Raw genomic sequence first — 72,089 nt, 5'->3', positions numbered from 1 at the left:
ATTCACACACTCACTTCTCATTCAACTATTTTCATTTCCATTTCATTTCATTGTTTCTCCATTCTCACTCATTTCTAAACACTCTCTTCTCTGTCTAAATCATACATCAACTGCTCATTCATTTTACGTCATCATTCTTTTATTTCTCTCATTACTAATGGATTCTTTCACCTCTTGAGCACTCGATTTGGGGTCAACTTGAGATAGTTCCCTAGGATTTTAACTCTCGGATTGCTACTCTAACCATTAGCTTGTACAATGAAGTAGGGTCATAAGAGACACTGGTTCTCTTATACTCGGTCACTCAAATTTGGGTCATTTTACGTTAGCATTTTTTAGAGTTCTAACCCTTTCACTACTCTAACCACTGAGTCACACAGTGTTCGGGTCGTGAGAGGCTTTCATCTCTTCTCTCTCTCTCTCTCACTCTCACTTTCTTCTCTCCCTTGATCACATTCAGGAGGTTCTTTGGTTTAGTGACATAGTTATAAGCTCAGTCCTGTAACTCCACTTTGCAAATCTTCCGGGTGTCAAGGTTCGTGCATGATACTTTTTCTTGTCTTCGGTAATACCTCTTGGGAGGTTATACCGGGAGGCTGCCCAATTTTCTTTGGGTCATCCCTTTACTTTTTTCTTTACTTTGCCTTCATCATCTTTTGTTTTTTTCCCTTCTAGACTAAGTCCTTATCAAGTTCTTATTCTCAATCTCTGCTTTCTTATCTCTCTTATTTGTTTCTTCTACTACTCCATAATATCTCAAAACTAGAGCCATTAACCTATAAAGCACATCAAGGAAGAGTTTACTTTAATTGGATTTCATTAGCAGTTTTTAAGTGAGAGTTCAGGTGAGTTCTTGCGTTTAGAGAGGGGGGCTGCATCCAAACCACACTGCTGGACAACTAAAGGGCTTTCATTCATTGATCTAAGAGGGAAATAGCCCGAGCTTATCCCACGAACTCAAACCACGGTGAGGTAGGTGCTTGAGTCCATCTCTTCATCTCTTTAAAATCATCTCATAGTTGTACATACCTATATGCACACGCCGCACTAGTAGCACAAGCGCTCGTGAGGTTGGGCGATTGTTCTAGAAGTCGATCGAACCCAAGCCTGCGACGGAGCCCAGGAGCGGTAGATCCAGGCCCGACCAACTGGCAACTCCACTGGGGATAAGCCACCCTATAGTTGGCTCGGTCCGCTCTCAAACCGACATTCCATCTCACTCTTTCTTAAAAATTGCTATGGAGTCTAAGTACTCATCTCTCATTTGAATTGGGATTTCATCATCCCCACATTTGTGAATGTACCCTTGGGATGTAAGATTCTTCAATCTACTGTTCTCATGTAGCTTTTGAGCGGTCTCTTTGACCCTACTACGCGAGTTCAAGCTCAGGGAAACTCGAGAAGGGAACCCAAACCGCTTACTTTCTCTCTACTGGCATCAATGGAAAATCCATTAGTGTCAACTGCATGAGCGGTTCTAAAACTGTTGCCCAACATGCTCACACTGCTACTGATGGACTTTCTATAAGTTATAAGCTCAAGAGTGGTTCTAAGACGACTCCCTCTTCTCTCGCAATTGATTCGTCTAAGACCATTGCTTCAGTGGGTTACCCCATCTCTACTCCACATGGGCACTACTCGTACTAGTATTTTGCCCCACACACATCATGCTAGCCGTTCCATTGTCAGACCACCTCATCCGAGTGGCTCCAAAGCCATTCGACACACACTTACACATGTCATGGCGAATGACTTAGCCATCGTTGGGATGAATCGAGGCAAGCAGAAGCTCACCCTCGCTTCCTCACTTGCTGCGGGTCTCTTAAGACCCAGACCCACTAAAAGTGGTTCTCAAGCTACTCGTGCATTGCATAATATTCACCCAGCTCGGGGCAATCCAAATATTACACCCAGCTCGGGGCAATTCAAATATTACACCCCTAAGAGCACAACACCACCACTCAGTCAAAGGTCACAAACAAATATGCATATACGTGAAAACCGAAGTGGTCCTAAGACCACTGCAACTACAAAGGTCGGCATTTCAAATGCTAGACCTTTCAGTTCACTAAGGGTTGGCTCCACAGCCATCTCCAACACTTATATGGATCGTGCACCCACCTGCAGGTCCAATGTTGTCGTTGGCTTCAAGGGGAAAGTTCAGCAACACATGCTCCTTCTATCCCAAAACCCATGACAACGTGGTACTCGAAGAAGTTCCCTTTGAGTACACTCTTGTCCACTCCTTGTTCTTCATATGCAAGAGCCGGCCCTCGAGGTTGGACTCGGAGCAAGATTATGCTCTTGAAGTCAATGGAGCAGCCCCTCCCTTCTTCAAAAAAACTAAGCTTCCAAGGTCGATCCCGAGCTCCCTACTCCCGGGGCACCATACTCTACTTGAATTGATTGACTTTGCTCTGGCCTCCTTGAGACATGCCAATCAATTAGGGTGTCATACCCAATGCCAGTTTTGGGAGTAGATTTACTAGAATCTACGAATCAAGCAACAAAAAGGCATGAAAGTGTCACTCATAGGAAAAAAGTCAGAGTCTTCAACTTCAGAAGACTTATTAAGGAAGAAATTATTTTACCCATTGCAAACTGTAGTGGAACTTGAAATGAGTGGCATTGTTCAATGCTCGGTTGTAGAAGTTTGAGAAGATGAACCTAGTTTGTCTGAATCATGACTCCAAGGCTGTCTTGAGCCACAAAGAAAGGAAATATGACCCCAAGGCCGTCATGAGCCTATTCGAATCAAGCCATGGCCCCAAGGCCGTCTTGCGCCATATACACCTGAACTATGGCCCCAAGGCCATTAAGAGTCAGTAATTACCCAATCCTCAAGGCAATCTCAGATCCAGTTGGGGCAGTTTGAACCCAAGTTACCTGGATTGCCAGATCGGGGTACAAAGAGGACCAGGACTACACCCATCTCTAAATCACTCGGCTTTGGAGAATGAGTTGATGTGATGGTAGCCAGTCAAGATGGTGATGGTCCTAAAGATCCAATGGCGTGTTTCAATGAAAGCCTAAACAACATACTAGATAGGCTTAAAGGACTAGAAAATGCTTGACCAATTGGGGTATCTTCGCACCAGGAAGCGAACTCTCCTCTTGATCCCCAGTTTGAAGAAGAACGGAGATCTCCACCTCTTCCTATAGCTCAAACTTCAAGACCTCCCATTCCCCCAATCTTTCCTAACGGTCAACCCAATAGAGCCTCTCAAGTTATTTCCTCAGTGGTTACCCAAAAAGACATTCATGAAATGATCAATCGAAGCAGTCAAGGTTTACAAGTCTCAAAAGCCCATGAAAATTCTCATTATAAGAAGCCATACCCGCCCTTCATTGATCAAATCACTTTTCCCGTGGGTTATCAAAAAGGAAGAATACATGTCTTTGATGGCACCATCTCACCCCAACAACATGTGGCACACTTCGTATCAGCATGTCAAGAGTCAGCTTCTGATCCTATACTGCTTCTTCAACAATTTGTGGAAACTCTAGCTGAGCCTGCCTTCAAATGGTATGTGCATTTACCTCCAAATTTTGTTCAAGCTATAGAACTTATCACTATGACTCAAGGTATGAATGAACCAGTAAATGAGAGATGGAGGGACCTCACAGTGTACCAGAGTAACCCCATGCCTGAGATTGATGTTGTATAGACATGCATTAGAAACATGAAGAAGGAAATCTCCCTTCATGTCGAAGCTTCTAATCCCACCACCTTCTCAGACATGATTTCAAAGGCAGTGAAAATCGAGAGTCTACTCAAGCACCATAGTGGAACTCAGGCTCAGACCTTAAAAGGAAGTCAAAATCAGAATTTCAATAATAATAGGTCTAACCCTCACACTGGTCAACAAAGAGACCCAGTCAATGCAGCGGTCACTGCCATACATATTCTCCCTAGACCTCCTACTGCTAATGCACCAATCAAGACATTGGACACTTTGCGGGGAATAGTACCATTCAGGAGTCAAGGGGAACCCCAACAACAGTAATTCGAACCTCAGGCCTATAACAGCGTACCTCCACCACAAAACTTGTACCAGCCTAATCAATTTGAGCATAGGTTGAACAAGCATGTCATACCCCAAGTTTATAACACTAAAATTCCTGAGATGTGACAGTTAAGGAACAAAACAAATTCTAAATTTTTTTTATATATTATATTGCTGCAAAACAATTTTCCATTCACAAACTTTCAGACTTGTACAAAGTCTATTTCACAGCTTATAATAACATGAGGATTTATATATATATATATATATATATATATATATATATATATATATATATATATATATATATATATATATATATATATGCAACTTTGACATTACGAAAGTTACAAAGGCGAATTTATCCATGATCACAAACTTCTTCCAAACTCCTTCTGCTGGGATTACTCTAGAAAAAATTATCATAGTTTGATGAGTTTGGCTACTCAGTAAGTGACCATCATTATCCTTAAAAGAATAATCATAATTGACAAATGTAGATATTTTCTAAAAGAATGCATATTAAGCACAATTTCGCCATATTGATTTCATACATTCTAAAACATGCTATTAGACAGATTCATTCCTGATTTTACATATATCATGTATTCCTTATTAGACAATGCAAATAAGCATGATACATAAACCATATGCACACGATTCATATTAAGATTAACACTAAGTATCAGATATAATTAAACAAGCGTTCACAGCCACAGAAATCCTGCAGTAAGCGCTCACAACAGCAGAAGTCCTGCGATAAGCATTCACAATAACAAAAGTCCTGTAGTAGGCATTCACAACAACAGAAGTCCTACAGTAAGCATTTATAACAACAGAAGTCCTGCAGTAGAAGTGCCAACCTCAGATCCCAGGCCTCCATCCAAGGTTAAAACTTCTACTACCCCACAGGAAGAAGCACCACCAACGGGTCGTTGCGTAATACCTCACACACACACAGTCCCCAGCGTGCTTTTGGGCTTTTGATAGACAGAGGCCTTGCAAGATACGAACCTTTCTTTGCCCTTATAGCTGGAGGGCAACACTACCAAAGGGATCTCAATAAATAGTGCCTCACATAGAATTTTGGGGGGGCGACCCTCCCAAACACTCACATCCTAACTCTCATTCTATCATAGAGAGCCAGGGAACTGCTAGCACCATCATTCACACAGTAAGTGCCCCGATATCAGCTGTCGACACCATCATTCTCACAGTAGGTGCCCAGCCCATCATATCACTCAACATGTGCCCATCCCCACATATCACAGAGGATCTCGTCAGTAACATGTTGTCATGCACACATATCTCATTAGAAGCATGTTTCCATGCACACATATCTCATTAGAAGCATGTTTCCATGCACATATATCTCATTAGAAGCATGTTTCCATGCACACATATCTAGTCAAAAACATTTTGTCATGCACACATCTCTTATCAGAAGCATGTCTTATATGTAATCACAAGAAACATAACCATGTCTTTGTTAGACATATAGTCACGAGTGACATCACTATGTCATGCATATAGATTAAAATACATTATTATGTCAATTGCAGGCTATATATCGATGTAGTAGATATCAGGAAACATTAATATCGTATTTTTAAAATATCCTTTAAACAACTTGTACGGAATACTTGCACATAAGACTTGCACATAACATTTGAACATACCGCTTATCGTATTTTTGAATTATCACATTATAGAAACACGTAAAATTTATAGTGCAGAAACCGAAATTATTAAACAATTGTTTTTCAAGAAAGCAAGGCCACTTGCACATAACACTTACCACATTTAAAATTTATGCAGGAATAAATACAGAATTACGTAAAACTTACAGTACCAGAAATATTACAATTAAATGTAGGAATATCTGTGGAATATTATAGAAATATCATGAAATGAAGTCACTTACAATACCTAACATTTACACTAGAATATTACAATTAAATATCAAAATATCTCTAGCAGTAATATTAGTTTTTCAAATAATGAAAACATGAAGTCACCTACCCATAGAACTTATGGCATCTAAAAATTCATAACAGTGTATGGAAACACTACAATTTTATTGAAAGCGATAATATCATTTTTCAGATGACTATTTTTCAGGAAAATGAGGTCATTTACACTAAAACGTAGTATATCTAAAATTTCTAACAATAGACAAAGATAGTAATTTAAACAGGAAAAGGAGATCATTTACACTTAAAAATGATGAACGGAAATGTCATAATTTTATTAAAAAGGACTATTTTTCGGGAGAATGGGATCACTTACACATAAAACTTATAATATAAAGATGATTGAAAGAGATATCATAATGTTATTAAAATCAGACTATTTTTCTGGAGAATGAGTCCCTTTGAGGTGAGAGAGAAATTAAAATACTCTGATTCACGTTTTTATTGATATCTTCCATTCCACAATACTGTGTTCACGAAAATCCCACAAACACGAGCAATTCCCGGGACATCAACATAGAACCTCTGACCAGAATCAAGATCATTTTCAGGAATAAAATGCTCGGTATAAACATGACATCAGTGCTATTCTCTCATACACTCTGCCCTCCAAAAATCCTAAATGGATCCATAGCCGCAAGCGTGTATTGCTTCCCCTCTTCAGTTTTCTTTGGGTGCTGTAATAAACTTTGGGTGCTCTAATAAAGGCAAGAGAGAGAGGGGGTCTTATTATATTAAGGGTACGAGAGTCAAAAAAGGTGTAAGTTGCCATGTAGAGAGGGAGAGAGATGAGTTGCCACGTTAAGGGAAAGAGAAAGAAAGGCTGCCACGTTGAGAGAGAAAGAAAAAGGTTAAATGGTGTAGCAAATAGAGTGTAGACCATAAGGTTGGCACTATAGAAATAGACTAGCATCAAATTTTAAAAAAACAATAAGAATTATTTTTGAAACATTTAAAAAGAGCTAAAAGAATGGCCTATGGTGTATTATTGACACCATGGATTCTCATAAATTTTGTTTCTTCATAGTAGTATTTTGATTTTGATTTTATTATTATTATTATTTTTTCCCTCTATCATTATTACTATTATTATTATTAATTTTTATTTTCAAAAATTTTGGTCGTCACAAAGCAATATAGCTTTAAGAAAGCTTGGGTGCCAATTTTGTTAAAGATGTTGCCGGAACAAGGTATGATGTTTCTCCCTAAACCAAACGGACCAGACTAGGTAGGACTCACAAATCATAAGAATTATTGTGCTTATCATCGGATGTTGAGTCATCTTGTGCAAGACTACTTCCATCTTAAGGACCACATTGAAGCCTTGATTGTGGCCACCATTCAAGAAGAACGAGTGCAGACCTTGTGACCCGAGGAAGTACCATCTGACCTTCTTCCAGACCTTTTTACGATGTTGGCATTACAAGGGTTGATTACCCCGCTTTCATCAAGACAACCCAAACATCTGATTCGGGGAACTGAAAATCTCTTGTACCCATTCCACCAAGTGTGGGGCCATGAGATATCTCAATATTCTAGTTTCAGGACATTTATTCAAGAGTCCATAGCTGAAGGATGAATTATTGTGAATGTACCAGTCCGAACTCGTGAACCACCTAATTCAGTAACCCCTGAGAATGTCACCAAGGCACCTTCTACTTCTCATAGTGATAAGGAAAAAAAGAGAGTTCAATTAGATGAGTCTAAAAAGGCAGGTGAAACAATGGAGGCGTCGCACATGATTACAATTCAATAGGAACAACTCGTAGTGTCCCTATGGATGAACTGTCCCCTGACATGTTTCCTATCATATTCGATATGCTAGTACAATAAGAGATGATTACGCCTTACGTGCTTAAGAGGCCAAAGTACGTGAAAGAAGAATGTAAGGATTTATGGTGCCAGCAACATCAAATAAAGGGACATGACCTATTCCATTGTTGGGGATTTCGAGCCATTTTAAATGAGCTCATAAGAAATAGTGAAGTGTTCATCGATAACATACCACCCCCACCCCAAAAGGTTGCAAAAGAATTCGGAGATTTGTTGCATAAGATAGTTGAGGAGGTTCATGCTCTTATTAGCCATGAAACTCCAGAAACTCTTGTTCCCCAAGACCCTACTAAAATACTTGAGACCTGGTAGGAGCACCATGGTTGTGGTAAGATGAAAAGCCTCATAAGGGAGGCCATTCGTCATGCAAATATGGTACTTATACCACAAACTTGTAAAACCGTACCTGTTAAGAAAAAAGAAGAAGAACAAACGGTCTTCGAAAGCTCAATGCCGAAAAGCAAAATTGCCCTAAATGCCAAATAAAGCATAATTCATTCCTCATATTCCCCCTCTTCCTACTTTGTATGACTTCATCCCAAGGCAAGTTCTTTTTGCTGAGGGTGGTCAATACATAACTATGAGAATAATTCAAAACTCGTCCAATATGGGGAGGATATTAAAAGCACCCCAGAACAGTCTAACAAAGGTGAATACTCTAAAAGCACCCATCAACGGTCCATGCAGGGAAAAGGCCCTAAAGATCTCTTTCAGTCGCCCAACAAGGGTTACGACGTTAAAAGGTCATCGATTACCCCAACAAGGGTTACGACGTTAAAAGGTCATCGAGTATCTCTAATAAGAGTGAAGACGTTAAAAGCCTCTTTGAGTCCAACTCAGGTGATGACCCCAAAAGCTACCTGGTTCGGTTCAATTTAAGTGATGACCCTAAAAGCTTTGTCACTTCTTTTGTCCCCGATTCTTCAAACCCTTCTTCCATCTCAAAACCTTTCTCTGAACTCATCATGGAATGCCTAGATTTTGAGGCACTTAATGAAGGGCTCAAACTTTGCAATACCAGTAAACAACATAGCAAGCAGGTAAGAAAGATGGTTACTCAAAAAGCCGGATTCTTGAATGTTGGAGATGTTATGGCCTTTGCCGCCAAAAAGGACAAGTCTTGTCCCACTTCAAACGAGGTATTCAATCGGCTTCTAAACCTGAAGCCTAAGAAGAAGTCTCAATGGCCTGCGAAGCCTGACTTAAGGGAACTATGGAAGAACTCGAAGGGAGAAAGTTCTTCATATTATGAAGCATGCCACATGTTGGTGTTTCATGACAGAAGCACGGTAGTGAAGCATGATAGTTGCAATTGATTGAATGAGGTTGAGGTTGAGGTTAGGAAAAGGCTTAAACCAATTCAAAGACCAGCTACGCCTAAACTCTTGAAATAGCTCGGACCACCATTAGTTCCCTATCCTAATTCACCTATCCCTATTCAAGAACCACCATCTTCTAAAATACCCAGAACCACCACCAGTCCCTTACCCAAATCCTTCACCTTCCTTCTTTAAAACTCCCTAACTATCACAGCCTTCATCTTTGCCCTGTCTTACCGACACTTACTCTGACTGTGCAACCTAGCCAACCTTCTCTTCCTCTTCCCGCAACTACAATCGATCCTTCCTTGGCGGCTAGAGAAAACCCTTCCTCTTCAAAAATCACTACATTACCATGTGATCCTTCAAAACCAATGGTGAACCAAGGAGCTGTCTTTCTTAAAGTTGAAAAAGTCAAATACAATGTGATTGGGCACTTGAGGAGACTCCTATCTCTCTCAAGTGTCTACGATGCTCTCATGTTATCAAATGACTTTCGTATGGCCTTGATACAAGCTCTCTCCCGACCTGAAATGTATGAAACCGAAATTGAATGAATTGAGGTTGATCCTGCAATCCTAAATAGTTGCATGGTTATCACTTTCTCGGATGATAACCTTCAGTTCAGTGAGAGGTTTCATAATTGGCCTCTCTTCGTAACTGGTGAACTGCATGCTTGCCGAATTAACCGGATCATGCTGGATCCACAGTGAACCTCATGCCAAAGAGGATACTTACTCAAATTGAGATAGGTGTTGAGCAGATTTAACCAACAAGGTTGACAGTTCAGGGATTTAATCAGCCAGGAGACAAACAGGTTGGTGTTATCTGCCTCAAGCTCAAAATTGGAGATTTGAATGCTTCTACTTTGTTTCATGTGATTGAGACAAATACTTCGTACAATATTCTTCTGGGTCGTCCTTGGCTACATGACCATGGGTAGTTCTATCTACACTCCATCAGTGCTTCAAATATAGTCGAGATGCAAGGTAATACATGTTCTATGCTGATAAGAGACCGTTTTCCATTGCTCAGTTGCATTCTGCCTATGTGAAGTACTATTTCACGGATCCAGTACGATCTCAAGAGCTGATATTGCCTATAAAAGCCATTACAAGCCCTAACCTGAGAGAGATTGCTCAAACCTCTCATGACGATGTGGAAGATATGGCAGGGTCACTTAATCACATGTTCCATGAGGAAAAGAGATATGGAAAAGTGATACCGTTAACCTCTATTGATGGAAATTTACCACTTCCCTAGTAGAAGTGATGACCGAAGATCATAAAGAGGAAGCTTCATCATATACCCCACCTTCATAAGAACCTACTCCAGTGGTGGCTCAGATCGAACAAGTCAAGAAGAAGGAAACCACTAATTTGATCCCACTAACACCTACAGTCACTTATGCTCATGGTGACATAAAGGTGTTATACATCCCCATTCCCTTCTTAGAGGCTGTAGTAGCACGTCCAGCTGAGACAGACCAAATAGATGACTAAAAGATCTTGTATATTCCAGTCTCTCTAAGAGAGGAGAATGATGCTTACTTACTCCTCAAGTCAGCCACACACAGAATCAGCATAAGGTAATACAAATACCAGAGGTCTTGCACAATGAGAAGGACGATGCTCACCTCGTGCCTCAAACCTCTCTTCAACGTGACCATTTCAAAGTCTTGCAAAGCCCTGAAGTTTTTCATATCCCAATCCCCGAAAGGGAGGAAGATAGTGCTTACATCACTTCTTCACCTTTCTACCAACGAAGTTATCCCAAAGTCTTGCAAATCCCGGAGGTCTTGTATATCCTTGTCCCTAAAAGGGAGGAGGATAATGTTTACCTCACAAACCAAGCCAGTTACATGCATGATTCTCAAAAGGTCTGACATTTCTCAACCTTTGTCATAAAAACTCAAGTTATTCATCAAAACATGACATGTAATTCTTCTCCCCCTTCAAATGACTTCATCGGCACTCCGGAACAATAATATGAAGTTCGAAGACAAGCTACTATTGCTAAATTGAAATAGCAAGTTCAAGATTTGCTCAATTAGGTTGAAGTTATAAGAAAGAGAAAAGCTCAGGTGAGGGAAGTAGCACCTCTAAAACCTTATTATGTTCCTCTACCTAGTTTCACCCCATAAACTTGGGGAACGAGCGTTCAGGAGAATCCTTAGAGTCATTCCTTATGGATGCTGCATTAATGCCGAAATGGGATCTTTATAGTCCTAAAGCGCATTAGATCATGAAGAAAATAGACAATGAATCATCAAGGAATCAAGGGTTGAATGATGGTAAAGGCATGCTGACACCTTTTATAGTTATCGAGACCATGATCTCAACATACTCAAAAGCAGGGCCTTGGTGACCTAAGACACACTAGTTTACCTCCATGGAAAATCTCTCATGTGACGGTATCCTTAGAGCTGTCACTATCTCCCCTTGAACCCATTCTTAGAGAAATCATTCCCTGGGAGTCTCAAGAATAAGTAGAAGTTACCTAGACTCCTCAAGAACCTGAAGGTCCGAGAGTGAAAGATATAAAAGAAGGATCATCAATCATCATCAAAAAGTTGAAGTGCTTGAAGTGAATGAGCAGACTTCTGATTCTCTACCCATTGATGAGGCGGAAATAAAGAAGCACTAGAGGTCTTGAAAGATGGTGGTCAAGCCACAACTGACGACTTAGAAGACGTGAACTTGGGTGACGAAGCTGACCTTAGGCCCACTTTCATGTCAGCTATTATAACTATTGAAGAGAAGAAGGAGTACACTAAATTCTTGCAAGCCAATAGAGCCGTCTTTGCCTAGCCTTATCAGGAGATGCTTGGTTTTGACTTTCAGGTCGCAGTTCACAAGTTGGGAATTGACCCATCCTTTAAGCCTGTCAAGCAGAAGTCAAGGAGGTTCCGAGCTAATTTGGAAATCCAGATTGAAGTAGAGGTTAACAAGCTTAAAACAACGAATTTCATAAGATAAGTCAAATACCCAAAATGGCTAGCTTATGTTGTGTCAGTCGAGAAGAAGAATGGTCAGATCAGAGTTTGTTTTGACTTTTGTGATTTGACTTGTCCTAAAGATGACTTCCCACTTCTCTTCATGGATGGTTATTCGGGGTATAACCAGAGAAGGATGGCGCATGAAGATGAAGAATCCACTGCTTTCCTGACTCCAAAATGGGTTTTCTGCTACACAATGATGCCTTTCGGTCTCAAAAATATCGGAGCCACCTATCAAAGGGCTATGACCACTGTCTTTGAAGATATGTCGCATGAAGAAGTGGATCGCTACGTAGATGATCTCGTAGTAAAGTCCAATGAAAGGAGTAGTCATAATCAGAATCTTGAAAAGTCTTTGAAAGATCTTCATCAACTCAAGATGAACCCTTTGAAGTGTGCCTTTGGTGTGCAATCGGAGAATTTATTGGGATTTATTGTCAGGTATCAAGGTTTGGAAATTGAACCTATCAAAATTAAAGTTATTCAAGAGATTCCATCTCCGAGGAATCCGCGAGAACTCAGATCTCTTCCCTGATAAGGGCAAAGAAAGGTTCGCATCTTGCAAGGCCTCTGTCTATTAAGAGATTACACATGGGCGCATCATCAAAATGACCCATCTTCCCTGATAATATTTTTCCTTCGCGCCGATGCATTCCTCTTCACAAGAAAAGAAGAAAAGAAGAACTCGGGCATGATGAGAATCATCATGAATAAAAAATAGAAGCTTCAGGCGGGCATAGCCACAAAGCTGGGCATGGTGAAAACCCACACGGGCGCCATGAGTAAAAATGATAGGCAGACATGGTCATGAAGCCGTCAGTAAAAGTGTCTTGAAAACAAAAAAACCGAGTATGGCGAAAACCCACAAGGGCGCCATGAGTAAATATGGAAATCCAAAGGTTGACGTGACCTCGAAGTCATGAGTAAAAATACCTCAATAAAAGGAGTTGGCGAAAACCACGCTTGTGGCACCACTCCTACCTAGTTCAAGCGAAAACCTGAAATGGCGCTTGGATTAAAATAAATAGGTTGATGAGACTCTTGACCAAAAGAATAAAATCTTAGCCAATTACAAGCAAAGAAAATTGCAAAGGCGCCAAGTCAAATCCAGATCAGCCCTTCCCTAACAACAGAATGAGTTCAAATGCCCACCAAGGGCACCCACAAAATTCCAACCCCAAAGCAAAAAAAAAAAAAAAATCCCAGTTCCAAAGTCAAAACAAATTCCTGTCCCAGAGCCAAAAAAACAATTTCAACCCCATAGCCAAAACAAAATTCTGAGCCAAAACAAAAATTCTTGCCCCAATGCAAAAACAAAAATCCCAGCCCCAAAGCCAAAACAAAATCCCTGCCGTAGAGCCAAAACAAAAATCTAACCCTAGTACCAAAACAAAAACCTTGGCCCCAGAGCCAAAACAAAAATTCCAGCCCTAGAGCCAAAAAAAAAATCCTGGCCCCCATAGCCAAAACAAAATTTCGGCCCCAGTGCCTAAACAAAAATCCCCGGCCTTAGAGCCAAAACAAAAATTCCCGCCCCAAAGTAAAAAACATCCCTGCCAGCTAGATTAGGACAAACGCCCACCAAGGGAACCCACTAGCTGTGCCATCAGGAGGCATTGTTGACATGGAATTATAAGTCCTTTATGAGGCAACCTATCGGCGCACTCTCCCATAAAAGAAAAGGATTCTAGTAGCATTGGGAAGGAGGCTCTTAAGCCAAGCCCCCAACCTCTTGAGTCTGTTTCGGTCACCCCTTCAAAAACAAGCTTAGTGTAACGTCTCCCTCATGGATTGTGTTGATGTCGTTGATCGAGAAGAAATATATTTGTTAAGACATCTTAGTAAGGATTCGAAAGATGAACTTTGACGGTCAATTTTATTCTGAATATTGCACTTCTCGCCTCTCTCGAAGTGCAACATCCATTGGGGGAGTTGTTATACGTCATTTTTTACGTACTTACATCCTTGGTGCAAATAAGGAGAGATCCGGTGATGATCTGGTCTTGCTGGTACTCAAAAATACATCGCCAGACCAAGGGAACACTGTAAAATAAGTCTAACACTAGGTAACCTTGGAAGAAGTACTATCGTGCTAAAAAGAGACCTTATAACTACATCTCTATGCTATGGGCTTCAAAGCAATACCATACCACCGCCATTGTATCTAGAACATCGAACCTCTACGGATCAAATTTGGGCCCAATCAGACCTCATAGGAACATTATAGGTCCAAATTACCTCAAATGGGTGGGTCATACACTATTGCGGTGTGGCCTCACCAAACCAATCCCCATTCATTTAGGCTGCGTTCTTCACATCTCGAGATCGTTTTTACAAACGCCCACAGATCGCTCGAATGGAATCCAAACAAGCGCAAATTATGACACAAGCTAGGTCTCGACGACCCGGTCAATTTGACATATGGCATGTATCTTGTCATGACCTAGAGCTAAAGCTTTTCTAGAGAGAAGATGAGCCCGAAACCATAGAAGTCAGAGTTTTTGAAGAAAGGGCATCTCGAACTTCGTTAAGCAATAAACTCGAGATCCATACATCGGATCATCGTGCAGTCAGGTCTGATGTGACCGTATCACGAAGGGCTACAAGCTAATATAACTATTACACTCAATCTAAGGTCGGATAAATCGCAAATTCCAAGGTTGAAGAAGCAAGATCGTCCGGTCGCCAGAATTCAGTTTTTCGGCGATCTCCCGAATTCAAAAAATACTTCAAGCAAGAACCAAAACAGACAAAGATTGGTGCAAAATTACTGTGGAAGTCTCCTCTTTAATTTACAATCAAAATAAAGACTAGGAACATAGTGGATCGCATTGCATTGACTGCCAAAATTCACGATCTAGCCGGATTTCTACCTTTTTGAAAAAGTTTGTCTCAAAGATGATAAAAAAGACATCAAACTCATCAGAATCAAGCAAGCATCAAGGCTATGATGATAGATCGTCTGAACCACTGCCATAAGCATTCGAAAAAGCTTTCAAGATCTGGCAATGGCGAAAGGACCCTCAAAGAGGGATGGTTTCGTCATTGGCACAAAAGGTTAAAAGGGTATTTTTATCATTATTCCTAAAATCTGGATTTTATTGTAATTTCTTTTAATTGTTATTAGGCTTAGTTTTGAGCGTCCACCCCTGTTTAGTGGGTCCTCTATATAAACAAGTTTAGGTTAATTGTAAAATCATTAATGAAATAGAGGCATTAAGCTCATTTCTACTTATCTTTTGCTCCGAACGCTTGGATCCAGCACCAAAGATAGAGAAAATTTTTTAGAGAGAGAAACTACCCTTAGTCCACCCTAGTCGAGCAGCTTCGTTCTCTCTCTCTCTCTCTTTTCTTCCTTTTCTCTCTTCACTCTTTGCTTGCCCTGCGCAATAACCTGCACCCAGGTTAAACGTACAGTCCCACCCCTTTTCCCAAGCATCTCTAGTGTAAACGCAGCAAACTTGCGGCATCGCATAGCATCTCACTATCTGACTATGCTCGACTCAATACCTTTCAAAGTCAGCCTAAGAGTTCCAACCCCCATACCATCGCTCTAACTTCCTCGTCGTACAGTCGAGTTGAGCTGTAAGAGATGCATACGCTCTCTCCCTCAATCACTCGAGAGGAGTCTTCCGAGCCGATAGTCAAGAGAGTTTTAACCCTTTGATTGCCCTGATCGTCTGAGCATGTAGCGTTTGCACGTATAAGGAGAATCTTGTCACCATTTCTCCCCACATCCTATTTCTTGCCAGCCAGCCTCTCATTTGAGTGAACGTTTATAGAGGAGTACTGATGAATCCGCATTGCAGTTTTTCAAGCGAAAGGGAACGGAGCGACGTGTTAAAGCCTAAAGAGAGTTCGTTTCCAAACTGCGCTGGTAGACAACCGGAGGGCTTCGTAATTGTTCTAAGAGGGCAAATTGCCCTGATGTGTCTCGAACTCCAAATAGTGAGGTTAGCACCTTAAAGCATCCCCATCGTAAAATCTTTCTCTTTTTTAGTTCTTATCCACGCATAGGAGAAAACACGTGTGCACACTCACAAATGTGCAGCGCTCCGCAGTTGTTTGAGAGAGGATTTTATCCCGCCGCACAAGCAAGGAAAAATGACGCCTAACCACTTGGGTCCCCATCACCAAGCTTCAACATGATCCGCTTTCAAAGATCATGACAAGATCAAGAAGCCTGATCGTAGAGCCAATGCCGCCGGCGCCATTTCCAATAGCATAAGGTCTCGAGCCCTTCAACAACCGGGACACAGCCTGGTCGAAGTGATCGATGTGACGGGCTGACATGTCAGTCCGTACCCACCGTTATAGACTTGTATTGACATGTCAGCTATCAGTATGGAGTGAAGTTGTCGATTTTCTATTGGATGATGGTTAGAGGCAAGTACAACCAAGATGACAGGATAGCTGGTATTTGACGACATTTTGAACGTCACTGGTGCTAGTCGGAATATCTTCAAACTACGATTGACAAAATCAGAGCACGCCATGTGTCTTGAACAGTACTGGGCGGTAGTCTGAATATCGCCAGCGGCATTGCCAATGGCACCGAAATCTTACAAATCGTACATATCAACATTAATGAGCAATTAATTTCTATTGACATAATGACGAGCATTAATGACTTGGCGCCATTCCAACCAGCGCCAACGCCGATCCAAATGGCGCCAAAGATCTGATGACACCAATTTTCGTATGAAATTTGATACAAGTTGTCATGTGCTCATTTCACCTATAAAAAGCCCCTTTTTCCTCAAGAAAAAGGTCCGAGTTCTCTTGCTCTTCTTCCTAGACTATATCCAAAAATCTCTTGATCTTGCGCCCAAGCTTGAGCTTGAGAGAAGAACCCCTTTGAGCAATCCCCATCCTATCAAACCCTTCGATCCAAAAGTACGAATACAAACTCCTTCAAGCAACACTTCAAACCAAAGGCAGTCCAGATAATCAGACCTTCCGGACCCCCTTCTTCCTATTTCTACTTGTCCTATTAAGAACTGAAAAATTTCGGGTTGATTGTGCAAATTTACTATTTGAACTGGTGTTGACTCTGGGTGCGGACCTGGGGGTGCCGTTTTCCCCTCATTTCTCCTTTTATTTATTTTCCTAAGATTTATTTTCATTTACATTTACATTTATGACTTCTTTCATTTTCTTCTTTACTTCTTGAGAAAGTTCTCTTTTCTTTTTCTTATAAACTTTGCATTTATCTTTCTTTAGTTAGAGTTGCTCGCTTTCTCTTCATTTTCTTTTCTTTTTACCCCATTTTAATGGTCCCTTATTTCATGTAGTATTTATTGTGCTAGGCTAGTTATTTTTACTCTCATTATTCCTTTTATTAGTTTGTATCTATTTCTTTTGTCATGGTATTTATTACCTTCCATTATTCCTTTGTTTAATGGTGTAGATTTCCTCTTTTCAACAAACCTCTTTTATTTCTTACTCTTATAATTAAGTAATCTTCATTCCTTTCTTGATATCATTTATTTCTAGTTAGGATCTTTGTGTTCATTCCTCTTCCTCTCTTTACTATTAGTAATGATGTGGTAGATCTCTTTCCCTCATTTCTATTTCATTAAGTAGTGACTTCCTTCCCTTTTAGAGCATGTATTCTTCTTGATTTGTTGTATTGATGTCTCTTCTTGTTTTGCCCCTTTTGTTAGTATATATTCTTTATCCTCACTTTGAATCCTTCATCTTTTCTATTTGGTAATGGTATTTTCATACCTTGCTCCAGTTATTTCTTGATTGGGTGTGTTCATTCTTCTTTCCCTTCTTCTTAATCCCTGTAATAGTGTAGATCTCTCCCATCTCTCATACATTCTGATCTAATACTTATTGATACTTCTTTTATTATGCTTTTCTACTCTATGTAGGGATATTTTGTTTTAATCTATTTTCTTTCCTTTTATCTTGAGGTTTAAATCCCATCTCCTCCATTCATCTCATTCTCGATTCTCTTTTGCATTCATTTTATCTCTTCCACTTGTATTTCGTTCAATAGTTTAGTCTTTCGTTTTCCCTTCTTGATATATTTTCTTTTCTTATTCTTCATTATCCTTTAGTAAGGATTATATATATAAGAAACATCTACAAAATGCCTATAAGTGAAGTTCTACAGTACTTCACCTATACTTTATTACCGTCTAAAGTTCATCAAACGATCACAATTTTTAATAGTATTAGCATTTTTATAATTTTTTTATTAATCAAATTTATCTAAAATTGGGGCGTGTGCACATATGACTAAGTCGCACCAAAACAAAATATTTAAAAAATAATAGTCATAAACTAAAATGATAAAATTACCCCTGAAACTTTATAGGCGTATTTTATGTAATTTTTATCATTCAAATTATTTGTTTTATATTTTATTCATGTGCATCTCATATCATTATGATTTATAAAACAAATATTAAAATTCAAACACTATCACACATTCGTAACCGTGTAATAAACTTTGAACGGTGATAAAGCCGTAGGTGAAGTACTGTAGAACTTCACCTATAGGCATTTTGTAGTATTTTCCACACACACACACACACACACACAATATATATATATATATATATATATATATATATATATATATATATATATATATATATATATATATATATATATATATATATATATATGGGTGCGGTTTCTAAAAGGTTACAACCTTAAACAATCCAATTAAAGCGCACCCTAAAATTTTATCATAACATGTAATTTTGTTATAAAAAATTCTTAGTATTATCTTAAAATCTATTTTCATACCTAATTAGAAAATTTTAAATTCCAAAAATGGTTAAAATCAAGTAAATCTATAAATATACGAAAATCTTGAAAACAAATGGTCTAGGTAATGTGTTGCAAGATGCACTATTTCCAGGACTCAAAAGCATTTTTTTTTCATATTCATGCATCTCGATGTCGAGATAATTGATTAGAGGGTTTTTTCAACATTAAAACAACACTTCCGATATATTTTTGAGCTACATATGTGATTCTACATTTAAAGGTTGCAACCTTATATAAACTTTTCCATATATATATATATATATATATATATATATATATATATATATATAAGTAATGATCCTATAGGACCCTCCCCCATCTATATGTGTAGGATCTCAAAAGATCACCATTAAAGTTAGCACGGATCTCTAGAAAAGTTATCACATGGGTGTGGAACTTGACTTTTCTATATATTCATACCAAATTTAATAATGATCTTTTGGGGTCCTACACACATGGGTGGGGGAGGGTCCTATAGGATCATCTCTCTCTCTCTATATATATATATATATATATTTCTCTTCTTTTTAATGAGTCATTCCTTATTTCTCTCCATATCTTTCGTCTCAACCCTATTCCTTATGTTCTCCCCTTTTATTTCGCTCTTATATTTATTTATTTTGCTTTCATTACATGTTATTTATTGATATTAGTTTCATCTTCCTCCTTTCTTTTTGGCTTTGTTTCCCCTCATGCTATATTATTGCCTTTTCTCATATTTTATATTCACATTATTTTCCCTTGTTGAAGAGGATCTCATCATCTTCCTTCTTCGCAACCATGCCTCCATCTCTATGTAATATCTCTCTTTCATCTTATGTTATGCATGCTTAGATTAGCCTTATCCTTTTGCACCTATATTCTTTAATTTCTTATTTTTTTAATATTTAGTAGTTAGATTCTTTACCCTTGTTTATTTGTATCTTCCTAGTTTAGCTGCTTACTTATAATTTTCTTTATTTGTTCTATTCTTATATACATTTTCGTTAAATCTCCTTATCTTAAAACTTTTTCTGAAACCTTATCGATTGAATTCTAAGGTTAAAATAGAAGAGAAGCCGGTTTGTCGGCAATCTGAGAGGAATAAGAACTTAGAACCCAACTATCCCTTGGAGCGTAATTTGACGAAACTCATACTCTACCGACGTATCAATTTGTTTACACCCAAAATCAAGACAGAGAACATCGTCCCCTATCCGCAATTTCAAGTATAAATAAGATCTAACACCATATTAAAGATGTGGCAGTTTTTGACACTATCTTTAAAAAAGCATCAAACCTACATCACTAAAATAAATGGTGTGAACATTGCAAACTTACTTTTACGAATAAATAGCAACCTCATACAAACCGCATCATAAATGCTCTGCTTTTCAATGCATTGCAAAATAAAGTCAAAGAACAAGATACAAATGTCATCGTTTAACCTTTGATTTAGTGACACAATATTCCCACTGTTATAGGACTCGGTCGGGCCCATCTGTCCACCATTCCATCAATATCTCCCACATTTTTTGCCAATGTTGAAACTTGGCTCCTTTTGTTTGTGATTGGACCCTATTTAATAACGCCTATACTTGTTTGTTTGATTAATGGCTGGAAAATGAAGTTTTTTACTTGAAAATTCGCTTTTCGTTTGAGAAAAAAAAGTGTATTTTCCATACCCTATGGGTTTTGGGGCCGAGGAATCTCTTTTTTGGAAGATTTTCATTTTACATTAATATCAATTTTTCTATTTTTTCAGCATTTTTTGTAGTTTTTATCCGGCCTATGAAGTATAGGGTCACTCGAGTAACTAGTCTTGGGCCAGTGGCCGGTACCTGGCCTGATTGTTTTTTCTGAAATGTTGCTCTCTAAACACCAAGAAGTAGCACTAGCACTGAAAGAAATCCTACTAAGACAAGACTCAAAGCAGAGTCCAGAGGTGCTGGTAGGGACCCATTTGGCAGCGTCGGATAGGCATCAGGCGGAGGCATGACGCAGTCATCGCCGTTGAAATAGATCCTCCTTGGGAACGCCCATCCATGGCTAAATGTGAAGGCACCTTGGTCCTTGTTGAGCAAAATGTCAGTTTGGACATTTCCCCCTTGCAAGAGTATGTCGTTGTACCCCTTGATCCCCCAAAACATGCCCGAGTCATCTTCATAAAAAGGAAAAAAGAGTACATCACCGTGAGAATAGAATACAGTTTAGCAATGACCATTGACCAGCTCATGACATTCACTGAAAATTGTGTTTAAAAGTTGGAGGACAAAGTTTTGATCCAAATTCTTAAAGACTACAGAACAAATTATCAATGACTGACTATTGATCCAAAATATTTAACAGAACTCTGATATTAAAAATGAAAACTTTAGTTTGAATAGAATCTAATAAGGACTTGAACCAAGTTTGTTCATATCTACTGTAATTTTAATCCCAATTTTCAGGAATGAATTTTTATACCTTAACAATTACTATTGAATTAATTTAGCAATCACAAAACTTAATGGGGTACTTGTTTGAAAGGGAAACAATATCAATGAACTTAATGGATGTTCAATATAACTTACCAATGACTACTGAATAATTTTTGCAATGACCATGAACTTAGTGACATAGCTGTTAAAAATTTTGCTGTAAAAATTATGGGGATGACCATGGCCATCAACTTAGCGAAGACTACCAAACCAATTGTAGAAACCAATGGAGATATCGGTCTGAAATGTTTGATAAAAACTTACTGACAGTGCCACCATATCTATCTAGTGGCTGATAGTTGAAGCTGAAGACTTGGTTTATACTACCAAGGTTGGGGTGTTGAGCCACGAGGTTCCAATCTGTATAATTCTTGGCATGGTTGAAGTTGTTTAACGTAATCTTCACCCTCCATAGATGCTTATAGCTGAGCATGACATGCCAATGTATCCTGACCGGACACATATGCCTTGTGCATCTCACGATGTCCTTGGCCTCCTCTAATGGTGACTTAGAAGTGTGCATCTCAAGTACAGAGGAGTTTCCACTGATGAAATAAATAGCCCCAAAGATTAGCCGTTACTTGGTTAACGTACTTGAGAATAAATGCAGAAAAATAACTCATATACACCTACATTTTGCTACTCCCACCAAAAAACAAGGGAGCCATACAGTTGTGTACACTATTATAGAACCTTTTCAGGTAGGAATGGTTAAAAAATGAGCAAAGATGGTCATTTCCAAAAAACTGAAAACATAGCAGAAACCCTAAAAATAAAATAAAGAAATGGACCAAAAATTAACTGGAAAAATGTTTGCCAATGGGCCTTGTACACTTACTTGACACACTGTCCGGCAAGTGAGGGCATATCTTGACAACTGCAGCTACAGAGGGGGCAGGGAACGATATCTGGGTTGTAAAAGGAGGACAAGGATACACAGCATGTTGGTCCCTTATGAGCTAAGGTTTGAGAATAAATGCAAGTCACATTCCAACTCTCTACAGAAAAACATCGAGATGTTAATTTCTGTCCACTAAGGTCATAAATTATTTTTATAAAACAAGAAAAGCACTAAAGAAATTGGTCCCTACAGTAACTGATCAGGGAACAAATTGTTTTTGCACCTTAGAGACCAACTAATAGCAATCACATCAAATAAATCAAGTTAATGGATATTTGAAAGGGGAGATTAATGATCCAAAAGAAAAATTTAAGGGGAGGCATTAATGTGTGAGGAGTGATTACTAAAATGACTACCCAGCATAACAAACTGGTATTATGAAAATACAGATGATAACAGTGGCCTACAAGAACTTGCTATTTTCCTTTTTTAAAGTAGACTACGTTGAAAGCACAGGAATACCACAATGGCACCCACAAAACAATCATTTATCTTTAAAAGAAAGCACAGATGTTATTTGAGCTATAATTCCATGAGTCTTGTCATTTGGCAGAAACTAGTAATAGTCTTGATACTCACTAAGGGCTTCGGTTGTGCGGCGGCCATCGGGATCGATGAAGATGCTCACATTCCCATTGATTGGATTGGAGCACGTGTAGCCAGGGCCGGGCCCTGATATCATGAAGTTCACCGGTGGAATGACAGTGGACAGTGTGTTCTTTGCGCAACCAACAGCTAACTGGAATGATGAAACTGCACGCGAAGAATCCTGTACTCTCGACGACAGCACCCCGCCCCTGCAGCAATTGGGCGCCTGCTTGTTGAAATTGGTACCAGGCAACAAGTCCACAATGACTGGATTCCTTTTGCAGCAGTGGGGTAAGTTTTTCTTAAACTCTGAGCAGTTTCCCTGTTCAATTGCCTGCGCCCCCTGCATCCACCATATGACCTCCCTCTTCTCCCAGGTCCAGCCCAGGCGCCACCCTGGGCTCGAGATGTGCCGATACTGTTCGAAGTTTAATATGGTGACCATTGCCTGAAATGGAATTTTCCCTAGTTATTGTCAAGAGACTGTAGAGCATACTCTAATTGAAGCATTCTAAAAGTTTACTCTCTCCAGCATAATAGCTACTCAGGAGGTAAGAATTTATATATATAAAACATCGGCATCCACACGACAATTTCTAGTAGAATATTTCTAAAAAAGAAAGAAAATGAGAGTGGTAAAGAAAGAAAATGAGAGTGGTTTGAGTCTTTAAACAACTTCGGTTCAATCTTAGGATGTTATTTTCCTTCAAGCACATACAGTGTCTTTACATATTACTTTTCTTGAGGTTGGTTTCCAGGTTGAAGAGATTACATCCTCAAGAGTCGAGACTTCTGATCCTAAAAATACTTCGATATCGAGTTTTATGAGAGGGAGCAAATGCAGGAAATGCTTCTGAAGGAGCATAAAATCTTTTGACTTTTGTCAAAAGATAAACTTTTTGGAGTCGGGTATGGTTGTTTATATGGCAGCATATGGTATAGAAATAAGATGTCCATCATGTGTCCTTTCCAGTCGAGATCGATGCAGATGAATTACTGTCCTGTAGGAAATGGGGTTGAGGTCAAGGTAGTAGAGCCTCAGGTCTCGGTTTGCATTCTTACCAAAGTTAACCCATTTTGAAACCTACTAACTGTTTCTAAAATGCTAAGCCCTTCAGAAACTACTAACAGTTTCTAAAAATGGGGAGGGGCCTGTAATCCCCGCTGAACTACTAAAAAAAAAAAAAAGGAATTATTATTCTGTTTCTCAGGGAATTTAGTGGGTAGAAATTATGAGTGTCATGTAATATATACACAATGTTTATTGTCTATTTTCCCTTTTGAAGCAGGCTGTGCATTATCAGAGCAATGCAATATACATAAGCCACTCAGAGCCACACTAAAATATATATATATATATATACACACACGTAATTAAGGGCTTATGATCAACTTCTTGTGTTTTATGATCGCTTTCTTGTATTTAAGATCTTCAATGTGATTTTGAGAAGAAAGGATTTTTTTTTTTTTTAATGATTCTATAGTTGTCCTAATTTCCATTAATGGTGATAAAACAAATGCCCATATGCATTGAGATATAGAAACTGCTTTAAGGATTTAGTCATGTGTCCATCTACGATATTTTGCCTTTCAAACTTATATATTAATAAAGCTGCTACTATAAACCTTTTAAAAAGACAAAAAAAAAAAAAACTAGTATAGCCACTGATTTTTCTGAGATAGAGATAGCAAAAACTCAGGTGAGAATAGAAACCCTATTCAATAATAACTGGAGAATGTAGTTTCGTGAAATTCTTTGCTAAATAGTTAACCTTTAGTAAACAATGATATCATAAAATTTGTTAACTTCCTGTTCATTACACAAATGTAATGTTCGTATTTTTTATTTGAACAATATTAGTATAATATAGTGTAAAGGTGTGGGTTCTTAGTCCCACGTCAAAAAATAACGTTAGAAAATAATGCTATTTAAAAGGCCACCTCCTACCTATCAAATGGGGGTTTGATTTCCCATTTTACTATACAACTATCGTACTTTGAAGACTTAGTATTTTTTTTAGTGCGGGCCCGTTTGGCTCATTGGATTCAGATTTTTAAGAGTTATTTGTACTCGAAATGCTAGGTCAATCGTATTTGGTTCTCTTAGAATTGAGATTTCCGTTGGAATTCAGAGTTCCATGGGATTCCTGAATGTTCATTTTAAGCCAAAATTTTGGAAATCTCACATTTCATGGAAATGATCCATTTTGCTGTTGAAGAACAAAAAAAGTATTAAAATTTTAGAGAGAGAAAATATATCAAATTTTAAATAGAGATAACATATTAAAATTGTAAAGAGGGAAACCATATTAGATTTTAGAGAGAGAAGGTCCATGAAATTTCTTAGATAGAAAATATATACCCTTTTTAGTGAATTTTAGAGAGAGAAACTATATCAGATTTTAGAGAGAGAAAGTATATGAAATTTTTTAGATAGAGAAATTGTATACCCTTTTTAGTGAGACAAATATCTCAAATTTTTAGAGAGTGAAACTATCTTAAATTTAAATTTTTAGGGAGACCATATATAAATTTTAGAGAGAGAAAGTATCTCAAATATTAAATTTTAGAGAGATAAAGTATCTTTAAATTTTAGAGAGAGAAACTACATTAAATTTTGTAAAGAGAAATATCTCAAAACATTTAGAGAGAGAAAGTATCTCAAATTTTAAGTTTTAGAGAGAGAATATATTAAAATTTTAGAGATTAGAAACTATATCAAGTTTTAGATCGAAAAACTACCGCAAAAGAAATTATCTTAAATTTTAAGTTTTAGAGATAAAATACCTTAAAACTTTAGAGAGAGAAACTATATCAAATTTTAGATAGAGAAAGTACCTAAAATTTTTAGAGAGATAAACTATATGAAAAATTTTAGATAGAAAAACTATCTCAAATTTTAAGTTTTAGAGAGAGAAATTATATTAAAATTTCAGAGAGAGAAAATAATTGAAAATTTTAGAGAGAGAAACTATCTCAAAATTTAAGTTCTAGTGAGTGATAGCATCTTTAAATTTTAGAGAGAGTAACTATATCAAATTTTAGAGAGAGAAAACACCTAAATTTTATTAGAGAGAGAAACTATCATAAATTTTATTAAAGAAATTATCTCAAAATTTAAGTTTTTTATAGAGAAAGTACCTTAAAATTTTCGAACGATAAACTATATCATATTTTAGAGAGAGAACTACCTGAATTCTTTAAAAAGAGAAATTATCTGAAATTGTTTAAAGAGAGAAACTATCTCAAAAAATTTATAGAGAGAAACTATCTTAAATTTTAAGTTTTAGAGAGAGAAATTATCTCAAAATTTTAGAGCAAAAGTCTATAAAATTTTTAGAGAGAAACCATTTCAAATTTTATGTTTTTGAAAGATAGTGTATTAAAATTTTAGAGAAAATTTTCAAGAGAGAAACTATCTCAAAATTTTTAGAGAAAGCATTGTTATTTCTAAAAAATATATATTCCTGACAATCTAAATAGGGAATTTGTATTTTCTTTTTTTTTTTTTACCAAATGCGATCCAAATAGGGAATTAATATTTTCAAGAAATCTCAATTCCAAGATTGACTTTTCCTGGGATTGAAAAATCCAGGGATCCAAACGGGCCCTAAGTCGTGAGATTTTTTTATCCTATTTTTCAGGGGTCGCAAGGACTAATTTGAATAGATCATCCTTATACTTAAATTAATAGGGGCAAATATAATCTTTTTTTTATACCAAAGATATCAAATTTTATTGTTAATAATTAGACAAGAATTACATCATTCATGATAGAAATAAACTCAAGCGAAACACCTCTTCTGGCTAAACCATCGGCAATACCATTGGCCTCCCTATACACATGATGGAAAGATATCGATAGCATCTCCACCTAATCCAACACTTGTCCCCAAATTGACCGAAGCATCCATGGAACTCTTTGCTCCTTGTTGCACCACTTTATCACGTCTAAAGAATCCCCTTCCACCATGATAAAATTCCCCAGATTCATAGATTCAATGAACAATAATCATCTTAGCAAAGCTGTAAATTCTGCAAAATTGGCAGTTGCATAACCGATAGGTCCAACATAAGCGAGAATAATTGTCCGAGTCAAATCTCGCACTACTCCTCCAATACCTGTTTCGCCCGGATTACCAAGGGAACTACTATCAAAATTGAACTTTAAATACCATTGAATAGAAAGTAACCACCGACCTACAGGCCTTGCCCTTACTACATTAGAGAAAGCAAGGTTGACTAAGTTTAACGTTACATCAGTCTAAGTGATACCCCTACCATATTTACTGATAGAGAGTCAGGTCCAAGTGGTATGGATTATACGTTGAAGGATATGATCAAAAGAAATGACAGTCCCTTCAAAGTTGTGTCGATTACGCTCTTTTCATATCTTCCAACACATTGCCCCTCTAATTATTTGCCACAAGATAGACCCCAGCTTCAGTAAGGCCTAAAAGACCACTTGTGAAATAATACTCAGCATATCCTGAGGTAAAGCCACCTTGAAACCTAACAAATTTAGAAAGAATTCCCAAATTTTGGAAGCAAAGCGATAGTGTACCAAAAGATATGAAACAGTTTCACCATCTTCTTTACACATCAAGCAAACGTTGGGCACAACCTTACCTCTCTTGATAAGATTGTCTAAGGTCAATATCTTATTTTGCCCAGCCAACCAAATAAAGCATTGTACTTTATGAGGTATCAGCCACTTCCATACTTCAACAATCTGTGGCAATCATGGAACAATATAGAATATGTCGCTGTCACTGAAAGAATCCATCCTATTTATGCTCCCATATTATCTCATCCGCAATAGTAAAAGTAATAACCACTTCCAGCAGCTGCGATAACAGTGATGTAAATTGCACCAACATATTCTCTTGCACTCTGTTATATGGAAACTAAATATTCCAAACCACTTTCTCCCAGCATATTCTTGCACTCTATTATATGGAAACTAAATATTCCATACCAGTTGCTCCCCCTACTAATTAAGTGTCGATTATCAAGGCATTGGGATTAGAAATTTTAGCAAATAAATTAGTGAAGGATATCTTTAGTGGGCAGTTACCCATCCGCTTTTGATGTCAAAAAGAAACTTGAGATCCACTCCCCTCACACCACCGAATATCTCTATGAAGATAAGATTTACATAAAAAGATATCTCTCCAATAAATCGATCTAGATGACCTTCTTCTACCTCCTCCAATCCAAACTCCAAGACATCTACACCATATTTTGCTATAAGTACCTTACACCAAAGCTAATCTTTGAATAATACACATCGCCACCACCATTTAGTTAATAAAGCTTCATTCATCAAAGAAATTCTTCTAATGCCTAAGCCCCCTTCACATTTAAGGATACATACCATATCTCATCTCAACAAGGGGTATGTTTTGTCCTCCACAAAAGAACCCATAAAAAATTGTGCATCATCCTTTCGATTTTCTTGACCACACCCAATGGAATTTTCAAAAGGGACATTTGATAGATAGGTAAGTTTTCCTTGCAGGATCTCAATAAGGTCACTCTTCCCCAAGAGACAGATACTTTGGCTTCCATAATTTAGTTTCACTTGAGCACAAGAAATCTTGCATCAGAAATTGGCATCCCCAGGTAAGTAATGGAGAATGTATCGGCTATACATCCAAGAGTTAGAGCCAACTTCTCAACCATATCGGTACTATAATTGACCCAAACCAAAGCTGTTTTTGTAAAATTAACTTTTAGCCCCACAGCCGATTCACAATACTTAAAAAATCTGTCAATATTCTCAATATGCTCCTTCTTAGCCTCAATAAATATCAATATGTCATCTACACACTGTAGATGAGAAATAATGGGTCCATCCTAACCGATAAGAAAGCCCGAAAAGTTACCTTTATTCACCACATTACTAATCATAAGATTAAAACACTCTTCATAAATTGAGAAAGAAAGGGTGACAAAGGGTCTCCCTTACAGAGACCTTTAGAGGCTTTGGAAAAGCCTTTTGAGCAACCATTAATAAGCACCGAGAAGTATGGAGATCATAAGCAACTATAAATCCAATTACACCATTTCACCCCAGAACTCATCATATTCAAAACTTCTAAAAGAATGCTCCACTCAACCCTGTCATAGGCATCTTCCAAATCCAATTTGATCACCACATCTGATTCTTTACTTTCAACTATCCTTGAGCCACAAGCACACTATCAGTTATCAACCTATTTTATAAATGCTGCTTGAGGTCACAAAATCACAAAATCACAAAATTCAGTACCTTCTTAAGCCTTAGCGCCAAAATCTTAACAATAATTTTATACAAGCTGGTCAACAAGCTGATAGGTCTAATATCTGATAATTCCACAATAACATATTTTTTGGGATTCGAGCAATAAAAGTCGAGTTTACCCCCTTAAATAACTCCTCCCTTAACAGAAAACATCACACCATCCCCAAAAGTTTCCCACATAGCATAGACCAAAACCTATGAAAAAAGCAGATAAGAAAGCCATCTAGCCCTGGTGTCTTATCCCCTGCTAAAGAGAAAACTACCACCTTCAACTCCTCCATTGATACATCCACCTCCAGAGCAGTCAAGTCCAAGGAGAGGATTTTAAATGGAATACAAGCCATTCTAGGGGTAAAGTGCACTTCCTAGGTGAATGCGTTACGGAAGTGTTCAATGACAGCTCGATCATGGCCATCATAATCATCCTGCTCAACCCCTTGGATCGATAAACTCGAGATGTCATTCTGCCTCCTACGAGCATTAGCAATAACATGAAAATACTTAGTGTTTAAATCACCTTCCTTGAGCCATTTTACTCGCGACCTCTGCCTCCAATAAACTTCTTCAACCCTACGGAGTTCATTAGGTGATAGTATTTTCCCAGGTTGTTCTAATGAGATCCCCAACCCATACTTCATCCAACCATCCTATCTCCAATCTGAAACGGTTTTGGACCACCCAAGGAGTTACTTCAACTCAGTAATAGTGGCGTATGGTCAGAAGACAATCTAGGGAAAGCTTTCACAGTAACCAAAGGGAAAAATTCCAAAAACTCAGTAGAGACTAAGAACCTATCAATCTTGGTCATGATAAGATCTAAAAGACTATTCTTCGTCCACGTATACGATGAATCCAACAAAGGCATATCAAACAGTCTATTATTCTCTATAAAAGAGTTGGAACAATCTCATGGAGGAATTAATACGGCCTCTTGAAAAAGACTCCTCAGGCCATCTTATCAAATTGAAGTCTCCCCCAACACAAAAAGGCAAATTAAACACAGATAAAACCCCTGACAAATCATTAAGAAACCCTTTTTTGAGAGATAATATTTGGTCTATATACATTCAAAAGGCCCCACGAAAAGTTGGGCATAGGACCATTAAGCGCACAGCTAACTATCTATCACACCTTTAAGAACCTCGAAACTTTGTAGAATCTGGGGATTCTACAATACCCACAAACCACCCAAAACCGCTGTCGAGTTAATACTTTCAAAATAAACTGATCCAGAACCTCAAACTTCTCGAGCCCCCAAACACAGTAGGACTGGGAAGCTTGGTTTCTTGCAAAATTAACATATCTGGTTTATACTTAACCAAAAAAAACACGTCCCTTTTCCTACCTACATCCCCTAAGCCCCTTACATTCCAATTTAAAATTAACAAAGAAAATGGTTGGATGAAGAACCTGAACCTTCAGCATCAGGCCCAAAGAATTAATGCTCCAACACATGTGCAACCTCCAAAGATTTTGAGCTTTCATCTGAACTAACTGCTACCATGTCATCTTCATTTGAATGACGCTCTCTCATAAGCAACTAAGGGCCTCTACCTATCAATTTGGCTGAAAACCTTGAAGGTCCAGCCAACTTCTTTTTTTTGGCTCTAGACGATTGCTGAACCACGCTCTTCCCCTGGCTAGGAGAGCCCACAAGGCAAGAGGATTTGCCTGTAAGAGCTGGCCCAACATACTCCACCTCAGCTACCGCCTTGACAACCTTCTCAACCTCCTTTTTTTCCATTCTCTTCAATCTCTTCTTGTCCCTGATATCCTGTAACACCACAGCTATCGGAACACTATAGTCTAGTCCCATATCGTCAAGCATTACACGGTTCTGACGATCCTCCTCCTCACCCACTTCAACATTGTCCAATGGAATTACAGCACCCTCCACCATAAGCAACGAGCCATCTTGGTGAGGAACAACAAGGAAAGGAGGTTCGATCTCAACCACCACCAGAGCTGACATGGGGTCGAAGAAATCGAGGTCATACTCTTGACCCCCTTCACTCCCCACCTCTAAAAGAGAGGCCTCAACTCGACAACCAACTCCCCATCATCTTATTCCAATTCTAACACCGAGATAATATCTATCGGGTCAACTAACAATGGATCAAATATAATATTGAGACAACACATTAGCATGATTAAATAAAAGGAAGGTCCTCCCTTCCATCAATAATATATTTATTATTCTCCACAACCAGATTTTAAAACCTCCACTTCTCCCATTTTCTCAACAGTTCCAAACTATATTTTGGGTGAAACAATGGAGACTTCAGCAAGTTTCATCAAAGTAATGAACCAAGATGTCGCCAAACTTGATCAAATTGATGGGATAAATTTCATCAGATAGCAACAAAAAAACAATGTTTTTGTCAACTATATTTAAGGCCGTGTACATTATCACCGAAAAAATACAAGAGTTACTGTCAGGAAATGAAGTGGAAGAACCGTGAGCTATCCAAAAGTAGATGAAGGATGATTATATTTTGCAAGAGTCGTATCCTCAATACATTTACCAATCCAATATTTGACATGCACTCTTCACTGGCATTGGCTAGGAATCTTTGGCAATTATTGGAGACCAAGTACCAAATGGAAGAATCGAGAATCAAAGATTTCTTATAATATTTAAAAGTTAAGTTCATTGAAAATAAGCATATATTCAATCAAGTGCATGAGTTACAACTTACTATAAGTATTGCGTTACATGAATTATTTGAAATGGGGGGATAATTATATACAAGTTATGCCCTTCTTGGATAGAATATCAAAAGAAAATGAAGCACAAACGAGCTGATCTTTACTGCGTTCAAGTTCAATGGTCTCTCCATATAGAGGGAGTAATGGAATCTCATTTCTATATAAATAAGTCTCCCATAGACCCATTTCTAGAGAACCAAATGGGCCTCAAATAGGAGTGTTGATCCACATGAAAGGCCGGATCCAAAAGCTCATCTAAAGAGGATGTTCATATGTCAAATTGAGTCTCTCGACCTTGAGATGGATTGACATGAAAAGAAAAAAAAAGACTTCTAACTATAAAAAAAAAAAGAAAAGAAAAGAAAATTGTTTCATGCAGAGGGAATCGCATTTCTACATTAGCGGTCCCTGAGGTGTAAAGCTTCCATCTTAAACATGGATGCAAATAGGTGGTCCAACTAAAAACAATTGAAACTAATGGTCCAAATTTTTTCTTAAATAGAATTATTATTTTTAATTTTCAAAATTTATTTATTTTTTCATATTCATGATCTCCATTTTAAAGAATATGTCGTAAAAATTAAGTCCAAAAATCCATGTCAAAACTAGATTTTTAAGAGGTGACTCATTTCTGCATGGACTCCTAAAAACAGTATCCTAAAATGAATGCATCTTGTAACATATTATATAGAATTAATAGATTTGCTCAATATGCTAACCCCATTATGAAAATAGATTTTTAGGCAATTGTAAGGTTTCCAACGACGATACTACGTCTTTTAGCAAGACATAAGGGTGCACCTTCCTTTAATACCTTATACAAACTATATCATTTTGTCAATTGTAGCATGGAATATTTAAACTTCTTGAGGGTACAATACGAAGTCAAGCCAATCAAATTTCCCAAACATATGAACTCCTATGACCATCTCTCTCTCTCATCCATAAATGGTCACTGTCGACTGATATGCTGAGATTATACCCATAAATATTGATATGTTGTGAGATTATAAAAGATGGACTGTAAAAAATTGCCAAATGTGGGCAATGTTATAAAGGCGTAGAAATTGTGATCCTCTCTATCTCTCTCTCCATCTCTTTCTCTCTCTAAATGCTTACCCAAAACCAAATTAATAGGAACCAATATCAAAATGAAGAAAAAGTGAAAGCATTCTTGAGATGCTTTGTGTATTTACCTGGTAGCCATCGTCGGTCCAGTCCATCACATCCCATTTGATGGTTATGTTCCCATTTGGATCCATAGGATCAAATGCACCTAAAACCACAACAAACAAACATCACACACACATTTGAATACATGCTTTTGATTTCCAATACCTATTGAGAGAGAGATGATCACAGCAAATAAACTTCCAAAACAAGAATATTGAGTTATTTTGATTCGGACAAGGTTTCTATAGGTCCATGTTGAAATGTGTCGGCTCTTAAAAATCTATTTTTTTGAGATGGATTTTTTGACCTAATTTTTAAGAACGTATAATCTCTAACATGGAGGTCATGAATATGAAAACATAAATAAATTTTCAAAATTAAAAGGATATTTCTATTAAGAAAATATTTAGATCGGTAGTTTCAATTGTTTTTAAATGGACCACATATTTGCATCCATCTTTAAAATGGATGCTTTATACCTTAGGACCACATATTGTAGAAATAAAGGACCAGCCCATATGAAACAATTTTCCTTTTGATTTTACAGAGATGTTGAGAACATATTACTTCAAAACACCACACATAGAGACGAGACAAAATTAAAATATTGTTGTTTTTTTTGGGGGAGGAAAAGAGAGAGAGAGAGAAACAATACACTTCCAAATCCTATCAAGCAGGACAACGAAAATGTAGAGAGAACAAATGCACTTCAATACCAGAGATGATGAAAACAGAGAGAGAGAAGCACAGCAACATTTTTCAGTAAAAAACTAACCTGAAAGCGATAATGAAGCAATGAACCACAGTAAAGCAGCAAAAAGGCCGAAACCAGTAGTATTTCCTGAGTTTTTACTCATTTCTTCTTGTCTTTGCCCCTTGGATATATGAAAAATCCCGACGTTCTTTCTCTCTCTATCATTTTCTTCACATGTTGCACCCAAAGATGAGATATGGAATTCCCCCATCTCAATTCCCAGGATGTCCCTTCATCTGTAGAGAGGGAGAGTAGAGGGATGAAATTACATGAATGAGAATGGTGGTGCAGGGCCAAAGGTGAGAAGAAAGAGAAAGAAAAGCGCAAAACCAGAGGCCGCATTTGTGCTCTTATTGGAACATCCCGATGCCATTCTGTTAAGTTTCTATATGAAGCACAATTAAAAGGAGCAATGGCTTCTAAAGCCCTATCATCGGAATAAATGACAATTAAGTCAAGAAATCACCGAAAATAGCAAACTTTTTATGTCTTTAATTAGGAAAAAGTTTATATAGAGCCGAGGCTCTAAACAATCAAATTAGAGTGTACCTGAAAACTTTCACTAGAAGAGGTTGTTTTGATGCCTGAATATCCTCAAACTGATCATATTGACCTCAAGATGCATGGACATGAGAAAAAACATAAATTTCAAGTTTTAAAAATAGTGCATCTTGTAGCCCATTTTTAGACCGTTAATTTTCAAGATTTTCACGTTTTCATAGATCTACTCGATCTACATTATTTTTGAAGCTTTAAATTTTGTAATTCAATACGAAAATATATTTTAATTCTACCACAAAAATTTCCAATATTGAAACCACATTTCTCGATAAGATCTGAAGGCCGGCTTTACTTTGATTGTTTAGAGCCTCGGCTATGCGGCTTGTATGGAGCCGAGGCTCTAAACAATTAAGTAAAGTGCACATTTAAGTAGTCTCGAAAATTGTGGTTTCTATAAATCTTTGTGATAGCCTTAAAATATATTTTCATCTTTAATAATAAAATATAAAACTTAAAAAATATTGTAGATCGAGCAAATCTATGAAAACTTGAAAATCATGAAAATTAATGATCTAAAACTGTGTTACACGATGAACTATTTCCAAAACTTGAAATCCATTTTTTTCTCATGTCTATGCATCTTAATGCCGAGATAAATAATTTGAGGATATTTGGACATCAAAACAACCTCTTCTAGTAAAATTTTTGAGGTGGGCTCTAATTTGATTGTTTAGAGCCTCGACTCTACATAAACTTTTTTTTTATCTTTTTTCTAGTTTCAATGATGTTTCTTGTTGTATTTTAAAATTTGGAAAAAGTTTATACAAGGTTCCAACCTTAAAAATGTAGAATTATAGATGCACTTCAAAAATCCATTGAAAAATATTGTTTGCAAGGTGAAAAACCCTCTAATTAATCATCTCAACATCAAGATGTATGAAGATGAAAATAAAAAAGATTTTGAGTCCCAAAACTAATGCATCTTGCAATACATTATCTAAACCGATCATTTTCAAGATTTTCATATATTTATAGATCTATTTGATTTTGATTATTTTTGAAATTTAAAATTTTATAATCAGTTTAAAAAATAAATTTTTAGATAATTCTAAAAAACATTTATACCAAAATTACATATTATAACAAAATATTATAACAAAATTTGGAGGTGTATCATAATTGGATTGTTTAAAGTTGAGACCTTATAAAAACCACACCCTTAAAATTTTGGGTTTGGGCATAAAGGCCCAGGGCTTTAAAATGATTCTAAAGAATAAATAGGGGTGCTTTGGTCAATAATGTTGGACTTAAATTAAAGGTTGAGGTGCACAATGGTGTGGGTGGCGAAGGTTAGACTGGTTTCTCGTGCTGGTCAGGGTTGTCACGCATTTACCGCTTCTTATTTTTGGGACTTTGCGTATGCCGTTTGTGTTAACAAGACCATGTCCTTCCCCCCCCTCCCTCTCTCTCTCCAAGACGTTGTTTAGTAGCGGTGGCAATGGTCCTTGATCCGACTCGGGATTGACCGGGTATATTCGATACGGGTCAGGTGTGGATCAAGCATTTGGACACAGCGGATTGGGTTTGGGTTCAAAATTTGTACCCAAACACTATAGGGATCTAACTTTGGATCCAACTGGACTTAATCGTACCCAAAAACAGTTAGAGATAAATTATTTTAGTTTAAGTTTTATTCATTTAGGTGTATTAATGATCGTATATAATTAGAACTATAGTCATTTTTAGCTATTAAACGACAAACCACACGATGTGAAATCTAATAGAGAATGATTGTGACCTTGTTGCCCGTAGTACAAGTGTATACGATGCTAAAAAAAAGGGCATTAAAAAAGAAAAAAAAAAAAAAAAGCTCACAGTAAGGGTGATAATGGACCTGAGACCCGATGGGGTAGACCCGAGACCTGATGGATACGGGTATGGGTCAATTTTTTGGACCCGACGAGTCGGGTCCGGATCCAAAACCTGGACTCGATTTTATTCAGGTTTGGGTCCAAATCCAACCGGACCTAATCGATACCCGACCCGTTTCCTATTGTTTTGTGATCTCTCTTTCTCTAAAACGTTGTTCAGTGATGCTTCTCTCTCTCTTTCTATATTCTCTCTCTTCTTTTGTTTTTTTCCTCCACCTGTTTTATGCGTTGGAGATGTAATAGAAGTTTTAAGGCATTTGTCTTCTCATTCATGAATCATGATGCGTGTAATAGAACAAGTCCAACCCAGTTTGAAATGTATAGATATATATAGCTAGCAATTATGATTGGATTACATGATTTCGTTTTTGTCAAAAGATTTCCTACCCCGGGGACTGGACTATACTATTCATTTACCCCTCGAAAATAACACATTCTAAGAGTAACTTTAGATCTCAAATTTTGGGATGTAATATTTACATACTATAAAGCTCATCTCAATAAAAAAAATTCTGAAATGATCTCCCTACGCACTAAAAAAAATTGTGTCAAGGTTGAATATAGATAGTAGAGGTAGATATGTGTCACAAAACTAAAAATTCAAAGTTTTTTCTTTTGAAAATAATCATCTATCTAATAGTTCTTATGTGGTTCCCTAAATTTTGCACACACACTCTCTTCATCTCAATAATCAATCCCAAAAAAAAAAAAAGTTCAATTTGAACCCTAGATATGGTCAAACTGAGTCCCCTCCAAAAACGAATATAGACCATTCATTTTATGAATTTCAAGATCTTAACCTTTATAAACTCAAAATATTTTATTTTTTAACATTGTTCATCTAATGGTAATAAAGCCATCTAAAAAAATTGGAAATGAAAAAATCCTTCTAAGGCCTAGATCTAAGCATCTAATCAAAATGAACGGCCTATGTTAATTGGGCTAAAAAAATACTTTTTAAGTTGTTTTTTCATATTTTCCTTTTTTGTGATTGTTTATTGGAATGAAAAAAGTGTATATTTCAAATTTTAGATCAAACAAATGGCCATAAGATGGTTTTTAAGGTTGTTGCGTCATATTACTATACAATAGTTGCATGATATCATTGCCCTAATATATATAGGTTTTTTTTTTTTTTATGTGAGTCTATACGGAGAGGGCTCTTACCTTTGGTAGGAATGAAGCCTAGGACATAGCATTGCAAATCGTGTAGCGTTAACCAATTCCAAGGCTATTTTCCTATAGATCATATAGTTAACAATTATGAGTGGATTACATTATATTGTTTTGGGGAATGATTTCATGCAACGTTGTATAGTAGTATAATGCAACCATCTTCAAAAACCATGTTAGAGACATTTGTTTGACAAGAATTTTTATATGTACACTCTTTTCATTTTGAAGAACAATCACAAAAAAGAAAATTTTGAAAAAATGCTCTAGAAAGTTTTCATTCTAGCCCAATTAATATAAGCCATCCATTTTATTGAAATGGTTAGATATAGGCTTTAGAAGGATTTTTTTTTATTTCCAAAATTTTTATATAGCATTATCATCATTAGATTAATAACGCTAAAAAATAAAAAGTTATTTTGAATTTGTTAAGGCCTAGATCTTGAAATTCACCAAATGGATGGTCGAGATTCATTGTTGGATGGGTACTAATTTTTACCGTATCTAGGGTGCAAATTGAATTTTTTTTCTTTGTAGGATTGATTATGAGGATGAAGAGAATGTGTGTGCAAAATTTGAGATTATACAAATGTCAAAAATATGATTTTCTAGATATGTAGTTGCATTATACTACTATACAACCGTTGCATTAGATTATTTTCCTATTGTTTTCATTGCTATATTTATTAGCTTAATGACTAAGGTTACTTCTTTAGCCCACACAAGCATCATGTTTGTTGCGTGTGTACATGAAATAGAGAGACTTGTGGGGGTAGTTTGCCAGCTGTAGCTCTCCAAAAGATAGAAGTTTAAGCAGTTGGAGGTAGAAGTCTAACCAGTTGGAAGTGCTTTATATATATATATATATATATATATATATATATATATATATATATATATATATATATATATATATATATATATATATATATATATATATATATATATATATATATATATATATATATATATATATACCATCAGGCGAATATTTATTTGGAGACAAGGTTTTGAACATCTTTTTGCAGAATGTCTTTAGCAGCTTTACAATCGGTGCGGATAAGAAAATGTTGATTTAAAATATCGGTCTGGAATTTACAAACACAGTGAATAATGGCAAGTAATTCTTTTTTGACAGTAGAATAATTTTTTTGGGTTGGATTCCAGGCTTTGGAAGTAAATCGTATTAATTGTTCTTTAGAATTAATAGATTGTTTTAACATACCATCTAGTCTTAATTCAGAAGCATCACATTCAATTATTTTAAAAGCTGTTGAATCAGATAAAGTTAAACAGGGAAGTTCTTTGGCTTTAAGTTTAAGTCGTTGTACATACTACTGCACCAACAACATCAGAAGAAACTGTCCAATCAAACAGTCCCTTATTTGACGACTTCAGCCAAAGACCCGATGCTTAACACGGCCCGACAGTCTGGCCCGATATGATCTAATATAATCTCCAGATCGATATCTCCACTATTCGCTAATATGACCTCACCATCATAAAGAAGATGCCTCGACAAGAAAGATTCTCTTCTTCATAAAGTGACAAGACATCTCAATAGTAAAGATTCTTTCTTTATAAAGTGACAAGACATCTCAAAAGTAAAGATTCTTTCTTTATAAATGACAAGACACCTCCAAATAGTAAAGATGCTCTTTTACCCCATTTGATCGATGTGACTAATTTGGGGTCAAATCATAGTCACGCTTCTACCGACGTGGCCTCTTCTCCTTCTTCGTTGCTCACACGTACCGCCACTATTTCGACAACAAAAGATTTGTCATCGCATCCATCACCATCCTCAACATCTGGCTACTCTCTGCACCTGCCACGTATCCCTCTTCATACGACAACCTTATCCCCAGGTTCATTCGTCGCTACGCTAACGAACCTCAGCCACAAGCTTTTCTTCGTTGTTACGCTATCAATCTTCAGCCACAAGTTTTCCTTCGCAGACCATCTATAAATACCCACTCTTGCAGATAAAGAAGGCAGACTGCATCAAGGACACAACAAAGCAACAGCAGCAGAAATTCTCAAGCTCTCATATGCTCTCTATGCTCTCTCATATTCTCTCTTCTTCTTCTTCTTCTCTCTTTCTGTAGACAGTAGGTTAGTCATTTACATCTACATTCAGTCATTTGTACATCGCCAAAGTCGGTAACTTCCATATGACTTCTTTATTTTAGAATGTGTGATTGTAATCTATCTTCCTTACCTTCCTACTATCCTTCTGAGTGGAAAAAGTTTGCAAGTCTCTGTATATGTAATCAGTAAGTTATGCAATTTAAATTTGTTTTTACATTCAAAATCTGTGACTATACTCATACTTCGTGGATCACATTTGATATATCTTTGCTTCCTGTTTTAATTATCCTATTTGTGTTTCTATATTATGTTACTATTCTGCAACAATTAATAACTTATAACTCTGCAATTTTTTCATATTTAAGATAAATAATGGTAACTACTTTTATATATATATATATATATATATATATATATATATATATATATATATAAAAAGCACTTCTAGCATATGCGGATAGAGTCAAGCTGCTAGTAATCACTATCCGCATATGCTAGAAGTGCTTTATATATATATATATATATATATATATATATATAAAGCACTTCTAGCATATGCGGATAGTGATTACTAGCTGCTTGACTTATATATATATATATAGAAATGGCAATGATTTCATGCAACCGTTGTACAATAATATGTTGCAATAACTTTAAAAAATCATCTTATGGCCATTTGTTTGATCTAAAATTTGAAATATAAATTCTTTTCATTCTAATGAACAATCACAAAAAAAAGAAAAAATTGAAAACACAACCTTGAAAGTATTTTTTTAGCCCAATTAATATAGACCGTTCATTTTGGTGAAATGCTTAGATCTGGGCCTTAGAAGGATTTTTTTCATTTCCAATTTTTTTGGATGGTTTATTATCATTAGATGAACAATGTTAAAAAAGAAAAAAAATGATTTTGAGTCTATTAAAGCTAAGATCTTAAAATTCACAAAATGAATAGTCTAGATTCATTTTTGGAAGGGACTCATTTTGACGATATCTAAGGTTCAAATTAAGCTTTTTTTTTTTTGGGATTGATTATTGAGATGAAGAGAGTGTATGCAAAATTTAGAGTCATACAAATACCACAAACATGGTTTTCTAGAAGTATTGTTGCATTATACTATAATACAATCGTTGCATTAGATCATTGCTCTATATATATAAGTAATGACTCTATGAGACCCTCCCACCATGTGAGTAGGATCCCAACAGATCATCATTAAATTTTGATACAGATTTCTAGAAAAGTTATGCTATAGGTGTGAGATTTGGGTGAATAGGTTTATTGATAACGTTTTTACAGATCTGTGTCAAAATTTAATGGTGATCCTTTAGGGTCCTACTCAAATGGGTGTGGGAGGGTCTCATAGTATCATTATATATATATATATATATATATATATATATATATATATATATATATATATATATATATATATATATATATATATATATATATATATATATATATATATATATATATATATATATATAGAGAAAATTCTGAAAAACGCCTATGGTCGAATTTGAATAGTGGTTCGCCCGCAACGGCGCTAGTAGAGCCATTGCAGTTTTGCATGGTGGAATCCCGTGTTTTTTGTGTGAAAAATTGCCCTCAACGGACCTCTACCGCAGCGGACATAACAGGTCAGTTGTGGTCATTTAATCCACGATGTCTAAAAATATATAAAAATTATTTTCAATAATTTAAAATAACCAAATTACCCCCATCATTTTTCAGGGGTATTTCGATCATTTTCAATTTTGGAAAATATTTTTTTATACTTTTTAGAATTGCGCCCTATTTTTTAGTACACACGTCTAAAATTTTATTATGATCGATTTTTAAAAAATGCACTAAAATTCATATAGTGATATGCATTTTGAACCACATGATGAGAAGATCTGACGGCTGGGATTCTACCTATATTAATATTCAGTATAGCTACTCAACTATTGTTACCTTTTTTCATATATATATATATATATATATATATATATATATATATATATATTCTTGGGTCGGGTCCAATCGGCTCCAGATGGATCCGTTGACTTCAAGTCCAGTTGGGGCCAAGTCCAGGACCGATAACTTTGGGTCTAGTCGGGTCCCATAATTCTTTTTTTGGGTTCAAGTCCGTCCCTGTTGCCATAACTAGTTTGAGCATAACATTTAAAATAAAATTTGTTGAATGTTGGGGCCCACTGTCGTCTATGAGATTTCACATTCAATAGCCAAAAAAAAAAAAAAGTTTGTTATATCATTGTATAAAAAATAAGTGGTCTTATAGTATATTATCCCATTAAGAAATCTTAACTAGGAAAGTCTACGTTTGGAACTGAGGTTTCATGCCAAGTTGGATTGCATAGGGAAAATAGGGGCAATTGAGTTTTAAAAAGGGTTCATGTATCTGTAATTTATAGGATTTTAGAGAGCAAGAAGGTTGCTTGCCTTATAAAGTTTTTTTTCTTAAAAAACTCTAAAATGAAATATTATCCTAATATTGATTTAGAACATCAAATTTTAGAACAGTAAAATCTCCTCTTCTTTTTTTTCCTTAAATACTCTCCCTGTCAATCTAAAGTAATCCCCTAATCTCAAATTAAAAAGGTACTCCTTAACTAGGCCTTATATATGAGGTAGTAAGTGTATAGCATGTTCCTACAGAGCATGAAACACAATTTACAAAGCAAATTATCTTATTGAGTATTATAATTAATGGAGGACATGTTCGTGAGCGTCGATTTCTTTGGTTCGAAGCCTTGCTTGACTGACGCCGTGGATGAAACACCCTCCCCTCCCGCCTATCTCAAGCATTTCTGTAAAGGTATTCTAAAATTCCTGTCTTTTTATGAAGTACCTGCTTTATTAGAATAACCCCAAAATTTACAAAAAGATATAATTTTCAAAATTTACAAAAAGATATAATTAATTTTTCGAATTTAAAAATAGTCTCATATATATGTATATATATATTTTACACTCACTTTTTGAGTGTATAAAGTTTATTTTAATTTATACTAGTGAGATTAAAGTACGTAGGAATCAAATAAGCGATCTCACAAATAATTTCATAAATATGTTATGGATAGTCTCTAAATACGCAATAATCCTTCACATAAAAATTACGTAAATTCGTTTCAAAATATCTGCTTTCAAAAAAGTAAAAAATAAAATAGATATTAGAGTAACACCAAAATTTATAAAATATATGATTTATTTTTTGAATTTAAAAATAGTCATATATGTTTTACACTCATTATTGAGAGTATAAAGTTTATCTTAATTTATATTAGAGAGGTTAACGTACATAGGAATCAAATAAGCGATCTCGCAAATAATCTCATAAATATGTTATGGATCGTATCTAAATATGCAATAATCCTGCACATAAATAATTACGTAAACTCGTTTCAAAATACCTGCTTTCCGAAAAGTAAAAAATAAAATAGACATTAGAATAACACCAAAATTTACAAGAATATATGATTTATTTTTCAAATTTTAAAATAGCCTTTTATATATATATTATTTTAATTTATACCAGTGCGATTAACATACCTAGGAATCAAATAAGCGATCTCACAAATGATCTCGTAAATATGTTATGGACAGTATCTAAATAAATAATAATCCTTCTCATAAATAATAACGTAAACTCCATCCATGAGAATTTCAATGCATATTTAGATGTAAGTTTTATATATAATTTGTGCAAATACGCCATCCATAAACACTAATGTTTTTGACAAATAAATTGTATGACACTATTTCCTATGGCATAACAATAAATACACATATATAAAATTATATTTTTTTACTCCATATTATTGTCACTAGCATAATTATTATTTTACCATATATTGTTTAGTATGAAATTATTTTTTCTTTTTGTATAGGATTTATTAATAAGTAACATAACATATTTATAGGTTACATGTTATCCATAATATTTCCATTGCGTTTGTTTTCATTTTAATAGGGCCTCAAGAAAATCCATATTTTCAAAACATAGCTTTCTAGACATATTTGAAAGGAGAAAACATATTAGAACTCTATTGGCTTCCACTGTAATGTACAATTTTATAAAATTTCAAATCTTCACACAAATCAGTAGTTAAAAAGAGCCCCAAAGGTTTCTTATTTTTAAAGAAAAACCATTTTGTGTTTCATTCCAAAACCCTAAGTACAAAATGTAGTAATTGATAACCAAATAATGAAATTAATAACTTCACCAAAAACAAAAAAAAAATGATATTATCAACTAAGTTCCATAACAAACCAAGTGTTACATAAAATAAATTCTCAGTAGGTTTAGAAAAATTAAATTAAACATAAATTAATAGAAAACTTCAACAATAACTGTTGGGTTGGAAGTCTCATAAAGCCCAACATATAGAACTGGAGACAAAGCCAGTACTTAATAAAAGGAAAGCCAAAAAGGGAAAGACAAATCAAGGAATGGTATTGAAGCATACCAACTGTTGGCAAGCTTTTGAATTTACATATGCAACTCATTAGCCTTTCTTCATCCGTTCCTCAATTTCAGTGGTATGACATGAATTGCTCTAGTGGTTCAAGTGGACCACCTCGCCGCATTGACGACCCGACTTGTTGGGCAACCAAATTCATGTAAAATCATTAACAAGTTACACACACAACAAAAACCATGTTAAAACGTAACAATAGACCTATTAAATCATTCAAACAATAGATGCTTAGAGAATCATAGAAAAGTTGAAGAGAAAAATGTATATGCATGATAAAAAAGAGGACCTCTTGTTTATACTAGAAAATATAAACAAGGAATTTGGTTCCCACATTCAGTTCGGGTGCAAACGTGTCAAAAGAGTGGATAGAGAGGGTCCCATCAAATTGCGTTTTGGGTGAGAATCGGGTCACAAGGCCATACCTCGCTCGGACCGCCGGTAGAGTCAGCTTTCCACACACTTATCTTTGGAGTTCAAGAGATTTTGAAATACTTAATAAAGAAAGGAGGGGATTTATTGAAGGACTTTAGAGAGAGAGAGATCAAATAAAGCAATAAATGAACTAAGGAAAGCTAATATGCATGAATGGTGTTAAAAAAAGCTAATAAATGGTAACAAAGAGGATAAAACAAGGAAAAAAATGATACTTGAGGTCGGCACTCAGAGTTGGTGCCGGTTCAAAGTAGAATGTTGTACGGTCAATCCCAGTCCTTTGGGTTTTAACGAGCAAATGAATTTAGGAGGAAGAGGATCTGGAAGGTTTGATTATCCCGACCGCTTTCGAGTTAGAGCGTAAAAAGCTTAGGTTCCAAGTTCGATTTTAGGTCGGGTAGAGTTCGGGTATGGTTCTGGATCAATCTGGATGAGGTTACGGGTATATTATGAAAATTTTGGCCTTTGGAATCAAGGTTAAGTGCTTTATTTATAGGCAAAATAGCCTTAAAATCACCATTGGATCGTTTTTTGGTGCAATCTGGGCCCTTCAAATTCCATCGCCATTTGCACTAGCTTTGGTGCCACCAAAAATGGTGCCCAATCTGCTTTAATTACCAATAAATGACGTTAACATAATTAAATGCGATATAATCACGTGATTCTAACTTAGATACAACTTTGTGGCCGAAATGTCGGAAGCCCAATGTTATTGCCAGTGGCGTTGACGGTTGTTGGACATGCTTCACCACAAAATGTGTCATGTGTCATCTTCTGGGCGTTCTTCCATACAGTTCATGGACTAACCAGAATCCGTTGCACTTCTAACAGCCTTTGGCATTGTTCCAAGCTACGACAGTGTCAGTCCACCGTTTGGGCCCCATCGTATGATCGACAACTGATTTGATGTTTTTTCGACGAATTTGAAAATGACACGCCCTTCCATTTTGACATTTGACATGTCAATACCTGCCAACATGTGTCAGTCCATACTGACATGTGACACAGGTCTGTATATCCAGGTTGTCTTCAATTTGACTGTTAGAGGCATCGCGCAAGTCTCAATAGCGTCGGCACCACTGGTAATGACGTCATGACTTTTTCTCTCCATTTGTGTTGCCATGTTTGACTAGAGTGTCGGTCAATCTATGTCTCCACTAGCAATGGAGCCAGAACGTTTTGATTCTAGATTGCCTTCACCTTGGTAGTCCTAGGTTCTTATTTGCCCTACCTTGATTTTCAGATGAACACTTCAATTTTTTTTGCTCTGCCACGATTTGGGGTTTGTGGGAGCCAGTTTATAGATGGGCCAAGATAGGTATGAATGGTTCAAGTTCAAGGATATTTTGCTTGGGATATTTTGTTCTTCCATAGTTTCCTTGATCGGGATTAGAGCGTCTACACCTCGATATACTTGTATATGATAGGAGTTAGGAATCTAATTAATTATAGAAATCTAATTCAAGGTGGAAATATTTTTATAATATTGTTTTATTTTCCTACTTTTTGGCTTTGTCATTATGTAAAATTTTGTCTATCCTTGTTTCTCTTTCTCTCTCATACGTATTTTACTCTCTACATCATCTCTCATGTCATCCTCTCTCCTAAACTATCTCTTACCCCTATCTTTCTTTAACTATCTCTCGTAAAGCAAGTTGTTTAAACTATATATATATATATATATATATATATATATATATATATATATATATATATCTCTCACACACACACACACATTTACCTTCCCATTTTTCGGCTTTCAATTTATTTTAAAAATATTTTTTTCTCAATTCTCTCTTTCTCATGTTGTCATCTCTCCTAAAATCTCTCATGTTTATCATTCTTTAATCTTTTTACTCTCTCAGTAACTTAGTTTTCTCTTCCCATTATATGCACACAATAATTCTAATAGTTAAAACTCTCCCCCTCTCTCATCCACATGTATTTCTCTCTCATCTAGTTTTTCTCCATATCTTTACAAATTTTTTTGTATCTCTCTCACCTTCTCTCTCACCCATTAATTTTAAAAATCTCTCTCTCTCTCTCTCTCTCTCTCTCTCTCTCTCTCTCTCTCTCTCTCTCTCTCGTCTCCATATCTATGTCTCGTCTCATCCTTTCTAAAATCTCTCAATCTCAAAAAATAAAATCTTTTATTTTTAGAAGTTTCCCTCTCTATATCTCTTTCCACCTTTTCAAGGAGTTTATCTATACACATTCTCCTTGATAAAATCTAGTTCTCTCTAAGCTCTCTCTTTCTCTCTCTAGGGGCCATACCCAACATAGGGTTATCTTTCTCTCTCTTAGTGGGTTCTAAGAAGGGGGGCATACCCCAAGTAAGAGATCTTCTATCCCTCTTTAGTTAGTTAAAAAGAGGGGCATGCCCAAGCTAAGAAATCTCTCTCTCTTTCTTGATTAATCTCTCATCTCTGTAAGATCAAGCTAATGGGGCATGAGTAAGACTAGGGCATTCGAGCATTAAGTAGTTGGTTTTAGATCGAGATCCATATGGCTTTGAAAAAGTCTTGTTATACATAGTAGAGTCAAAAGACCGAGTACCACTAGAATGAGGAGACTCAATGTAGGGTGTAATAAGCCCGTTGAGATAATCTCCAACAATCTTTTACTTTGTGTTTTGCAGTATTTTTCCTTTTATGCTTTATTATGATCCCTTATTTCCATGAGTGTTATGTTCTTCATGTTCCCAATATCAAGTTTATGCAATTCTATTTGTATAATAAAAGAATTGTTAAAGTAGCAGGAAGTGAGAGTCCTTGGATTATTTGTGTTACATTTTGTTTATTCAATGAAAGGTTGTAATTAATGGTAGCAAGAGAAAACCATTTTTATTTGTTTATTTGTGTACTTGTACATTGCAAGAGAATTTTATTATACTTAGACCATTGTGAGTGATCTAGTTGGTGAAAAATAAAAGAAAAAATAAAAATTTTAAATTTATATACACCATGCTAGATCACATTGTCCAACTTTCATTGGTATCAGAGCGAACTCTACTTACTGCCCTATTTCTTTTATTTTACAAATTTTGGTGAGTTGGGAATGAGATATAAGAAAGCCAAGGACTTTTATGGTCAAGTGATACACTTCCGAAAGAATTACTGGCTCAGTCAAGCACGAAGAATGCACTATGCAAAATCAAGTATTATTGTCATTTTGGAGCACTGATATGCACAACATAATTAGGTATTTATTTGAATCATACTTAATGATATTATGTGCTTTTGAGAGTAGAATCTACCTGCAAAATTTCAGTAGGAGATCCTAGGGGAATTGAGAGTTATGGACTCACCAATAAATGGTGTCAGTTTTGACCATGCATAATCCAAGAACTTTCTATTGAGTCCCGTGAATTTTTCTACCAATCGTATGATTATATTTTTTACCTGAAATTTGACTTCAACACATCAAATTGAGTCTACTTGCAAATAAAAATAGTTTCATGAAGAAAATCCTTGTGGTTAGAAAGATATAGTTATTTAATTGAACGATGAGTAAGTGATGTTTTTTGCAATGTAAATGTTTCAATGATTTCGAAGTCATGATTTTATTTCTATTCATAAAATACTGTTTTAAGGCCCTTATTAAGTTTCTGGACATTCATTTTGAGTCTAGTCTCTTATAAAAATTATTTGAGAAAAATATCCATGAGAAATAAGGAATAAAATTTTTTGATTAGAGAGAGGTCATCTGGTATTTTTACAGTTTGATGTGTTTCATGGAGATGTGAATATTTATATTTTTTAAGTCTACTTAACATAGTGATATGATACCTGTAAAAAGATATTTGTAGACTTTTTTGTGTCTAATTTCAAACAAATATGGTTTGAAGGAAACCCCTTGTGGGTAGAGAGAAAATACAATTTTACTAGATAGTGTTCATCTTAGAATTTTGAAGTAAGATATATTTTGTGCCGTGAATGTCACTTATTTATTTATCAAAAAAAGTATATTATTTGAGATTCACATCATCAAGTTATACTTGGTTTTGAGTCTAGTTTTCAACAAAAAAATGTATTGTGAATTGAGAGAAACAATATTTCATTGAGAGGTGCATAACATGATTTTCTACTATGAAAACTGTATTGTGACGTGAATGTCGCTAAAATCGTAGACTTACTAAATGGTATGATTTAGGAATGGAACTGAGCACACTGTTGTATTTTTTAGTCTATTCCAATAGTCCAAAAATATTCAAAGATAAACTTTTTAAGAGTTGAACGATATTATATTTTTATCATGGGATGCTCATCTTCTTTTCTGCAGTAAATTGAAAGATGTGGCATGTTAATGCACATATAGGTATTCATCATAATGAAGCCTTTTTGGGCTCATTCAAAAGTTTCATAGTATGCCATGAGTATGGTTTATAGTAAAAACTTCAGAGAGAGGTAATACAGAGTTGGCGACATATGATACTTTAAGTGAAGAGTGCTCAATCTGGGAATTACAGAAAGAAGAAAAAATACAATACCTATAAAAACATCTTGGTTTCTATTCATAATGAAGCGATGCGTAGAGAGCCTTAGTGGTAGCATAGAAACACTGTGATCAATGGGAATATCAAGATTCTGATTTTTGGTGTGATGACATGAAGAAGAGTATTTCTTCATATATGTAAGGGAGAATCCATAGGACAAAGTGGTGGATGCTTCATCAACATGTAAAAGGTGATGATTGGGTGGTTCTTCATCAGTTGTGTACTCTTCCAATATCACAAATTTTCGACAACAAATAAAAGTAAAGAATCAAGAAATCCTAGGTACCACACTACATGGTTTTGAGGTATGAAATTTATCCTACATTACATAGTAAGGTCATATAAGAAAAGGTGATTCAATAACTTTTTTGTTTTATATACGTCTTTGATTATATTTTAGCTGTTTTGTTTATGAATAAATATAAAGTGTATAGATATTAAGTGATAGGTGCTAACAAATTTGAAAGAGTCAATTTTTTAATACCTTGTGTTTTTATGCCTCAGCGTGCTTAAGTATGAATTACTTAATGTAGTGATACACATGAAGATTTAGTTTAATCAAGGACTATGAGATTTAGTATCAAACATGAGAAATGGGTGTGGCTCATTTAAATATGTAAGCACGAAGGGAGTCTTCCGATGGAATGTGGTCTTAGTAATCATCCTCTCAATAATGTCCACTTATATGATGTGTTGTATATGATAATGAATTCATGATTAGGTATCCATATTTGCCAATAAAAAGTGTTTTGTCAGGTTTTGATAACCATTTCTTTGGTCATGATTTATTTTGAATAAAATTATAAGATGAACTTTATAATTTGTTTTTGTGGCTATAAACATGATTTGGTAAGTAATTAAAGGTGAATGCGATAAAATGATTTAAGAAGACTAATTATGTATTTTAAAATTTAATTGGATCACTTGTGAAAAAAAAAACCTAAGTTAATGGATATGGTTTTGAGAAAACTCCATGGTCTTGCAAGGTCCACTAAGTATTTAAAAAAGTTTTAAACCACCATGCTATTTTCTATCTATTATTTGTGAAAATATACCAAGTCAAGAGTTTTTTATATAAGGAAAAACATTAGGTCTTGAGAGTATTCGATGTACATGTGAGACACTGTCATTAATCTATGCACTGTTTTTAAATACCCACATGTCTTTACTCATGTTTTCTTAGTACTGATTATGTGACATGTTTTGAGTTCTTTAGAATCCTCGATTACCTAAGACCATGATCCATATGGTATGTCATAGGATGGCCATTTTGTTAGGATTCCTTGACACATGTTGTGTTGATTAAATAACTTGATTTGTATGAATTTGCAACCAAAAAACTAGTATGGTTGAACCTTTGTGGTTTGAAAAATGGTTTAACATTTTTACGAAACCAATTGGGCATTGAGTTACTATTTGGCATGAGACTTGTTATACTACCTCATGACACAGGCATGAGAATGACGAGATAATAATTTTTACGTGTTATGTTTGAGTTGGAGCAGTTAATCCCACAATTATATTTTAGCTACTTGGATATTCAAATACAGGTATCATATTATGAAATACCAATATAAACTCAATGTTTCAGTGAGAGCACCTGCTTGTGTTTGATGCGTTGGCCGGAATAACAATATATTGTTCACCCATGGAACCAGGATGCGTGACACTAGTTATATGGCTACAAAAAGGTGCAACTTGATTGAAGAATTGCATTAAGCCCTTGAAGATACGACCCCATGCGATTATGGTACATGATGATCTTCTGTGAAAACAGGTCTATGATTCGTGATGTGACATGAAAGATGGAGTACGACCACGTTCGAGATAAGATCCGAGCAGCAAAGAGAAATATGCAATGTCTCCATATATCCTTTGTGACAGGATTCATAGTGAAAGCCATGATTAATGTAATAAGACAGAATAAGTGAAAATACTTGAGATATATATTGTAATTGGGGGATGAGAATGTAAGGAAGAGAGATTGTAAAGCCTCTAAAGGCTAAGTCGGAGATGTTAGGTTTATGTGGCCTTTAAAGGCCGTATTGTTAGTCCCAATAAAAAAAAATCCACAAATAAATAAATAAAATCTATAAACAACTTACTTGGATCTATCTTTAAATCACACGAGGGACTTAAGGTTCCATATCAAAGCCTATAGACCAAACCATCAGGTGACAGGCTATCTTGAGAGTCCTCTTTGGTGATGATTCACTTTGGATGTCCCATTTTCATTATTCTCTCTCTTATCTTTACTTGAGGGGTTAATCTCTTTTTATAGAGAACCATTTGGTTTGTAACTCTCACATTCATGGTCTATAGGAGTTGAGATCCAATTATAACTCATATCTTAATTCCTTTAAATGTAGCTATCTAGGATTACCAAATTGTCACCAAACAGTTAATCCTATGTAATAAGCTAAACCCATTATTAGTGCATTAATGACTCACATAATAGGATGTCGTACAAGCATTCCTATAATTTGATATAAAGATATTTAAAAATTAAATGATTGTGTACAACTATATTATAGAAAAACAATTCTTACAAGGAATCCAAACATATCACTGGGTTTTCCTTCCAGTGCAATATCCTTTAAAAGCTCTAAAATGAATCTTAGAATATGGTATTGCCTCATTTCAACCACATGGGATTTCACATATACTATATAATATATCTTTTGTACCATTATTGAAAAATAAATTCTCAACAGAAAAAGGTCTGAAAGGCCACATTTCCAACGCTTATGAGAGCTTGTATGAGCATTTTATATAGTGAGCTATAAACTCAGTGGGAATATGTTCATTGTGTGGATCATACTTAGCAAATGTGATTTGTCGATACTCTGACTAGGCTCGACGTGCTAGGCCAGTCGAGTTGGGAAACCCAAAGTACCGGGGCATAGAATGAAAATCGATAAGGGTTTAGTGTGTTAGCCCTTGATGAGGGCAGAGAATGCCTGAATGAGAGCCGACAGACTATGTGACCATTGTGTATAATGATTGGTCTTTAGAGGCACGACTAAAACCTCATTATAGCACCATCACATGACATGTACATAAATAGTCATATCGAGAGAGCAATCCACCATTGGGAGTGATGTACATATACGAGATATTACCCATATGCATCATGGAGCCGTGGTTGCAACATGTCTGAAAGACCATGGATTTGCCTTTAGGGGAGAACCTGAAATCCATAGATTGGGAGTACATCCCTTAGCCTATTAGCTGACTTTGGTAGATCAATCATGAACAAATGGGAACCATTGGGTTAGTTTGAGAAAGCTAGTGTAGATCGTGGTCCACAGTTGAAGGTGGATCTCTCCAGTATATTGATAATTCTTAGACCTATACGGATCTAATTCCCATAAAAATGAATTAGTTTTAATTAATTTTATGTTATATGATTTTTAGAATGATTATTTGAATTTTTGTGAATCTCTTGATATTTTATTTTAAGATAAAATCATTTTACAGTATTTTAAATAATCAAAGAGAAATAAAATCTTATTTCTAAGAATTATTTTAATAATTTTATAATTCATAAATATTTGAGAGGACCCATGGAGGCCCACCATTGTAATATGTGTGGGGGGCACATAGGCCCCCATGGGTGGCACACCCCACTTAGTGGGGGTACTTTTTATTTTCTAACCTTATGAATCAAGGTAATCAATTAAATTAAAATTTATGGAAAGTGTTTTGTAGATATTTTAATTAAAATGAGAATAAAATGGTTTGTGATTTAAGGAATTTTGATTATTCAAAGATTATGTGAATAAGGGATGAATATCCATAGAAAAAAAAGTATGAGTAATATTGTATTTCTTTGAATATTTGATGGGAATATGTTAGGAAATGGAGGATAAGGCTCTAACACGTTTATTTGAATCTTAATGGTGGATCTAAGGAATGGATGATGCACATCTTTCACCCAGCAAGTCTCATTAGATCAATGGTCTAGATTTGACATCACTAAAGATAGCAAATCCCAAAGCATAAAAAAATCTATAAATAAATATTCTCCCACCTCATAATCTCCACACCTCTTCTAATTTCTCTCTAAGAGCTCTCTCTCTCTCTCTCTCTAAGGGCCACGCCCCTAGAGTTATCTCTCGCTCTCTCTCTCTTACTGAGTTATGAAAAGGGGAGCACACCCCAAGTAAGAGATCTTCACTCATTTTCTAGTTAACTAAAAGGGGGGCTGGAAGTGTTACTCCTTGGGATTATTTGTGTTACATTTTTGTATATTCAATAAAAGGTTGAAATTAGTGGTAGCAAGAGAAAACCACTTTTATATGTTTATTTGTTTACTTATTTATTCCGAGAGATTATTGTACTTGGACCATTGTGAAAAATAAAAGAAAAAAGTTAAAATTTATATACATCGTGCTAGATCACGTTGTCTAACTTTCAAATACAATACCCGTTAGGAGATGCGAGTTAGTATAAGTGGAATGCCCAAAAAGAGCACGGGATAGGCTCAAAATACTATGGTTGGAAGAGTAGTGAGAAAAGATATGAGGACTTATGGTTTCACTGAGAGTATGACCTTTAATAGAACATAATGACAGACCAAGATTCGTGTAGCCAATCCTAATTTATTAAGAAAAGACTATGATGATGATGATGTATAGACCTACTTGATTTGAACTATTTTTGGAGTCTAAAATTTTATAATTAATCATTAGAATTTTTTACACCAAAATTACATCTTATGATAAAATTTGGTGGTGCGCCTTATTTTGATTGTTTAAGGTTAACCACACCCTATAAAAAATGGCCTTGTGATTGCAAAAAACACATCATTGATCCCTAAAAGAAAGTGAGTTTTTTTATACGAGAATACATTGATTATCTTTTATGTGAGAAATTTACAAAAAAGTTATGTTTTACTGATTGAATCTAAACAGGAGTTTCATACATTTCATATTTATACTCAAGTCGAGATATTTTTTAGAGCATCATGTACATTTTAATTTAATATATTTTGCTATGTATTGGATTAGGTCAATTTTGGTATATCCTTACTTCCTATCATCACAAAACTCTAAATAATATTTTTACAATAATTCAAAAATAACAAATTATGGAAATACCGTTGAGTACTCAAGGGTATTTTTATGATTTTTTTAATTTAATTTTTAAATATTTTTATAGGTATGTGATGGTGAGAAGTATGAATGCACTAAATTTGAACTTAATATGATGTATAAAAAAAGATACAAATAAAATATATTATATGCTTTAAAATTATGGATTTTTAGTGTAAAATATGAAATATAATAGACTATTTTTAAACTTTAAAGATGAAAAAGGACTTTCAAACACCTTGCTTTCAAAATAAAATATGCTTTCCAAAATAACTTGGTTTTATTTCAAATCCCTAAAAAATAAGCAAAATGACGTTGTTTTTTTATGGGCAATTCTATAAAATTGGCATGATTTTGAAATATCCATCAGTTTTTTACATCCTAGAAAATTATGCGAAAGTACCGTACCTTGAAAACATTAAAACTTGTTTAAGAAAAGGGTGCGGTTTTGTATAGAGCTGAGGCTCCAAATGATCAAAGTAAAGTGCATCTTCAAATAGTATCGAGAAATATCGTTTCAATAGTGGAAATATTTGTGATAGCTTAAAATATATTTTCATCTTTAATTATAAAATTTAAAGTTTCAAAAATATGTAGATCGAGCAAATCTTTGAAAACTTAAAAATCTTGAAATGCAACAGTCCAAAAATGCATTACAGGATGCACTATTTCGAAAACTTGAAATCAATTTTTTCTCATGTCCATGCATCTTGATGTCGAGATGATCAATTTGAGGATATTTGGGCATCAAAACGCCCTCTTCTAGTGAATTTTTTGAGGTGGGCTCTAATTTGATTGTTTAGAACCTCGGCTCTATATAAATTTTTTCCTTAAGAAGAAAATAAAGTAGAGTGGACATAGTGTTTTGACATATTAAAAGTTTTATATTAAAATAAGCAAAAATTGTCAATTATATTAACAACGAAAAGTGTTTTGTGCATCAATGGACACACTTGCACATAAGCATCATTTGCCGCTGATATATCCATCTTAAAGTGGATGTGGAAAAATGGTGGTCCCACCACAACATAAAATATATGGTGTGAAAAATAAATAAAAAATTTATTTCTTTGCCTTAAAATTAATTTACTTTTGTGTAGTGGAGATTCTCAACCTCTTAACTTTTTGAATCCAAAATCCATTTCTAATATGGATTTTTGAAAGAGACCATCTATAAATAAATTAGTAGGTAGACTCATCAAAACCTTATCCTATTATGAATTATTCACTATTTATATATTGTATAAAACAGTAAACATGAATTTTTGAATTATTTAATAATTCAATATAAGAAATCTAGAAATTGCTCAAAAACTATTTTAAGAAGAAAAGTTGAATAGTATTACAACATTAAGTATTTATACAACATTTTAGATTTCTTAAAAATAAAGAAATTATTCATAAATGTGATTGAAAGCCATTTCGGATTCAAAATCTAATAAAATCAAATATTTAAAACATGGATTTTTTTTATATTACCCAAAAGATTTCCTACTTCAGTAGGAGTATACTATCCATTTACTCCCTCGGGTATAACACATGCTAGAAATATTTTTTAGATCTCAAAATTTGGGGCATGTAAACTTTCAATACTTAAACTAACATCAATAAATAAATAAATAAATAAAATCCAAACTATACTCTCTATATACTAAAAAAGTAATGCCAGACCATCCAATTTTTTAAAAGCTAAATATAAGTTCCACGAAACTCAAAATTCAAGTTTCTTTTCTTTTGAAAATAATCCATCTTATGTGGTTTCCAAAATTTGAAACTAAAATAGTCTTTCTAAATAGGTGTTTGAAATGAGGGAGTAGATGCACAATATTCTCCTACGGGAGCATAGTATACGTGCTCTTTATATTAAATTTACCATATTATACTTTAACTTTAACAAAATCACAATACAATATTTAAAAAATTCATCATATATAATTTTTGGAAACGTAAAAAAATACGACTGGATTTATTCAAGCAATTAAAAAAAGGAAGAGTCTATAGTTTCAAATCTCCTAATTGGGTGCCGTTTGAATAGAGCCATGGCTCTAAACAGTCAAAATAAAGCGCACCTTTAAATAGTGTCGAAAAATTTGGTTTCAATACTGGAAATCTTTGTGATAGCCTTAGAATACATTTTCATCTTTAATTATTAAATTTAAAGCTTTAAAACTAATGTAGATCAAGCGGATCTTGAAAATTGACGGTCCAAAAATGCGTTACAAGATGCTCTATTTTCAAAACTTGAAATCCATTTTTTTCTCATATCTATACATCTTGATATCAAGATGATCAATTTGAAGACATTTGGGCATCAAAACCACCTCTTCTTAGTGAACTTTTTGACATGGGCTCTAATTAGATTGTTTAGCACAGTGGCTCTATATAAACATTTTCCTTTTAGAAAAGTCAGCATAATTTACAAAAGAATTTAAAAATTCGTCATGATAAACTTGGAAATTGGTTAAAAACTATTTCAAGTCACGGAAAATTTAGTTGGGAAATATTTGATTTTTTTATATTTTGAAATTTCTTAAATGAAAGAAAATGAGTTGTAAATGAAATTTAAAAAGAGCTTCAAATTCATAATTTGGAGATATAAAACATTTTAATAGTGGGCTATGATTTTAGTGGCGAAGATAGCATACTTTTGCTTTAGACATTATAAAATATGTAATTTAAATTGCGTGAAAACATTAATTGTTATTCACGATATTGGTGGAAATATCAATCAAGCAATACAATCATGGATAGTATGCACCATTTACATTTATTTTTTACAACATTTTAAAAGAGGGTGTGGTTTCTATAAGGCCGAGGCTCTAAACCATCGAAGTAGGGCACACCTTCAAATAGTATCGAAAGATGTTGTTTCAGTACTGAAAATCTTTGTGATGGTCTGAAAATTTATTTTCATATCTAATTATTAAATTTGAAGTTTAAAAAATAGTGTAGATCGAATAGATCTATAAACACTTAAAAATCTTAAAAATCGACGGTCTAAAATATATTACAAAGTTTACTAGTTCCCAGACTTGAAATCCATTTTTTTGGCCATGTCTGTACATCTTGAAGTTCAGATGACCAATTTGAGAAATTTTGGACATCAAAACAACCTCTTTTAATAAATTTTTGAGGTGCACCCTAATTTGATTGTTTAAAGCCTCACACTTATATAAACTTCATCCTGAGAAAAACTTGAAAAAGAAGAAAGTCGTAATTGAAGTGTTTGGGTGTTTTGAAGAGAAATGAAATCATGAACGGCTAGTTGCTATGGTCGTGGACATACAAGAGACTAAATAAACCAAAAAACATGTAAGTGGCACACACATAAAAGAATGAAACGGTTGCTATGGGGAAAAAGTAATTTGAATCCAAAAAATCAATATTAAATTTATTTTAATCCATAGTTCCACACTCCACAATAAAATTAACAGCAACATACTTAACATAGCACTCTCTCTTTACTTCTAAGAGCCAAGGTTTTAAAAAATGGATCCTTAACCCGGATCGTCGGTTTCGATCTGAATCACAAGATCAAGTATTAGGATCTACTTTAGTAATGCATGTTAGATCTGAATCACAAGATCAAATATTAGGATCTACTTTAGTAATGCATGTTATTCATTTGGTTTTTCTCCTCTACACTGTTGTCTTTCTAAAGAGGCCTCAATCAACATTTTGAGTTTCTGAAAATCATGAAAATGACGTTGATGCAACTGGTGCTAAATATTCCATGGCAAATAAAGTTTAGACTGGGTGGTTGAGAATATATGTCGTTGTTTAGGCTAGGGCTGGCAATGGAACTGGACCCAACGTAGGGCATGACGATCGGACCTAACTCGGATTTGGGTATGGGTCAACCAGGTCCATGCAAACCCAACCCAATATTGTCATTATATATAATATTTTTATAATATTGAATTAATATTTAAATAAATATAACTATATATTTTAAATTATAATATTTAAATAATACATGTATTATTTAACATAATATTTAAATATAATATTTATTTATTTTTGGGTCGGGTCCAATTGGCTTCAGTCGAGTCTAGGTCCAGTCGGGTCCGTGTTTGAGTCCGATAACTTCGGGTTCATTTGGGTTCAGGTCTGGCCGGAATCGGACTTTACCCCGACCTGTTGCCACCCCTAGTTTGGGCACAACATCCAAAATAAAATTTCTCGAACATTGTAATGCACTTTTATCTATTAAATTTCACATTCAATAGCCAAAAATAATTGTGCCTTCTTGTACGAAAAATAAACATTAGAAACTCTTTGTGTAATTAAGAAAGTCAGTCCATGTTTTGAATTGACGTTTCATGCCAAGTTGGATTGCATATGGAAAGTATGGAAGCCTATTGAGTTTTAGAAGGGTTCATATATATATATAGGAAAACACTACGCAACACCTATAGGTCAACATGAATAGTGATTTCGCCTACCCCAATCATCGTCCAAAGTTCATCGCGTGGTTACGGTTGTCCAGTAGTATAAAGTTCAGCATGTGGTTATGATTGTCAAGTAGTATTTTATTTTTTATGTATTTTTCTAAAAGTTAGAATTACTTGAAATTTGGAAAGTGTATACATCCATAATTCTATAATATAAGGTTACATCCTTATATAAACTTTTTTTTCCATATATATATATATATATATATATATAATTTTGGAGAGCAATGGATTTGTAGCTGGGGAAGAAGGTTACTTTGTAAGGTTTTCTTTTCTTAAAAACCCCTAAAAAGAAATGATATCCTAATATTTTAGAAACTCAAAATCATTTTTTTTTTAAATACGCTCGTTGTAAATCTAAAAGTAATCCCCTAACCTTAATTCGAAAACGTATAATAAATGAGGTAGTACGTGCATAGTGTATTCCTATGGAGCATGAAGCAAAACAATACGTCTTTGTATATTAAAATAAATGGAGGACAATTAGTCCGACGGCTTAATCAGCTGTCATGGTTGCGTGCCGTTCATGTGCGTCTTTGTTCTGTGGTTCGAATCCCAGTTACGCAACTTTGAAGGTGGGCTCCAATTTGATTGTTTAGAGGCCTTGGCTCTATAAAAAGGTATTCTAAAATACCTTGCTTTTTTTGTTTCACTGCTTTTTTTGTTTTACTGTCTTATACATTATATATTGTAAAATAATTAATTAATCAATTACTTTCTTGATACGCCTGGACTCCATATAAACCGCACCCCTTTCTAAAAAGGTGTTCTAAAATACCTTACTTTTTTGTTTCAAATACTTGCCTAAAAAAAAAATTAATACGATTAACACAAAACGATATAAAAATAGTCTTGTATATTATATATTATAAAATAATTAATTTCTTGATACTATTTGCAAGTAGACTCTAATTTGATTGTTTAAAGCCTAGGCTCTATATAAACCACACCCATTATATAAAAAAACATAATACGATTAACACAAAAATTTACAAAACGATATGAAAATAGTCTTATATATATTATATATTGTAAAATAATTAATTTTTTGATACTATTTGCAGGTAGACTTTAATTTGATTGTTTAAAGCCTAGGCTCTATATAAACCACACCCATTATATATCGTACATATTTGAGAGTATAAAGTTTATCTGAACTTATATTAGTAAGATTAACTTACCTAGGAATGAAATAAGCGATCATGCAAATAATTGCGTGAATTTGTTATGGACAATATCTAAATAAATATAAAATAATCTTTCTCGTAAATAAGGATCATATTAGGGTACTCAAACATATGAGTATTTTTTTAAAGAAAAAGTTTACATAAAGTTGCAACCTTAAAATATAGAATTAAAGATGCACTTCAAAGATCCATCGAAAAAGGTTGTTTTAATGTTGAAAAACCCTCTCATTGATTATCTCAACATCGAGATGTATGAATATGAAAAAAAAGAATTTTTGAGTTCTAGAAATAGTGCATATTGCAACACATTATCTAGACCGTCCATTTTCAAGATTTTTATATGCTTATAGATCTACTTGATTTTAACCATTTTTTATGTTTATAATTTTATAATTAGCTATGAAAATAGATTTTCAAATAATCTTAATAAATTTTACACCAAAATTATATGATATGATAGAATTTGGGGGTGTGTCTTAATTGGATTGTTTAACGTTGCAACCTTATAGAAACCAGACCATTCTTATTTTTTTTTGTACTCATACACCCTTGTTTTGTATACAAACTTTGGTAGTAACAAGCTTTTTATAATTAAAAGGGGTAGAATAGATATTTCTACAAGAAAGTAGTATTTATTATTAATTAAGAAACAATTAGTGCTCTTTATAGGTGATATAATTATCTACTATACTTAATAAATGCTCTTCTTTCTATTCAAAAATTCAATTTTACCCATATTTATTTATATAAAATACCTCATGGCAAAAATATTACTACATGTTACATGGTGTCGTACGGGTCATGTGTGTCCAATCTGAGGTTCTTGACTTTGACCTCGTGGATGCATTTGTTTCTACATCCTCCCCTTTTTTCTCCTTCCCTCTCTCTCTTGCTTCCCCATCTTAGTCTAAAATGCCTTCCGTTTTGCTTTAAATACCTACTTATTAAAAACATATGCTAGAACTAACATCAAAATTTACAAATTATATATTGTAAAAAAATAAATACTAAAATTATCAAAATTATGTGATTTATTTTTTTAATTTAAAAATAGTCTTATATATTATATATTGTACATATTTTACAATCACTTGTTGAGAGTATTATTTGAATTTATATTAGTGAGATTAACGAGCCTAGGAATGAAATAAGCGATCATACAAATAATCGCGGGAATTTGTTATGGATAATATCTAAATATGTAATGAGTAATGATCATATGAGACACTCTCATACCTATGTGTGTAGGACCCCAAAGAATCACCATCAAATTTGACATAGATCTCTAAAAAAGTTATCGCATCAGTGTGGGACTTGACTTGTTTAGAGATCTGTGTCAAATTTAATGGTGATCCTTTGGGATCCTACACATATGGGTGTGGGAGGGTCTCATAGGATAATTACTCTATTAAAAAATCTTGTACAAAAAGAAAAAATAATTTCACACTAAATATATATAGTAAAATAATAATTGTGCCAACAAAATAATATGGAGTAAAAAATATAATTTTATATATGCGCATATTTATTGGAGTTTTTTTTAATATTATTACTAACCCCAATGGCCTATGCATGCATCCTTAAACTCCTAAAAGTCATAAAATTGGACCCTTGCATGCATAATTTTATTTTATTTTTACTTTTTATTTTTTGTTGTTGTGCCATATTTAAGCTTTCACAAAATATTGTAAGAAGGAAAAAGTTTATATAAAAATGCTACCTTATAATGTAGAACTACGGATGCCCCTAAAAAACCCATCGAAAAAGGTAGTTTTAACGTTGAAAAACCCTTTGATTGATCATCTCGACATCGAGATGTATGACTATGACAAATAAAAAAATTTTAAGTATCAGAAATCGTGCATTTTACAACATATTATCTACCCCCTCCATTTTCAAGATTTTCACATGTTTATAGATCTACTTGATTTTAACCATTTTTGAAATTTAAAATTTTATAATTATATATAAAAATAGATTTTGAGATAATCCTAAGAATGTTTTACATCAAAATTACATACCATGATAAAATTTAAAGGTGCACCTTCCCTCTACACCTACAGATGCATCTGTATGCAAATTGCACCCTTATAAGAATTATCGTTATTTATTGTTATGCCATAGAGAATAGTGCCGGTCAATTTATTTATCAAAAAAAGTTGAAGTTTTTGGATGTTGTATTTGCACAAATTACATATAAATAATTAACGAACTTACACATAAATATGCCCTTTAAGCTCTTATGGATAGAGTTTAAGTAATTATTTATGTGGTTATCTTAGGATATTCATACATATGAATATTTACTTAATGTACTAAGCATTTTTAGACTCTCAATACCTTTACCCCACCATGCAGTAATATTTTTTCCTAGGAGTATTTTAGATAAATAAATATGAGTAAAGTTGAAATTCTTGATAGAAATAAAAACATTTATTAACTATAGTGGATAATGACATCACCTATATGGAGCACTAATTGTTTCTTAACCTCTAATAAATACTACTTTCTTATAAAAATTTCTATTATGTTATGAAAAGTGTCGTTACTAAAATAAAATTGTATCACAAAACAAGGGTGTATAAGTGCAAAAAATACTAAATGTATTAAAAAAATACTCAAATGTATGAGTGCCCTAATATAATCCTTACTTATGAGAAGGATTATTACATATTTAGATACTGTCCATAACATATTCATGTGATTATTTGTGTGATCACTTATTTCATTCCTAGGTATGTTAATCTCACTAATATAAGTTCAAATAAACTTTATACTCTCAACAAGTGAGTGTAAAATATGTACAATATATAATATATATAGTATTTTTAAATTCAAAAAATAAATCATATCTTTTTGTAAATTTTGATGTTAATTACTTTACAATATATAATATATAATACTATTTTCATAATGTTTTTGTAAATTTTGGTGTTAATTCTAATAGGTGTTTTTTTAAGCAGGTATTTAAAACAAAAAGCAAGGTATTTTAGAGTACCATTTTAGAAATATTTGAGGGGTGCGGTTTTGTATAGAGCCGAGGCTCTAAATAATCAAATTAGAACCTATCTTCAAATAGTGTCGAGAAATGTGGTTTCAATACTGGAAATCTTTGTGATAGCCTTAGAACATTTTTTCATATCTAGTTATAAAATTTAAAGCTTAAAAAATAGTGTAGATCGAGCAGATCAATGAATACTTGAAAGTTTTGAAAATTAATGATCCAAAAATGAATTACAAGATGCACTATTTCCAAACTTTGAAATCCATTTTTTTCTTATGCCCATGCATCTTGATGTCGAGATTATCAATTTGAAGATACTTGGGCATCAAAACAACCTCTTTTAGTCAAAATTTTGAGGTGTGCTCTAATTTAATTGTTTAGAGTCTCGGCTATGCATAAACATTTTTCCGTATTTAAATGTTATAGTTAAAATATATAGTTATATATTTAAATATTATGAAATTATTATATATTACTCATTATTAAAATAATAACACTATTTAGGTCGGGTCCATATGGACCGGGAGCCGGACCTGAATTGTGTTTTGGTTAAATATTTGGACCTTGACTCAACCCACCAGGTCTATGTTTTGGACCCATACCACAATCCGGGTTAGGTCCGAGTCCATTGCCAATCTTAGCCCAAACAATGACATATCCTCAACTACCCAGTTTCAAATCTAATGGTTTGATGACTGTCACCTTCTTGTATAAAAAATAAATGATCTCATTATATCCATTTTCTTTCCTAATACCTATATCTTCCTAGAACTTTATTTGCCGTGGCATATTTAGCACTAGTTGCATCAATGCCTTTTTCATGATTTCAGATCCTCAAAATGTTGACTGAGGTCTCTTTTATGGGTTAGAAAGATTATAGTGTAGAGGAGAACAACCAAATGAATAACATGCATCTCGATGTCGAGATGACCAATTAAAGGGTTTTACGACTATGAAACAACCTATTACAATAGATTTTTTAGGTGCACCTTAATTCCACATTTTAAGGTTGCAACCTCATATAAACTTTTTCCTTTTCTTAAAGCAAGGTATTTTAGGATACATATGTAGAGGTGTATTGTAACAATCCTAAAATTTCAAAAAAAAAAAAAAAAAAAAGGAGAAAATATGCTTTTAAATAGGTGATGTTTTGTTTGAGTATGATGGTCCTTGGGGACCATCACTATTTTCAAAAGGTTTTGCCTTTTCCTTTGCCTTTACTTTTTCTTTTGCCTGCTTTTGCGTCCTGCTGCTTGCAGCTGGCCACGTCATTTACCGGACGTGGTTTTCGTATGTTAAAAGCAGACGCTTAACGCGACACCTCAGGTATGAGGTAGAGCGTAATAAAATATTATAATAATACGTTATAAGAATTTAAATAGGGGAGGTGAGTACTCCCACTCTAAAAAATTTTAAGATCTCTCTCTCTCTGGTCGAAACACCGTGAACTTCTCTCTCGAACCGAATTTTTTTATCGGACGCTCCCTCTCAAATAATTGTGGGTAAGTGACATCGTCTTTCTGAAAAATAGTCTATTTTTAATAAATAGTGATATTTCCGTCTAGGATCTTTATTTTATCAGTTTTGTGTGTAAGTGACCTCATTGTCTCGAAAAATAATCCATTCTTTTTAAAAATAAAATGAAATAATTATTTCTGCTTATTATCATGAATTTTAGGCGCGATAAATTTTATGCGCACGTGACCTCATTATCTTGAAAAATAATCTTTTTGATAAAAATTGTGATATTTTATCTATGTTAGAAATTTTGAATGCTGTAAATTAGAAAAATAAATTTATTTATTTTTCTTGTTTATTGTTAGAAATAAATGTGATATTTCTGCTTTTAGTAAAAAAATTGTGATATTTCCTTCTACTGTTTTGAATATTTAGACATTGAAAAATTCATGTGCAAATGACTGCCTTATTATTTAAAAATTGACATTTTTGCAATTGATTATAATATTGTTGTGAAATGTTTATTTGTGAATTGATATCCCATAAATTGTGATAATTTCCGTATTATTGAATTGCTGTAAGTGTTTTTCTGTACATATTAAATTGGCAATTATGCTAGAATGCCTTTACAAACTGCTACTTTTCTAAATTTGAGCCCAAAATATTTGATTGGTTATTTTTGAAATGTTATAGAGAGTGACTGTTATTAATGGTTTAAGTGAAATTCATATTAATGATTTCAGTGATATGTTGAGTACATGATATTGCTGCTTTCGAATGTTTAAAGAGATTTAGAAATAATTTAAGTATGCAAGTGGACTCATCCGTTTCGCCGGTGAGGTATAAGTGGACCTATCTGAGACGCCGGTAGGGATTAAGTGGACTCATCCGGTACGCCGGTGAGGTATAAGTGGACCTGCAGGGATTAAGTGGACCTATCTGGGACGCCGATAGGGATTAAGTGGACCCATCAGGACGCTGATGGGGTATATAGGTGACCTACTTGGGACGCCAGTAGGGTATTTTGTGAAATCCTTTGAATTATGTACTGCCGTTAAAAGTGTTATAAGCATTTCAATTACTCGGATTATACTTAATTATGCATTTATTGAAAGTGAAACTGTTGATACATTTCTGTTAATAGATCTCATTTTGGAAAATATTGATATCTTTCAATCATGATTATTTTTAGGATTATGATGATCACTTACTGAGTAGCCAACCTCATCAAACTATGGTAAACATTTTTCAGGATAACTGCGGATTCATTTTGAGTGCTAGTCAAGATCAACCTTGGAAGATACTGTTGTTGTGCTAGTTTTTTTTATTTACTTTGTAAGACCTCGCCACTGTAAATTTGTCCTATCAATAGATGTATATATGTTTTGTCCGTCACATCTCAGGAATAATAGTATTGTAAATTCTTGGGGTGTGACATGTATGATGGTGACAAATATCCACATGCCAAATTTGAGCTTAATATGATGTATAAAACATATCTATACTATATTATTATACTAGAGTTACGGGGTGGACATGTGTCGGAAAAATAAGAAGATGCCTTAATTCTTGAGAGATTGTGAGACACATTCCCATAATTATGCAATTGATCCTTATATGTACATAACATAATTTTGTAATTTTAAATTTTGTATAAAATTGATCATTATCTGAAGGAAAAGGTTTAAATAAGGGGTCAACCTTATACTGTAGAAGTAAGGTGCACCTCAAAAACCCATCAAAGAATAGTGCTTTGTCACTAGAAAATTCTCTAATTTATCATCTTGACTTTGATATAAATGGATATGAAAGAAAACTTTTCTTAGAAATAGTACATCTTGTTATACACAATCTAGACCGTCTATTTTTACGATTTTCAAGTGTTCATAGATTTGCTAGATCTACACCATTTTTGGAGCTCTTACTTTCATAATAGTGGCAAAAAATAGATTCTTAGGCCATAATGAGAGTTTCGGCACCGAAAATACTTCTTGTAATGGGATTTTGAAGTGCACTTTACTGTGATTGTTTAGGGTTAACACCTTATACAAACCTCACCCTTATCTAAAATATCCTTTTAAACACTTAAGTCAAGATCAAGAAAGATTCAATCTAGGAGAATGTGTATACAGAGAGGGAAACTCCTGAACAACGGATTTTATTTTTTGAAATTGAGAGATTTTAGTAGAGATGAAAGGAGAGAGAGATATGGAAACATGGAGATATAAAGAGAATACGTACAGAGAGAGATACGTGCACAAGAGAATTCTAAATTTAATGGATGAGGGCGAAGGTGAAAGAGAGATGCAAAGAAATTTGTAGAGATATGGAGAGAAACAAGAGCGAGTAGATGAGATAGATGAGAGAAAATGAGAGTTTTAACTACTAAAATTAATGTGTGCAGGTAATGGGAAGAGAAAACTAAGTAAGAGATAAAGTATTAACGAATGATAAAAATGAGAGATTTTAGGAGAGATGAGAACATGAGAGGGAGAGTCCAGAAAGAAATAATTTTTAGAAAAAATTAAAAAGCAAAAAACAGGAAGGTAAATGTGTGTGTCTGAGAGACGAATACATAAGAGACGATGTAGAGTGTATAATGTGTGTGTGAGAGAGAAACTAGGAAAGACAAATTTTAAAATAATTACAAAGCCACAAAGTAGGAAACTAAAACAATATTATAAAAGATTTCCACCTTGAATTAGATTTCTATATTTAATCTCTTAACTCCTATCATATACAAGTATAAAGAGGTCCTCTTTTTTATCATGCATATATATTTGTTCTCTTCAACTTTTCTACGACTTTGTAAGTATCTATTGTTTGTGAGTGTGCATTAATGATTTAATAGTTGTACTGTTACTGGTTTTAACATGGTTTTTGTTGTGCGTGTAACTTATTAATGATTGAATTTTGTTGCCCAGCAAGTCAGGTTGTCTATGTGGTGGGGTGGTCCACGTGAGCCAGTTGAGCAATGCAACTACATTCATATGTCATACTGTTGAAATTATTGTTGAAGTTTTCTATTAATACATGTTTAATTTAATTTTTTTAAACTTTTGGAGAAATATTTCATATAAGAGTTGGTTTGTTATAGAACTAAGCTGATAATTTCTTTTGTTTATGTGGTGAAGTTATTGGTTATTATTTGGTTATCGATTATTGCTTTTTTGTACTTAAGGTTTTCGAATGAAACACCAAGTGGGTTTTCTTTAAAAACAAGAAACATTTTGCAACTCTTTTCAACTACTATTTTGTGTGAAGATTGGAATTTTTATAAAAGTGCATGTTGCAGTATGTGGTGAACTTATTGGTTTCATTATTTGGTTACTGATTACTGTTCTTTTATATTTGGGTTTTCGAATGAAAGACAAAGGGTTTTTCTATAAAAATTGGAAACCTTTTGGAGCTCTTTTCAACTACTGTTTTATGTGAAGATTTGAATTTTTATAAAATTGTATGTTGTAGTGGAAGCAAATTGAGTTCTAATATGTTTTTTTTCTCTTTCAAATTTGTCCATAAAGTTATATTTTAAGGATTTGGGATTTTCTTGAGGCTCTATACAAATGAAAACAAATACAATGGAAATTTTAAGGATATCATGTAACCTGTTAATGTGTTATGTTACTTATAATAAATCTTGTATAAAAGAAAAAAGCAAAAAATTCACACTAAATATATACAGCAAAATAATAATTGTTCTAATAAAAATAATATGGAGTAAAAAAATATAATTTTATATAAGTGTATTTAGTTGATTTTTTAAATATTGTTACTAACGCCAATGGCTTATGTATGCATCTATAAACTCTTAAAAATGATAAAATTGGGCCCTTGCATGCATAACTTTATTTTTTACTTTTTATAATTTGTTGTTACACTATACTTAAGCTTTCATGAAATATTGTAAGAATTATTGTTATTTATTGTTATGGCATAGAGAATAGCGCCGGTAAATTTATTTGTCAAACATTGGAGGCTATGGATGGTTCTATTTGCACAAATTATATATAAAATCATTAACGAATTTATACACCCTTAAAGCTCTCATGGATAGAGCTTATGTAATTATTTATATGGTTATGTTAGGGTGCTCATACATATAAATATTTACTTAATGTACTAAGCATATTTGGACTCTCAATACCCTTGCTCTACCATGCAGTAACTTTTTTTCTTGGGGGTATTTTTTATAAATAAACATGGGTAAAATTAAAAATTTTTATGAAAAGAAAAACATTTATTAGCTATAGTGGAGAATGACATCACCTATATAAAGCACTGATTGTTTCTTAACCACTAATAAATACTACCCATTCCAATTATAAAAAATGTCATTATTAAAAAATTGTATTATAAAACAAGGGTGTATGAATACAAAAAAATTGAATACATTAAAAAAATACTTATATAAATAAGTACCCTAACATAATCCTTATTTATGAGAAGGATTATTACATATTTAGATATTGTCCATAACATATTCCCGCGATTATTTGTATGATCGCGTATTTCATTCCTATGCACGTTAATCTCAATAATATAAGTTCAAATAAACTTTATACTCTCAACAAGTGAGTGTAAAATATGTATAATATATAATATATAAGACTATTTTTAAATTAAAAAAATAAATCATAGCTTTTTGTAAATTTTGGTGTTATTTATTTTACAATATATAATTTGTTAATTTTAGTGTTAATTCTAGCATATGTTTTTTTTTATGCGGATATTTAAAACAAAAAAACAAGGTAATTTTGAGTGAGATGGGGGAAGAAAGAGAGAGAGAGAGAGAAAGGAGAATAAAGGGGGAGGATATAGAAACAAATGTGGGGTGTCCGCGGCATAAAAGTAAAGAAGTTGAGATTCGACACTCATGAATGACACACTACCATGTAGTAACTTTTTTGCGAGGGAGTATTTTAGATAAGTAAACATTAGTAAAATTGAATTTGGATAGAAAGAAAAATATTTATTAACTACAGTGGAGAATGATATCACCTATATAAAGCACTGATTGTTTTTTAAACACTAATATATACAACTTTCTTATAGAAATATATATTCTATCCCTTCCAATTATAAAAAGTGTCGTTACTAAAAAAAAGTTGTATTACAAAATAAGGGTGTATGAGGGCATAAAAAAAATTGAGTACATTAAAAAAATGGTGTGGTTTTTATAAGGTTGCAACGTTAAACAATCCAATTAAGGCGCACCCCCAAATTCTATCATATCATATAATTTTGGTGTAAAAATTATTAAGATTATTTGAAAATCTATTTTCATAGCTAATTATAAAATTTTAAACTTAAAACTGGTTAAAATCAAGGGGATCTATAAACATATAAAAATCTTGGAAATAGACGGTCTAGATAATGTGTCGCAATATGCACTATTTCTAGGACTCAAAAATTCTTTTTTTTCATATTCATCCATCTCAATGTTGAGATGATCAATGAGAAGGGTTTTCAATATCAAAACAACCTTTTTTTATGGATTTTTGAAGTGCATCTTTAATTCTACATTTTAAGGTTGCAACCTTATATAAACTTTTTCTTTAAAAAAATACTCATACGTTTGAGTACCCTAATATAATCCTTATTTATGAGAAAGGTTATTACATATTTATTTAGATATTGTACATAGCATATTCATGTGATTATTTGTGTCATCGTTTATTTCATTCCTAGGTACGTTAATCTCACTAATGTAAGCTCAAATAAACTTTATACTCTCAACTATGTACGATATATAATGGGTGTGGTTTATACAAAGCCTAGGCTCTAAACAATCAAATTAGAGTCTACCTTCAAATAGTATAAAAAAATTAATTATTTTACAATATATAATATATAAGACTATTTTCATATCGTTTTGTAATTTTTTGTGTTAATTGTAATATGTTTTTTTTTTTAGGCAGGTACTTAAAACAAAAAAGTAAGGTATTTTAAATTACATTTTTAGAAAGGGATGTAGTTTATATAGAGCCTAGACTCTAAACCACGAAATTAGAGTCTACCTTCGTATAATATCAAAAAATTAATTATTTTACAATATATAATTTATAAGACTATTTTCTTTTGTTAGGCAGGTATTTGAAACAAAAAAGAAACGTTATTGTACAATATCTAATGTATGAGACTATTTTCTTTTTTTAGGCAGGTATTTGAAACAAAAAAGCTAAAAAGTCGCATAGCTAGGATTTGAGCCCTTCTAAAGAATCAAATTAGAGTCTCTATCTTTAAAAGTCGCGTAACTAGGATTCGGAACCCCAGAACTTCAACGCAAATGAACGCCACACAGCCATCACAACTAATTAGACCGTCGAATTTAGAGATCTCCATTTATTTAAATATACAATTGACGTAATTTGTTTTACACTATACACGTACTACCTCATATGTAAGGCGTACGTTTTCAATTTAAGATTAGTGGATTACTTTTATATTAACAAGGAGCGTATTTAAAATAAAATAAAATAAAAAGATTTTGAGTTTTTAAATGCTAGGATCTGACTGTTCGATAACGATGGTCTTTATAAATATTAGGATATTATTTCTTTTTAGGGGCTTTTAAGAAAAGAAAACCTTACAAAGTATCCTTCTTCCCTTAGCTACAAATCCATTGCTCTCCAAAATCCATATATATATATATATATATATATATATATATATATATATATATATATATATATATATATATATATATATATATATATATATATATATATATATATATATATATATATATATATATATATATATATATGAACCCTTCTAAAACTCAATAGACTTCTATACTTTTCATATGCAAATCCAACTTGGCATGAAATATCAGTTCAAAACATAGACTGATTTTCTTAATTACATAAATAGTTTCTAATGTTTATTTTTTATACAAGGATGTCACAATTATTTTTGGCTATTGGATGTGAAATTTAATAGATAAAAGTGTGTCACAATGTTCGAAAATTTTTATTTTAGGTTGTGCCCAAACTAGGGTCGGCAACAAGTCGGGTAAAGTCCGAGTTTGGCCAGACCTGGACCCAAATGAACCTGAAGTTATTTGACTCAGACACGGACCTGACGGGACCTAGACCCGACTGGAGCCTATTGGACCCGACCCAAAAATAAATAAAAATTATATTTAAATATTATGTTAAATATATACATGTATTGTTTAAATATTATACTTTAAAATATATAGTTATAATTATTTAAATATTAATTCAGTATTATAAAAATATTATATATAAGAACACTATTGGGTTGGGTCTGCATGGACCCGGATCCAACCCGCCGGGTTTAGTTTTTGGACCCATACCCAAATCGGAGTCAGGTTCGGTCGTCATGTCCTACATTGGGTCTGGTTCCATTGCCAACCCCAGCCCAAACAATGACATATATTCTCAACTACCCAGTTTCAAATCTAATGGTCGATGATGATTACCACTTTCTTGTATAAAAAATAAATGGTCGCATTATACCCATTTTCTTTTCTAATACCGCTATCTTCTTAAACTTTATTTGCCATGGAATATTTAGCACCAGTTGCCTCAACTTCTTTTTCATGATTTTCAGAAACTCAAAATGTTGACCGAGGCCTCTTTTAGAAAGACAATAGTGTAGAGAAGGACAACCACATGAATAACATGCATTTTTACACCATCTACATATGGAACACCATAGAGAATCCAGAGTACAGCGGCATAATTGTGGGACTACCTCGTGAACAACACGTTACTAAAATAGATCCTAATATTTGACCTTGTGATTGAGATCGAAACCGACGATCCGGGTCAGAGATCCATTTTTTAAAACCTTTTGACTCTTAGAAATAAAACGAGAGCGCGATGTTGAGTATTTTACTGTTAACTTTATTGGCTTTATTGTGGAGTGTATAACTATGGATTTAAAATAAATTTAATATTGATTTTTGGATTCAAATTACTCTTCCCTCATAGCAACTGTTTGAATTCCAGTCTTTTAT

At 34.1% G+C, this 72,089-nt stretch overlaps 1 protein-coding gene and 1 long non-coding RNA gene across 4 annotated transcripts; one reads left to right on the top strand and one right to left on the bottom strand.

Annotated features, from left to right (window-relative positions):
• Positions 1-20,274: 20,274 nt before the first annotated feature.
• On the bottom strand, positions 20,275-33,115 carry LOC18423198 (COBRA-like protein 3). Its single transcript, XM_006827800.4, has 5 exons — positions 33,059-33,115; positions 22,859-23,315; positions 22,217-22,376; positions 21,643-21,923; positions 20,275-21,059 (listed from the first exon to the last, which is right to left on the bottom strand). Exons 1-5 carry the CDS (start codon positions 33,083-33,085, stop codon positions 20,773-20,775), a joined length of 1,212 nt encoding a protein of 403 aa, XP_006827863.4. The 5' UTR covers positions 33,086-33,115; the 3' UTR covers positions 20,275-20,772.
• A 6,282-nt stretch (positions 33,116-39,397) lies between these two features.
• Positions 39,398-50,989, top strand: LOC148782306 (uncharacterized). Of its 3 annotated transcripts, none has more exons than XR_016053232.1 (3): positions 39,398-39,509; positions 50,492-50,591; positions 50,678-50,989. It is a non-coding gene; the product is annotated as an uncharacterized LOC148782306 (long non-coding RNA). The 3 variants fall into 3 exon arrangements; XR_016053231.1 differs by having other exon boundaries at positions 39,398-39,557; XR_016053230.1 differs by lacking the exon at positions 39,398-39,509 and having other exon boundaries at positions 46,241-50,591.
• The last annotated feature ends 21,100 nt before the right edge of the window (positions 50,990-72,089 follow it).

This window comes from Amborella trichopoda, chromosome 4 (genome assembly GCF_054954075.1).
Source record: "Amborella trichopoda isolate Santa Cruz 75 chromosome 4, AtrichopodaSantaCruz75HAP2 v2.0, whole genome shotgun sequence".
In the NCBI taxonomy this organism is placed as follows: Eukaryota; Viridiplantae; Streptophyta; class Magnoliopsida; order Amborellales; family Amborellaceae; genus Amborella; species Amborella trichopoda.
Note: the sequence above shows the minus strand (reverse complement) of the source record. Positions and strands in the feature narration are given on the sequence as shown.

Coding starts and splice junctions, on each gene's coding strand:
- LOC18423198 (XM_006827800.4), bottom strand. CDS start 33,085: ATGGACTGGACCGACGATGGCTACCAG. Junction 21,924..22,216: donor CTTGCCGGACAGTGTGTCAA/GTAAGTGTACAA, acceptor TTATTTCATCAG/TGGAAACTCCTCTGTACTTG. Junction 21,060..21,642: donor TAGATATGGTGGCACTGTCA/GTAAGTTTTTAT, acceptor CTTTTTATGAAG/ATGACTCGGGCATGTTTTGG.